The following is a 72,089-nucleotide window of genomic DNA, read 5'->3' on the forward strand; positions in this document are numbered from 1 at the left end:
GCCTTGCCCATTCCAAATAAGCATTAGCCCACACTATATAAATATAGAAGCTCATATTTAATTAGTAATATCTTTGATCTCTAAATTAATCCTAGATTAATTATAGATCAATACTAATTAAATAATATGATCTTATATTAATATATTAGAACTTATAATATATTAATAAATCATAACTTGTACTATTCTCAAAAGATTATCCATAAATTGTTCGGGTGAAGTGGAACCCAAATGGACCATGCCGAGTCGGGTCAAGTACATACCAAATATAGCTATGGACTTAGACACTATATCCAACAGTCTCCCACTTGGATAAGTCTAATAACTATAGTTGCAAGTATGACTTCAGGAACCGATCAGCAATCATAGCTCTTTAAACTCTGTTGAACTAGAATGCGCCATTTTAGATAAGTGATCATATAATCCTCTGTTCTAGATATCAGCCGGAAAAATACATGGAACATGGTCTTACTTATTGTCCAACATTTGTTTCCTGATTTCCGATTTGTTTGACATAGAACTTAACTGAACACATCAATTTAGTTCTGACTGGGCCCGGTACATAGGTCAAAACAAAATCATCGAGGGGCCCAGATATCGCTTCTAATCCTAGAAGGAACAGATAAACTTCGACTCATATGTTTGTTCTACCACTTATTGAAGTATACACAAAGGCACGTTTTATAACATCGAGTTACCAATGCGTTTTTGTACAATCAATGCATAACCAACTCGTAAGTAACAAATCATATCTCTAGATTTGAAGACTTATATGATATTACTGTCTCACGATCACTCGAGATAAATTCCATGAAGTGATTCCAGTGAGCGTGGGTTGAGTCCAATGCTCAGAAATTATGAGCACTCATGATTGTTAAAGCCATGTCCAACACCGTAGACCTCTGCAACCAATCATGACAGTCTTGATTCATCCCTACTTCCGACATATGACCGACTGTGGAGGTTTGAATAGTATGTTATACCAAACATAATTATTCTGGAAGTCAAAACATGCAAACGAAATATAGTAAACAGTCGACAAGAGATAGCAACACTTTACTCATAAATAAAACACCTTTTATTCATCATCTAATGTCAATTACACTTTACAAATTTCGAGGTTATCTAACTACTAAATCTAATATCATCCTTCAGCCCTATGCTCCGAGCATGCTGGAGATGCTTAGCCCGAGCCAGTCCCTTCGTGAGGGGATCTGCTGGGTTCTCATCCGATGATACCCTCTTTGCCACGAGGATTCCTTCTTCTACTCGATGTCTGATGAAATGATATTTTCTGTCAATGTGTCTGGATCTCCCATGATCTCTTGGTTTCTTTGGCTAAGGCAACCGCACTTTGGCTGAACCATGTAAACATCTTCAGCCAACTTTCCATTAAGGAAAGCGGTTTTGACATCCATTTGCCATATTTCATAGTCATGAAATGCAGCAATGGCTAACATAACCCTAATAGAGTTTATCTTGGCCACTAGTGAAAAGGTTCCATCATAATCAACTCCCGGAGTTTGAGAATAACCCTTTGCAACCAGTCATGCCTTATAAGTGTGTACATTACCATCCATGTCGGTCTTCTTCTTGAAGACCCATTTGCACCCAACTACCTTACGATCAGGTACATGGTCAACCAAGTTCCAAACTTGATTGTCATACATGGACTGTATCTCGCTATCCATAGCCTCTTTCCATTTAGCAGCCTCAGGGCCTGCCATGGCTTCCGTGTAGCTGTTAGGCTCATCTAGACCTACTAGTGTCTCATCACTAATAAGTGTCCCCATTGCATACTGTGAAAGAAAATAAAACTAAAGAAGGAGAAAAAGGAGCAGACTCCCCTAGGATAAAAGTTGCAAGATTGATCTTGTTTCTTGTGTGGTTGACGGCTCGCCAATTTGTTGGAATATAGAACTCTTTGACTGCTATGGAACTGAACTTTGATACTCCGAAATAATGGACTTCAATAGGTTTAGAAAAACAACTTTAAATTTGAATTTGATCCTTCCACCATGTCGTGGTTAACAATTGGCTGAAAGAAATCGTCTTCTATATCTTCACCACGTCATGGTAATTGGTGACCACGTCGTGGTTGGTGTTCAAAGGTTAAAAATTCATTTATGGATCAGATTTCTTCACTAAATGTTCGGTACCCAAGATGGTATATATTCCTCTAACTCTCTAAAAAATGTAATTCTTCAGCTCTTTTAACCAATTAAACACTCCTGATGCTCAAATTCGCTTCTCTTGTCGCATTCCTAACCCCACACTTAAGCTCATCAATGTCTTTCTAAATATGCTCCTCTCACCGAACACTAACTTCTACGTGATCTAAATACATAAAACAATAATAAAAAGGAAACAAACAAACCAAATTACTTAAATCCTACATATTACCAAAATCCTACACAACAAAAAAGTAAACACACCAAACAAAAACGAATGAAAATAAAATTATCTTAAAGCCATGCAAATAAACTAAAAGAAAATGATAAATCACTCTTCACCATCTCCACCACCACTTCCTCCAGCTCCACCTTGCTGCTCCGCCCAAAGTTCATTCCAAGTTGGAATATACGGGTATGAAATTGGGTATTCACTTGGGCGTTGAATATTCATGTGCTACATCATCAAGTCAAGGTGCCTGTTGGAGTAGTTGACACACCTTCCCAAGTTATCATCATGCCTACGCATTGCCACATTATAGGTATCCATCGGTAGCTCGTCTTCATGAAGAATAATTGGGGCTTCCCTTTCCACATCTCTAGATCTCTTTATCACCCTTCGCCCCGGGTCTTCTTTTGGCTCATCATTAGAGATTGAGTAGTTACCATCACCATTATTGACCACTATATTTTCCCTTTTAAAAAGAAGATGATTGAAAGCTTTACCCCGTTCCACTGTCAGCATCATGGCTTCTCGCTTTTGGAAGACACCAAATGATTTAGCCAACTTAGTAATCAATATGCCCCCACATAAGGGCGTTCCCTTTCGATCCTTCCCTTCTAGATAGGTCAAAAATTCGGCAACATGCCAAGGGATGTCCACAAATACCCCCAAAGTAGTAATACCACAAAGATAGAAAAAATCAAGACTCGAAACTTTATCCCTCTCTTGCCTTTGATTTATGGTGTTTGTGATCAACCGATGCAAGAGTCGATTGATTAGTAACCGGATGTCACTTTCTTCTGTAGTACCGGATTGGTAAACTCCGTTAGCGATGATGGGCCATAAATTTCCTTCATTGAATTAAACATTGGAGTTGAGGCAATTAGTGATAAATTCATTATAAGCCTTCGAGTGCACTTTCGATGGTTGGTAAAGATCTGTCCTCCATGCAAAATCTACCAAGCTTAACTCCCTACGCTCTACACCTAAGCAAAATGTTATGTTTTTCCGATCATGAGTTCCTTTCTTTTTCTAGAACCGAATAGTATCTAGAAACTCCACACATAGTTCTTTATAGAATGGTTCTTGCATCCTAAACAGTCTCCTCCAGCCCATGCAAGTGAACTACCCGTGCACCCCATTAAAAACCTTTACGAGGTAAGGCTCAAGAGTATCCGTCGATCCTACTTCCTCCATCCAATCCCAATTGATTTTTGCTTTAACCATGCCAGTTTGTCATTCCATTCCACCATTACTGCGGGTGTGACCACATTGGGAAAAGAATACCAAGGGAAATTGGGATGATTCCCTTGATCTTCATTTCTCTGACTTCTGTCCCTCATGATCTGCACACTCACTAAACAACACAATACCAAACAACCAATTCGAGATTAGAAGGAAAAACAGTCAACAAAAATACACTGAACATTTACCACGTCGTGGTCTGTTTCACCACTCGTGGCTAACGAACTGGTCAGAAAGAATTTTACAAAATCGAACGGATCCCAGACCATTTCTGTAACGACCATAAAATTTAAGCCAAATTAAAACATTTTAATTCATTCAAAACCATTAAGTTCATACATCTTGTTTTCAAAATAGTTTAAACATTAGAGTATCCCCCAGAACCATATCACATAAATCATAAAACATGAGGAGCGGTACGATCATGCCTTCGCCTTGCCACGATCTCCAGAAGTACCTGAAACAATACACTAAACTGTAAGCCCGAAAGCTTAGTGAGTTACCCCCAAAATACCAACCACACATAAACATACTCATAACATATCACAAATAGAACAACCATGCACATCGGGTCTACTGTGTGACTGGTCCACCTACACCGGGCCTTCAGTCCACCTGGTCCACCCTCTGAGTCTACAATATGACTGGTCTGCCCACACCGGGCCTTCAATCGGCCTGGTCCACTCTCTGAGCCTCGACACGTCTGGTCCGCCCTCTTGGGGCCTTTAGCCTATCCGAAACGCTCATTGGGCCTTCGGAATATCCGGTCCGCCCTAGGTATGTTGGCCTACAGCACAAAGCAGGACCCGTCTCAACCCAACCCCCATCAAACAACCATGTGCACATATAACAATTAACCACATAACAAATCCTTAACCAGACAAACAATATAACAGATCACATAGCATATCAACATCCTAACCAGGATTCCGACCTAACCGGTCACTAGCATAACATTACCCTATATACCGGGTACCGACCTTAACCAGGTCACTAACATAGCCTTACCCTAAATACCGAGATGCAGATCTAGCAAAGCAATAACATAAAAAACAATACCCGGATTTCCATCCGATAAAGGGCCGACCATGGTGCCATAGACCCTGTCGATATAGTGAGGATAACTCACCTGTAATTGCCGACTGAAGAGATAAGACCAAGCTGCTCCGACTACCGACACGAACTTCACCACAAAACACTACCAAAGAACCAATTCCATAAATACCAGAATTGCCAAAATACCCTTGGAAGTCAAATTGGTCAACTCATGGTCAAAGTCAAAGTCCTCAGTCAAAGTCAACCTTCCTGGTTGACATCTACTCACCAAGTCAACCCGTCGACTCGCCGAGTTCCCATACCCAGCAACTCTCATATCACAACTTAACTCACCGAGTCCAACGATCTCTAAGTCCCTTCCTGCCAACTCACCGAGTCGCCAACCGGCTCACTAATCCAAAGCTTTAACCCAAAAGAGATTGGGTTCTACGACCAGACTCGCCGAGTCCAAGGCAATCTTCAACAGACTCGCCGAGTTGTTCTTCCAACTCGCCGTGTCCATGCACATGTTCATACAACTCGTCGAGTACACCCATGTGACTCGTCGAGTCTCTCCAGTTCTCATTCCATTCAGAGGCTTTTCGAGCCATGCAGGGGCTCCAATCCATAGATCCACCCTTCTACAATCTAACCCTCACATAAAGTTGCAAACTTTACGTGTAACCAAGGAGATATAGGCTCAAAACACACTAGGGCTTGGGTTTTAGACAAAGGGGCTTCATCAAAAACTCAATGACTGAAACTTTATGATATTATGGACCATCACAAGCCTAGATCTGAAGTAGCAACCTCAGATCTAAGCCTCTAACTCGAAATAGCTCTTAATCATACCAAAAACGACCCAAATCTCAAATGATAATAGATCTAGATACAAAAGATCCCAAGCAACAGATTATTACCTCCAATATATGCTCCAACTGAAGTAGATCCTGGATCTACACCAGTCTTTTGCAACAAGCCTTTAATTCCCAAAGCTCTTTCCCACCTATTTCCTCTTCCAAGCTCCAATCTCCTCAATAATGAAGTCTCACACGAAGGTTAGGGTTTCTGGAACTCTTAGGGGGATTATGAGGCTGGGAGAAAGACATAAAATCCTTTAAATAGGGTGCAAACCCTAAGATTAGGGTTTTCTCATTCCAGCACCAACTCGTCGAGTCCAGCTTCCGACTCGGCGAGTTGGTCACTTAATTCGTGATCCAAACTCGCTCCGACTCGGCGAGTAAGTGTACTTACTCGTCGAGTCCCTTCCTTTATTTACACTTAGCACCTTTCACTTCTTGTTCCGAACTTGGGATGTTACAATTTCAACTCAAATCAAGTGTAGGGTTTTGCTTAGGCTATCAAAATACATGTTTTATGTAACGACATAAATTTTCAATCCAAAATTTTCATTTTCAAAAACAATAAAACACATGTCACATTTTCTCAAAAATCTCAAGTATTAAATTTCAACATATATTTCAAAAACTGTTTTTCACAAATCCAGGATCCTCCAAAAACATATCCCCAATGCGGGTGTGTGTATAATCAAGCTGGTGCCTTCCCGCGATCCTGAGAAGTACCTGAAACACATAACACATAACACGGTAAACACAAAGCTTAGTGAGTTCCCCAAAATACCACGTACATAAATAATAAGCCTCTTATGGCTATAAATCGACATGGACCCTTGGGTCTCATGTGTCTCGGTGTGGACCCTCTGATCGTGTGTCTTAGTGAGTACCCTTTGGTCTCACAAATCGGTTTGGACCCTACGGTCCTGTATCAGTGGAACCCTCCAGTCCCACAACTCGGTTTGGACCCTCCGTTCCTATCTCAGTAAAACACAGAAATAGCATATATATCACACAGACAAAATGCATAATATGATGTAACTCAAATAGGCACAAAAGACCCTCCGGTCACTCATAAATATCACTCGTGGTAAGTATAGTGAGAAGACTCACCTCGTAAGAACTCGGATAATCTCGAACTTGAATCATCGGTCTAGCCTCCACCTAACACAACGATAATTATCCCTAATTAATAAAGGCTCTCAATGAAGCTAGACTAACCCTTTTACAAACTCACAGAAGGGTAAAATACCATTTTACCACTCCATGGCCTTAAAATTCCACAGATTAACCAAACCCTAAAATTCAACCAAAAGTCAACGGCAAGAGTACGTTGCGTGTACCAGCTCTCTACGCTGGGCGTACTCTGCTGCCATGCATGCATCAGGGATGCTCGACCCTTACGTTGTGCATACTGGGATTACGTACATCGTACGTCCCAGTTTCACTCTTTCTACTCATTTGGTTTTAATCATTTAAGACCTTGGCTCATATCACAAATCTGGACTTCCTAATAGTTCTTACTCCATAAAGTCAGTGACTTTAAGCCTTTGGATGGCTGATATGGTCACAACACACAAAACACTCACTCTCTAATCTCAAAAAACCCATATCTCATGCATGGCTTGATTCCAACGTCCAATATTGGATTTTTATGACACTACACCACTAAATACACTCAAAGGAGGTTGATCATAGTCTCTAGAGTTCAATATCTCATAAGGTCTCCAACTTTTGGGACAAAACCCTAAAATATTCTACTATTATGCACAAATCAAAAGAGTGAGAAAGCTTGGAGCTTTATACCTCTATGTGAAGCTCCTAATACAGGTATGCTCAGATCCAAGGGCCTGGACTCTCACTCCTTCTTCTCCAAAGCTCCTTCTTCACTATAAAAACACACAAAGACTCTCAAGGCTCTCAAATGCACTCACAAGATCTAAGAATGAAAGCTAGGGTTTAGGAGCGTTTGTAGTCTGAGAATGGTGGCCAGGAATGAGGTCATCATATCCTTTATATAGGGGACTCACCCTAAATTAGGGTTTTCACTCTGGGCCTAGTACGCCCAGCGTACTAGGTTGGTTCCACGTCAAAGACACGCACATGAGTACACTGAGCGTACACTCGCGTACCCCCCGCGTACTCATTCACCACCCTATCTCAATAAGGGCTAAAATGGACAAGTATTCAAAAGTTCAAGGGTTACAAGGTATACCTGAACTTGGGATGTTACATTTTAGTGCAAGATTCATTGCAAAAATGACTATAATCAACCCCGAATCAAAGCAAATTCAGAAGCCTAACTAACTAAACACCCTAAATAACAATTCTAATCAGTGAATTGGTTCAATAAACTCACGAATCCATGAATAGAAGCACTTTAAGACTTGTAAAATCATACCTTTGTTCGTGAAAAGCTTGAAATTGGAAGAAAAATGGGGATGAAACTCGTAGAGGCTCAAACACGGCGTGTGGGAAGATGAAAGTGAAAAAGAAAGTTAACTTTTAGGGTTAAAACCCGAAATTTTTGACTTCGTATACAAATCCACCACGTCATGGAAAGTCCCACCACGTCGTGGTGAGTAAATGAAAAATAATTCTGATGATTTCTGTAAAGCCACCATGTTGTGGTAAATAAAAATATTTTTTTTTGAAAAAATTTCATGAAAGTGCACACCCCACACTTATTCCATGCTTGTCCTCACAGCAAGATCCAAAAAGAAACCCAGAAGAGTGAAAATACAACAAAATAAACCAAAAAGCAAATAAAAGAAAGGGAAAGAAAAATGCAAATTCTAAATCACAGGTTACCTCCTACAAGCGCTTCTTTTTGGACGAGTCGTGAGTCAGACTCCTTCCCGCTCTACATTCTGGTGGCTACCTCCAATTACACGCTCTTTCCTCTTGTTGTTCAGTGAGCTTCCCTCTTCATAATTCTTTACTTGTTGCCCATTAACCTCAAAATTGATCCCATCTTCCTTGATTAGATCGATCGCTCCATGAGGAAATACTTGTTTTACGATAAACGGAGCATACCATCGTGTTTTTAATTTCATGGGAAAAAGTTTCATTCTTGATTTGAAAAGGAGAACCTTTTGTCCCTCTTGAAATTCCTTATGTCCTCTCAACCTAGCATCATGTCATCTCTTTGTTTTTTCTTTGTAGATCAATGAGCCTGTATAAGCTTCATTCCTCAATACCTCTAGGGCATTCATTTGCATTAGGAGATTGGTTCGTAATTCGGCAAATCGAAATTGCAAGTTTTCAAAGCTCAATACGCCTTGTGTTCGATAACATACCTTGCTTGTAGCTTTGATTCCTTAAGACCTTGTGAGCCTAGTACCCCAAGTGTGATGCCTCAAATGTCTCACAAAACACCACAACTATTCAAATAACTTGAGAGAAGAACACTTGTACTCAAACTTCGGCTAGCCCTCACTTGTATGTCTCTAGTGGCCGATTTTACTTGCTATGAGGTTCTTTATGTAGTGTGTCACAAGTAGGGTTACACCACGCAACCCTAATGTGCATGACTTTTCATTTCCTCCATGATCCATGGGTGTTAACCTCCATGGAGCATCCATGGATCACCCTATGGGTTTTAGCCCAATCTAATGAATCATGGATCATAAGCCCACTATATAAGAATGAATGATTTACACAATCAATCCCCATGTATTAAATTTGTCTCTTTTGATCACAAAATTAATTCTTGATCAATAGTAATTAAATAATATGATTTCATATTAATATATTAGAACTTATAATATATTACCAAATCCTAAGTATTCTTTTCTCATTTGTCTATCCAATTGTTCCGATTCCATGCAACGTAAATGGACCATGTTAAGCCGAGGCAAGTACATACCAAATATAGTTATGGACTTAGACACCTTATCCAACAAGTCTTTGGTAAATTGACCTTGAAGAGCTTCAAGAGTCGAGCGGTGAAGGAACCTCAAACACTAGCCATCAACCTAAGGAGGAAACTCCTGTTGAACCAATTGACGAGTTTGTACCTCTGAGGCGTTCCACTAGAGTTAGGAATGCACCTTAGCATTATTATGGTTTCCATATTACTGTAGAAGGTCATACATTGATCAGTGATAGTACACTGAATAATCTGGATGAATCTAACATCTATAAGGAAGCCATGGCAAGCCCTGAGTCAGCCAAATGGAAAGAGGCTATGGACAGCGAGATTCAGTCCATGTATGACAATCAAGTTTGGAACTTGGTTGACAATGTATCGGGTCGTAAGATAGTCGGGTGCAAATGGATCTTCAAGAAGAAGACCGACATGGATGGTAAAGTACACACTTATATGGTAAACTCCGGGAGTTGACTATGATGAGACCTTCTCACTAGTAGTGAAGATTAAGTCTATTAGGGTTATGCTAGCCATAGCTGCGTTTCGTGATTATGAAATATGGCAAATGGATGTCAAAACCGCTTTCCTTAATGGGAAGTTGGCTGAGGATGTTTACATGAGTCAGCCGGAGGGTTTTGTCAATGCAAAGTACCCTAATAGAGTGTGTAAGTTGAGAGATCCATTTATGGACTGAAACACGCATCTCGTAGATGGAATCTTTGTTTCGATGAGAAAGTCAAAGAGTTTGGTTTTTCAAGAAGCAAGGATGAGTCCTTTGTATATGTCAAGGCTAGTGGGAGTATAGTTAGCTTTTTGGTATTGTATGTCGATGACCTACTACTCATAGGAAACGACATCCCAATATTGTAGGAATTTAAGTCCTGGATTTGGAAGTGTTTCACTATGAAGGACCTTGGAGAAGTTGCCTATATTATGGGAATAAGGATACTGAGAGACAAGAGTAAGAGACTAATTGGACTTAGTCAAAGTACCAACTTGGATAAGGTGCTGAAAAGGTTCAGCATGTAGGATTCCAAGAAAAAGTGACTTGCCAATCCAGTGTAATGCCAAATTGAGTAAGACTCAGAGTCCGAGTACAGAGGCTGAGATAGTTGAAATGAGACATGTACCATATGCTTCCGTTGTGGGCTCAATCATGTATTCTATGACTTGTGCTCACCCTGATGTGGCCTTTGCTTTGATCATAGTCAACATATATCAAGGGAACCCTGACAAGGCTCACTGGACTGCGGTGAAGAACATTCTCAAGTACCTACGGAGGACCAGGGACTGGGTCCTTAACTTCGGTGGGAGTGATGACTTGAGAGTAGTAGGGTATAGCTACATTGGCTTTTAGACTGATAGGGATAATTTCCGATCTCAGTCAGGCTGGGTCTTTACCTTAATGGAGGATCAATTACTTGGAAAAGTTCCAAGCAGGAGACAGTAGCTGATTCAACTTGCAAATCAGAGTATATAGCAGCAAGCGAGGCGGCAAAGGAGGCAATATGGCTAAATAACTTCATTGGAGACCTTGGAGTTGTACCAGCTATAAAGGAGCCTATGGAGATTTTATATGATAACGAGAGTGCAGTTACCTTAGCCAAGGAACCAAAAGATCACAGCAGATCCAGTCACATCGACAAAAAATACCACTTCATTAGACATCGTATAGAAGAAGGACTCTTCGTGGTAAAGAGGATACCATCAGATGAGAACCCGACAGATCCCCTCACAAAGGGACCAAATAGGGTTAAGCTTATACATCATGCGAGGCGCATTGGGCTAATGGATGATATTAGTTTTAGTAATTAGATAGCTTTCGAAACTTGTAATAGTTTAAATGTAATTGACATTTGATGTTTAAATAAAAGGTGTCTTTATTTACTAGTATGGTTTGTCTTGTGTCAATTATTTACGATTGTTTCATTTTACATATTTTGACTTCCAGAATAATTATATTATTCGAAACCATCCATAGTCATTCACATTTGGAAGTAGGTGTTGAAATAAGATTGTCATGAATTGGGTTTGTAGATGTGTCTGAATTGTATTTGACATAACAATGGTTGTTTGCAACATTTATGAGTGCTCATAAGGTCTGAGTATTGGATTCAACCCATGCTCACTTGTATCACTTCATGGAATTTATCTCGAGTGATCGTGAGACGGTAATATCATATAAGTCTTCAAACTAAGAGATATGAGTTGTTGGCTATGAGTTGATTGAACATTGATAGTGCGCTGTATTAGTAACTTGATGCTATAAAACGTGTTGTTATGTTCAACTTGATGAATAGCTAGTACAAGCATATGAGTCGAAGTTTATCTGTTCCTTTTAGTCCTTAGAGTTTTAAAAGCGATATTTAGGGCCCCTCGATGATTTTATTTTGACTTATGTTTCGGGACTGGTCAGAACTAAATTGATGTGTTCGATTAAGTTCTATGTCAAACAAATCGGAAATCGGGAAACAAACTGCTGGACAATAAGTACGACATTGTTCCATGTATTTGTCTGTATGATGTCTTGAGAACAGAGGATTATATGATCGCTTATCTAAAACGGCACAACTTAGTTCCATGAGGCTTTTAAGAGCTACGATTGCTGGTCGGATCCTGAAGTCGTACTTGCAACTATAGTTATTAGACTTATCCAAGTGGGAGACTGTTAGATAAGGTGTCTAAGTCCATAACTATATTTGGTATGTACTTAACCCGATTTAGCATGGTCCATTTGGGTTGCATGGCATCAGAACAATTGGATAGACAAATGAGAAAATAATACTTATGATTTGTTAATATATTATAAGTTCTAATATATTAATATGAAATCATTTAATTAGTACTGATCAATAATTAATTTGGAATTAATTTTATGACCAAAAGAGACTATTTTAATACATGAGGATTGATTGTGTAAATCATTCATTCTTATATAGTGGGCTTATGATCCATGATTCATTAGATTGGGCTAAAATCCATAGGGTGATCCATGGATTCTCCATGGAGGTTAAAACCCATGGATCATGGAGGAAATGAAAAGTCATGCACATTAGGGTTTGCATGGTGTAACCCTACTTGTGACACACTATATAAAGAACCTCATAGCAAGTAAAATCGGCCACTAGAGACATACAAGAGAGGGCTAGCCGAATTTTGAGTACAAGTGTTCTTCTCTCAAGTTATTCGAATAATTGTGGTGTTGTGTGAGACATTTGAGGCATCACACTTGGGGTGTTAGGCTCACAAGGTCTTAAGGAATCAAAGCTAGAAGTAAGGTATGTTATTCTACTAGTTTTAATATTAAATATACCCCATTATATGCTAGTTAGGATGAAAATATTGGAAATTGAAAGTTTGCATGTATAATACAGAAAACATAGATCCAAGGTTTCTAGGGTTGCATGTGATGGGTTTTGAGCATTCTAACACTTCCTAAGTGTACATGCAACCCTAATAACCTTGGATCTATGTTTGTCTAATTATCATGCAAAGTTGAATTCCAAGGTTATATTCCTATCTAGCATACATGGGGAACAATTTTAACTTGAATCATAGATAGAATAACTTACCTTGTTGTTGCTTGTGTTCCTTGAAACCTTGTGAGCCTAGCACCCCAAGTGTGATGCCTCAAATGCTTCACACAACACCAAATGCTCTTGGAAAGACTCTTGAGATAACACACACTTCTCAAAATCGGCCAAGCCCTCTAGTTTCTTATGTCTTACCGATTTTGGTGGAGAATATGATCCTTATATAGTGTTGACACATCTAGGGTTACACCATGTAAACCCTAATGTGTCATGACTCTTCATTTCCATGACCCATGGGTTTGTAACTCCCATGGAGCATCCATGGAGCATCCTATGGGTAGAACCCAACTTGATAATCCATGGAGCCTCTTAGCCCACTATACAAGATATGGATGATTTACATAATCAACCCATATATTTAATTAGTTATCCTTTGATCACTTAATTAATTCCAAATTAATTCTTTGATCAACTAACTAAATAATATTATTAATATATTAGAACTTATAATATATTAATAATCTCCAAGTGTTATTTCTCTCATTTAGTCTAACCAATTGCATGGTGCCATGCAACCCAAATGGACCATGCCGGGTCGGGTCAAGTACAAGCCCGAAATAGTTATGGACTTAGACACCTTATCCAACAGTCTCCTACTTGGATAAGTCTAATAACTATATCTCTAGGACTTCAGGACCCGACCGACAATCGTAGCTCTTTCAAGGTCTCTCGGAACTGAGAAGATGATGATACGCCATTTAAGATAAGTGATCATATAATCCTCTGTTCTAGATATCAGCCGGACAAATACATGGAACATGTCTTGCTTATTGTCCAGCATTTGTTTCCCGATTTCCGATTTGTTTGACATAGAACTTAATTGAACACATCAACTTAGTTCTGACCGGGCCCGGTACATGGGTCAAAACAAAATCATCGAGGGGACCAGATATCAACTTCTAATCCAAGAAGGAACAGATAAACTTCGACTCATATGTTTGTTCTACCACTTATTGAATTACACACAAAAGTACGTTTTATAACATCGAGTTACCAATGCGGTTTCGTACAGTCAATGCATAACCAACTTGTAAGTAACAAATCATATTTCTAGGTTTGAAGACTTATATGATATTACCGTCTCACGATCACTCGAGATAAAATTCCATGAAGTGATTCCAGTGAGCGTGGGTTGTGTCCAATGCTCAGAACTTATGAGCACTCATGATTGTTGTAGCCTTGTCCAAGACCTCTACAACCAAACATGACAGTCTTGATTCATATCTACTTCCAACATATGACCGACTGTGGAGATTTGAATAATATGTTATACCAAACAAAATTATTCTGGAAGTCAAAACATGCAAAAGAAATATAGTAAACGATTGACAAGAGATAGCAACACTTTACTCATAAATAAAACACCTTTTATTCATCATCAAATGTCAATTACACTTTACAAATTTCCGGGTTATCTAACTACTAAAACTTATATCATCCTTCAGCCCTATGCTCCGAGCATGCTGGAGATGCTTAACCCTACTCAGTCCCTTCGTGAGGGGATCTGCTGGGTTCTCATCCGATGATACCCTCTTTGCCACGAGGAGTCCTTCTTCGATCCGATGTCTGATGAAATGGTATTTTCTGTCGATGTGTCTGGATCTCCCGTGATCCCTTGGTTCCTTGGCTAAGGCAACAGCACTTTCACTATCACAGAAAATTTCCATTGGCTCTTTAATAGCTGGTACAACTCCAAGGTCTCCAATGAAGTTCTTCAGCCATATCGCCTCCTTTGCTGCTTCACTAGCTGCAATATACTCTGATTCACAAGTAGAATCTGCCACTGTCTCTTACTTGGAACTCTTCCAAGAAATTGCTCCTCCGTTTAGGGTAAAGACCCAGCCCGACTGAGAGCGGAAATTATCCCTATCAGTCTAGAAGCTAGCATCACTATACCCAACAACTCTCAAGTCATCACTCCCACCGAGGGTAAGAACCCAGTCCTTAGTCCTCCGCAGGTACTTGAGGATATTCTTTACCGCAGTCCAGTGTGCCTTGCCAGGGTTTGCCTGATACCTGCTAACCATGCTCAAGGCAAAAGCTACATCGGGTCGAGTACATGTCATAGCATACATGATCGATCCTACAGCCGAAGCGTAAGGTGTTCGACTCATTTCTGCTATCTCAGCCTCAGTGCTAGGGCTTTGTGTCTTACTCAATCTGGTGTTACTCTGGATGGGTAACTCTCCTTTCTTGGAATCCTGCATGCTGAATCTCTTCAGCACCTTATCCAAGTAGGTACTCTGACTAAGTCCAATTAGTCTTTTACTCCGATCTCTCAAGATTCTTATCCCTAGAATATAGGCAGCTTCACCAAGGTCCTTCATAGCGAAACACTTCCCAAGCCAGGACTTTACTTCCTGCAGGGTTGGAATGTCGTTTCCTATGAGTAGTATGTCATCCACATACAGTACCAAAAAGCTAACTATACTCCCACTAGCCTTGACATACAGACAAGGTTCATCTTCACTCCTAGAAAAGCCAAATTCCTTGACCTTTTCATCAAAGCAAAGATTCCATCTGCGAGGTGCTTGCTTCAATCCATAAATGGATTTCTCAAGCTTACACACTCTATTAGGGTACTCGTTACTGACAAAACCCTCTGGCTGACTCATGTAAACATCTTCAGCCAACTTTCCATTAAGGAAAGCAGTTTTGACATCCATCTGCCATATTTCATAATCATGAAATGCAGCTATGGCTAACAGAACCCGAATAGACTTAATCTTGGCTACCGGAGAAAAGGTCTCATCATAATCCACTCCAGGAATTTGAGAGAAGCCCTTTGCAACCAGTCTAGCTTTATAAGTGTGTACTTTACCATCCATGTCGGTCTTCTTCTTGAAGACCCATTTGCACCCTACTGTCTTACGACCTGGTACATTTTCAACCAAGTTCCAAACCTGATTATCATACATGGATTGTATCTCGCTATCCATAGCCTCTTTCCATTTAGCAGACTCGGGGCCTGCCATGGCTTCCTCGTAGCTGTTAGGGTCATCTTGACTTACTAGTGTTTCATCACTAATAAGTGTCTCACCTTCTGCGGTAATATGGAATCCATAGTAATGCTCAGGTGCACTCCTAACTCTCGTGGAACGTCTCAGAGGTACATATTTGTCAATTGGCTCAACAGGAGTTTCCTCCTCAAGTTGAGGGCTAGAGTTTGAAGTTCCTTCACCGCTTGATTCTTGAATTTCTTCAAGATCAATTTGCCTCCCACTGTCTCCTTGGCTTATAAATTCTCTCTCTCGAAAGACTCCTCTTCTTGCTACAAAGACCACATTGTCACTAGGTCTGTAGAAGAGGTAACCAAAGGATCGTTGTGGGTAACCGATGAAAATACACCTCTCGCTTCGAGGTTCGAGCTTATCATGAGTCTCGCGTCTCACGAAAGCCTCGCAACCCCAAATCTTGATGTGGTCTAGTTTAGGTACTTTACCAGTCCACATCTCGTGAGGAGTTTTGGCAACTTTCTTTGTAGGGACTAGATTAAGAATATGGGCGGCAGTCTCTAAGGCATACCCCCAGAATGAGATTGGTAGCGTAGCTCGACTCATCATGGAACGAACCATATCTAACAAGGTTCGATTACGCCTCTCAGCCAAACCATTCAACTGTGGTGTCCTGGGAGGTGTCAATTGTGAGACTATCCCACATTCCCTTAGATAGTCAAGGAACTCTGAACTAAGATACTCACCACCACGATCGGATCGAAGCATCTTAATGTTCCTGCCCAATTGATTCTCGACTTCCTGTTTAAATTCCTTAAACCTCTCGAAAGTCTCTGACTTATGCTTGATCAAGTAGACATATCCATATCTACTATAATCATCAGTAAAAGTCAAATAATAACGATTAGCATCCCTTGTGGCATGTTTGAATGGTCCACACACATCCGTGTGTATAAGGTCCAACAAACCTTCACCCCTCTCACACGAACCTGTGAAGGGTGACTTTGTCATTTTTCCAAGTAAGCATGATTCGCAACTATCATCTGACTTTAGGTCAAACGACTCCAAGACTCCATCCTTTTGGAGTTGTCCTATGCGCTTCTTGCTTATATGTCCAAGACGACAATGCCATAATGATGCTTTATCCAAGTTATTATTAGTAGAATCAATACACAAAACATTATTTCCTAAGTTATCAACAACAGATACAGCTTCATACACACCATCACAAGGTAATGCTTTAAAATAAAGAATATTATTAAAGAAAGCATCAATAGAACCAACTTCATTATTAAATGAAAAGGTAAACCCTTGTTTGTACAAAGCATGGAAGGAAATAATATTTCTTGCCATTCCTGGCGAATAACAACACTTATTCAGATCTAAACTAAACCCACTACTTAGCGATAAAGTATAAACTCCAATCTTGGTAACAGGTATAGCTTTCCTATTCCCCATGATCAAGTTTATCCTTCCTTGCTCCACATCCTCACTTCTTCTTAGTCCCTGCAAGTCACAACAAATGTGAATACCACAACCGGTATCAAGGACCCAAGAATTAGAATGGGGTGAGTTATTAGAAATGATAGTGTAAATACCTGCATGGTTGGGTTTAACTTTCCCATCCTTCACATCTTGCTGGTATGTTGGGCAGTTCCGCTTCCAATGAGATTTTTCATGGCAATAGAAGCATTCAGCCTCTTTTGGGTCAGAAGAAGGAGTAATGAAACCTTTCTTGGTTCCACTTGAAGAAGAGCCATCAAGGGTCCGAGCCTTGGTACCCTTCGAAGATCTCTTTCTCTTCCTCCATCGATTCTTCCCAATTGCCAAAACCGGAGTAGAGTTTTGAGTAGGAGTGATAGCAACCGACTTCCCCTTAAGACCTGATTTTGCGGTCTTGAGAAGTCCCTGAAGTTTGCTGAGGGTGACTTCTTCCTTGTTCATGTGATATGTCATGCGGAATTGATCATAGCACGATGGTAAGGAATGCAAAATAATATCTATTGCAAGATCCTCCGGGAAGTTCACATTAAGCTTCAGCAAACGATCCACATACCTTTGCATTTTCTGCATGTGGCTCGTGACGGATTCCCCGTCCTTCATCATGGTTGTTATCATGGAGCAGATGATTTCATACCTCTCTTGTCTTGCACTTTGATGGTATCTTTCCATCAAATCTTGGTGCATGTCATAAGGGTAGAAATCTTCATAAGACTTTTGGAGTTCCGCTGTCATCGTGGCCGTCATGATGCAAGCCACTTTCGTAGCATCCCTTTCATGTGCTCGAAATTCAGCGATCTCCTGAGGAGTTGCAGTGGACTCATTAATCTCCTTAAGCTCCTTGTCAAGGACATATTCTTTGTCCTCGTAGCGGGTAATCATCCTGATGTTTCTGATCCACTCATTGAAGTTGGATCCATCAAAGGTGACTTTCCCACACAAGTTCATAAGGGTAAAGGAGCCATTAGGATTAGAGCCAGAAGCATTGTTGAAAGACATCTGATGGAAAGAGGACAAGATTTAGTTTAGATATAAGAGAGTCCTTAATAGAACACCCAAATGTAGTATTAAGGCTAGGATCCAATCACAATATAATATAACTTAGAAGAGGTATGCCGTAATCTAAGCTATATCATATTTGAAAGGTAGGTGAATGACGATTCACCAATTTCCACCACGAAAACCGCAATATTTTAGTATTAGGTTTTTTGAATGGTTCTTAGAAATTCCTAGATTCTTTGAGATTCAATGAACTTTTCAAAGGCATGTTTCAATCTCGAGTGTGCCCTCCAAGTTTTGTGACTGGGATACCGAGGATCACAAAACGAGGTGTGAAGTAACCATGCAAATCACTTGGTACCCTTAAAGTTTATCACTCAATCGATGTGCCGGTTAACCACACACGCTCCATCGATACTATAATAAACCCTAAGTCACCCTTTACCTACCTTGTTAAGTCCAAGTTAGTGTGCCGGTTAACCACACACGCTCCACCAACGACTTAATCAAAGTGTAAAGTGTAATTTCATGGAATAGCACCTTATTCACATTTTTCCTAAAGTAACTAAGATTGGGAATTTAATAAAACATTTAGTTACTTTATAATATTCATCATACTTTGAATGAGAATTAATAAGTCCTTGTCTTACCCGTTCGGCTAACGACCCTCCACCGATCAAGCAAGCGGTGGGTGAGAGTGGACACCCATTAAGTCACCATTTTATAGGCAACAACCTTATACCCACCTTATAGACCGGCTTCGTGAATGAGGTGTACTAGCGGTAAGACGACTTTGTTCTTATACATATATATATATATATATATATATATATATATATATATATATATATATATATATATATATATATATAATTATTAAATCATAATAGTATAAGTATAAGGGTTGAATTTTAACTTTTAAAATTCTAGGGGTTGGAACTAAAGTTTTAACTTAACTTTACTTGTTCCAAAACTTGAGGGCAAGTTTTGTAAACTTTCAAAACTTTTCATTTCTTGTAACTTATGAGTTTAATAGAGTAATAAAATGAGGACTTTTCATTTTTCCTAACTCTTGTGTTCTTTTAATGGTTTTTAATCCAAGAGACTTTTGGTTTTCCATAACTTGAGGACAAGTTATGGACTCCATTAAAACACATTATGATCATGAATTAATCTACCACATAGGTTACAAATAATTCCTATGATCATCTAAACATCATAAGAACAAGAATATGAATATGAACACTTTCAAGAATCAAAATCACATTTAATCTTTGTAATTTTGATAACTAGTTGTTGTAAATGAGTTAGAAAAGACATTACACCTTCTAAAATAAGTTTTCAAGTACCAAAACATTTTAGGGTAATGATTCTAATCCATTTCCAGCAACTCAAGTCGAAATTCTGCACTCTGTCGACCCTACTCGCCGAGTGCATAAACCTACTCGCCGAGTAGGTTGAAGATACACATGAACTCGACGAGTCCTCCCCATGGACTCGCCGAGTCCATCAGTCAGACAGCAAGATTTTTGACTTTCTTCAACTTTTAAGCACAAATAACAAACAAACAAGCCTAGGCTCTGATACCACTGATGGGTTTTGAGCATTCTAACACTTCCTAAATGTACATGCAACCCTAATAACCTTGGATCTATGTTTGTCTAATTATCATGCAAAGTTGAATTCCAAGGTTATATTCCTATCTAGCATACATGGGGAACAATTTTAACTTGAATCATAGATAGAATAACTTACCTTGTTGTTGCTTGTGTTCCTTGAAACCTTGTGAGCCTAGCACCCCAAGTGTGATGCCTCAAATGCTTCACACAACACCAAATGCTCTTGGAAAGACTCTTGAGATAACACACACTTCTCAAAATCGGCCAAGCCCTCTAGTTTCTTATGTCTTACCGATTTTGGTGGAGAATATGATCCTTATATAGTGTTGACACATCTAGGGTTACACCATGTAAACCCTAATGTGTCATGACTCTTCATTTCCATGACCCATGGGTTTGTAACTCCCATGGAGCATCCATGGAGCATCCTATGGGTAGAACCCAACTTGATAATCCATGGAGCCTCTTAGCCCACTATACAAGATATGGATGATTTACATAATCAACCCATATATTTAATTAGTTATCCTTTGATCACTTAATTAATTCCAAATTAATTCTTTGATCAACTAACTAAATAATATTATTAATATATTAGAACTTATAATATATTAATAATCTCCAAGTGTTATTTCTCTCATTTAGTCTAACCAATTGCATGGTGCCATGCAACCCAAATGGACCATGCCGGGTCGGGTCAAGTACAAGCCCGAAATAGTTATGGACTTAGACACCTTATCCAACAGCATGTACACCATAGGAGTGTTAGAATGCTTAAAACCCATCAAGAATAACCTCCAAGGTATAGTACCAATGGGTGTTTTAAAGGCAGTTCGAAATGCCGAGAATGCATCATCAAGTTTCTCCGAGCACTCATTCTTGTTGCTCTTGACCGATCGTTCTAGAATCCTTTTTAATACCCGATTTGTGACTTTGTTTTGCTCACTTTTTTGCTGATTGCAGGGTGTTGCAAATATATGGTGTACACCATATTTTTGTAATACTTTGGCGAGTTGTTCATTTGCAAAGTGAGACCCTCGATCACTTATTAGTGCCTTTGGCATACCGAAACGAGAGAATAATCTCTTCAAGAATTTTACAACTACTCGAGCATCATTTGTGGGTAAGGCTTGTGCTTCTGCCCACTTTGAAACATAATCCACTACTACGAGAATATACTTGTTTCCTCGAGATGCTAGAACTGGCCCCATAAAATCGATACCCTACACATCGAATACTTCACGTATTTGGATACTATTTTGGGCCATCTCGTTTCGGGAGGAGTTATTTCCAGATCGTTGGCATGAATCGCATTCTTTGACATGATTGGCAACATCCTTGAAGATCGTAGGCCAGTAAAATCTCACATCAAATATTTTCTTTGTCGTGTATTGTGCTCTGTGATGTCCTCTGGTGGGTCTACTATGACAATGCCTCAAAATTTCCAAACATTATCTCCCAAATATGCATCTTCTTATCATTCCATCCGCGCAACTTCTAAAGAGATATGGTTCATCCCAAAAGTAGTATCTGACTTCTAAAAATAATTTCTTCTTTTGTTGATGCGTCAATCATTTTGGAAGATAACCACTACCCAAATAGTTGGATATATCCGCATACCATGGCTCTTCACCCACGATCACCATGAGATATTCTTCAGGAAAATTATCTCATATCTCATTTTCTCCTAACTCTTCCATCTCTGGGTTTTCTAATCTCGAGAGGTGATCGGCTGCCATATTTTGCATGCCCTTCTTATCTTTAATCTTAATATCAAATTCTTACAAGAGTAGCACCCATTGAATTAGCCTTGGCTTTGCATCCTGCTTAGTAAAAATATACTTAAGAGCAGAATGGTCAGTTAAAACTATAGTTTTAGACAAATATAAGTAAGGCCGGAATTTATCAAATGCATAAACCACAACCAAAAGCTTTTTTTCGGTGGTAGTGTAATTTTCTTGGGCCGATTTTAGTGTTTTGCTTGCATAGTATATGGGTTGAAAGTGCTTATAAACCCTTTGTCCAAGGATTGTGCCTAGAGCAAAATCACTTGCATCACACATTAACTCGAATGGAAGGTTCCAATTAGGGGTAGCCATGATCGGGACATTTGTCAATATTTCTTTTAAAATTTCAATGGCTCTAAGCATTCATTTGAAAAGTCGAATTTAACATCTTTTAAGAGAATTTGGGTTAATGGCCTAGTTATTTTTTAAAAATATTAAATAAACCGGCTGTAAAATTCCGCATGGCCCAAAAAACTTCTAACCCCTTTCACATTTTTCGGAAGTGGTAGTTTTGCAATAGTGTCGATCTTTGCTCGATCAACCTCAATCCCTGAGTTGGAAACCTTATGTACCAACACTATCCCTTCTTTCACCATGAAGTGAAACTTTTCCCAATTTAATACCGAGTTGGTCTTTTCATACCTAGCAAACATAAAATCAAGGTTAGATAAGCAATCATCAAAGGAAGAACCGAAAACAGAAAAATCGTCCATGTAGACTTCCATGAACTTCTCAACCATGTCGTGGAAGATTGCCGTCATGCATCTCTAAAATGTGGTCGGGGCATTACATAATCCGCATGGCATCCGACGATAAGCGAAGGATCCACTTAGACAAGTGAATGTAGTCTTTTCTAGGTCTTGAGGATCGATATGAATCTAGAAATAATCTGAACAACCATTTAGAAAATAGTAACAAAAATGTCCAGATAGACACTCAAGCATTTGATCAATAAATGGCAAAGGAAAGTGGTCTCTGCAAGTGGCATCATTTAGTTTTAGATAATCAATACACACTCGCCAACAGGCTACCGTTCTTATAGGAATAAGCTCGTTCTTCTCATTCGTTACTACCGTAATGCCTCCTTTATTGGGTACCACTTACACCGGGCTCATCCATTGGCTATCCGAAATTGGGTAAATGATTACGGCATCCAAAAGTTTGACAACCTCCTTTTTGACCACCTATTGCATGTTCGGGTTCAATCTTATCTGATGTTGCACTACTGGTTTAACCCCCTCTTCCAAATTAATCTTGTGGGGACAATATGAGGGACTAATATCCTTGATATCTGTGATCTTCCAAGCGATGGCATTCTTTTGTTTCCTTAGCACTTCCACTAGGCTCTCCTTTTCCTTTGTTGTAAGATCAATTGCTATGATGATTGGCTTTTGCTCATTTTCCTCCAAGAATGCATACTCGAGATGTTCGGGCAACACTTTCAATTTGATTTTTGCTTTTTGTTTAATAGACACGACGTGGGAATCTTTCCATGTTGTGGTGTCGCGATTCTGCTCGTCAGATCGAATAAATTGGATTGCCACGACGTGTTGATGTTATTACCATGTCGTAGTTGGTTTTTAATGGCCTCTTTCAGTTCATTGTACCCTCCTTCTTCTAATAGCTTATCTAGTTCTTGCAAATCATGTTCAACATCAAAATCTCCTTGTAGAACCATGTATCCCTCAATTTCCTTTTCCTTCCATCTCGCTAGCTCCTTCTCTAATATCTCATCGAACACTACTCTGCGAATGTCATGTCATCACTTATCCTTGAATGTTGCATTGCTCTATCAATTATGAAAGTGATGGCATCTTCTCCAACTCGAAGAGTGAGTTTAGATTCTATTATGTCCACTAAAGCTCGAGCGGTGCTAAAAAAAGGCCTTCCAAGAATAATTGGAGCTTGATTATCCTCCTCCATTTCTAGCACAATAAAATTTGCAGGAAAAACAAGTCTTTATAAATCCCTCTTGAAAAGGTTACTGTTTTATTGTCTAAGTGAATGGCCATGCGAATCGGTCTTGACTCTGGAAGGTCAAGCTTCTTGAAAAATTAATACGACATTAAATTAACACTTGTTCCCGAGTCGGCTAAAGCGTAACTTGTGGCCAAATTCCCGAACTGGCATGGAAGTGTTAAACTTCTTGGGTCACCCATTTTATTTGGTAATAGGTTCAGCATAGCAGCTGAACATGTTTCATTTAAAACTACTTTGGATGCTTCCTCCATTTTCTTCCAGTTTGTGAGAAGATCTTTTAAAAACTTTGCGTACTTCGACATTTGAGCCACCGCTTCGATGAATGAAATATTTATTTGGAGGGATTTGATGTGCTCTAGGAACTTTTGATAGTCTTCAACTTGTTTATCTTGTTTTGCTTGGCTTGGAAATTGTAGCAGTGGATGGTATGGCTTAACCGGTTCTTTATTTTTATCTTCGGACGATTGCCACGTTGTGGTGTCTTTACCACGTTGTTGTGACTGATCAGTGGCTTTTTCTTGACTTGTTTCTTGTTCTGCCTGCATAACGTCTGATTTATCATTAGCAATGGGAGTTAGACGTATGAAAAATTTTCCACTCCTTGTTACGGATTTGATATGGGATCCTCTTGGGTTTTGCTCGATGTTGTTTGGAAGTGTGCCCAATAATCTCTCATTGAATTGCTTTGCAAGTTGTCCGATTTGTTGCTTGATATTCTTGATTGAGGCTTGCTGATTTATGAGAACCGCGTCGGTGTCATCATGCCTCTTTTCTGATGTAGCTGCAAAATAGGCAAGCATTGCCTCAAAGTCAATTTTCTTTTCCAGAGCCGCACCCTCTTTTTGATAAAAGCCTCTTCCTTTTTGTTCATATTTATCTTCCTTCACCTTATTGTATTCATCATAATGTAACCACTTCTTCTCAGGCTTTCTCCAATCTTCATCATATCAATCACCGCTCGAATAGAAAACTTGGGCTTTTCGATTGCCATTTTCCTCAAGGTCACAATCTTTATTCAAATGCGTCCCTCTACAGTTGTCACGCCCCACCCGTATTACATGGATGGTTTTATCCATTTTTTCATTCTACGATCCATGCTATCCAACTTTTCCAAAATTGTCGTAATGTCATCCGAAGCTGAATTCATGATTCCCATAGTTATGTCTTGTCGAGGGTTATGATATTCTCCTGAATGCTTGGAGAATTCTTTGATTAGTTCCTTGATTACGGCTGACACTTTCTTCGTGGGTGGCCCTTGAGAATCAAGGAGTTGCCTAGTCGTTACGTTTACGTCATCATAGAAAATTGAGACTTCTTGTTGAATATTTAGATCCTTTTTAGGACAATTCATCAACAAACCCTTGTATCGCTCCCATGTCTTATATAATGATTCTCCTGCTTGTTTTTGAAAATTTGCAATAGATTTTTTCAATTTTGCAACCTTTTATGGTGGGCGAAATTGTTGGATGAATTCTTCATGTATTTGTGCCCATGATCGATCCCGGGGGAAAGAGCCTTCAACCAATCTTTTGTTGCTCCTTTAAAGGTAACCGGAAGCCTCCTTAACAAAATTGTTTCTCGTGGAACATTTGGAATATAAAAGTAATTGGCAATGTCATTGACTTCGTCGATATGTTTGTATGTGTCTTCATGATATTTGTCGTAGAATGGGATACCGTTAAGTGCAACAAGTATGTGTCCTTTGAGTTCGAAGTTTACGGTAGCGGGAATTTCGGGTTGCACAAGGCCCGGATCAGTGTCATCATGAATTCGCTTTTTGTATGCTTCCATAGTCATATCCCCAATGTATGTCATCGTGTTAATCACCAAAGTGTTATTTATTTCACTATCTTTCTTTTCCTCTTCGTCTGTATCACTCTCAGTCCCTGCCTCGTAACCAGCTCCGTTTTTATCTGTAGTTTTCTCAAAACTTTTGAATTTGCTTTCTAAAGTCTTGTTGCTTGATTCTCTAAGTGTTGTTGTCTTCTTCTTATGGAATGCTGACTTAGGATCTTCAAATGGTGGTATGATTGGTAATTTCGATTCGTGGGTCATAAATCACTGAAACAAAACAGATGAAACGCGTAAAGAGAACAAAATGAAAAATAAAAACTAACTGTTTGATGACTACCACGTGGTAAATCAAATAGAAGAGAAAAATAAAACGTAAATTAAGAAAAAATTAGACAGAAAAATTGTAACACCCGTTTATTTATTAGTTAAATAAATAAGTTAATGAACGAATGGTAGTATAAAATAAATAATTATATGTGCAGGGTGTTGGGTTCGAGGAGTTAACTGCCACATTTTTAGAAGTCGGGGGTTAAAAGCATGAGTTTGGGACTCATTTTATAAATATTTATGAAGACAGGGGCTCCGTGGTAATTATTTGAATTTAATTTAATAGGAAATGAGGTGGAAGGGCTAATTATGTCGTAATTAAGATATTGGGGGTTGTTTGATAATTTATGGGACTTAAATTGTAAGGAATCTCCATGGATTGGGTTGAAAGTGTAAATATTGGATCACATTTTTAAAGAAAATGGAAAGGAGGGGCTGAACTTGCCATTATGGAAACAAGTTTGGGGGATCGGGGTATATAAACCCTTCACCCCCGGTTTTAACCCTAACCCTAACGGCTCTCAACAGCCACCATCTCTCCACCTTATATCCCCTAACCACCGGCCGCCACTCCCACTCTTTCACCTCCGGTCACCACCATCTCCGCTGCTGCATCGCCGACGTTGAGGCTGTGAACCGCCATTGTTACATTCCATTGGCGAGAACGCCATATCCATTTCCTCTGCCAAGAACCAACAGAAAACGCTGCCGATGCACTCCTTCCTTCTCCGACGAAGACTGCTCCTTGGTCATCGGGGCCGTGGGCAGTTGGGGGACGTGAGTTGTTGCTGTTTCCGTTCACCAGTGGGAGTCGTGACTCCCTTTCCTTCCTCGTTCTTCTTCCGTTACGTTGTCACAGGTCCGCCGCCGCCGCCGCCTGTGCAACGCGTTGCTGCTTTAGTCACCGTTTGCCACCCGAGAGGTGGCCGAGTTCGTGTCTCACGTGGGTTCAAGGACGTTGATGTTTCAGATTCGTGTGGTGTGGCTGTTTGACTGGGAACCACCAAAAACCACCGCCACCACCGGAGGGTGGTGACTGCCATCGCAAAACCGTTGCAGTTGCCGCCTCCCTATTCTGTCGCCGCCAACCACCATTGTTAGGTGTGGTGTTATTTGGCCGGAAAACCGAAATGGCCACCACTACCACCATGAGGTGGTGGCTGCCACCTTGTGCCGCCATGTATGTGTGTTTACGTTAGTTAGGGTGTGTGTGAGTTTTGGTATTTCATTGTAAATTGTAAAAGAAAATGGAATAATGAGAAAAAAACCCTAACCACCACCGGCCACCGTGTTAGGTGGCGGTGTGCTTGTCTTGTGAGTTGACTCGATTGGGGATGCTTGAAACCCTAATGGGCCTTGTTAGCCTAATGGGCCCAATGAAGCCAAATGGGCTTAGTGAAAACCCTAATGAGTCTAATGGATTCTAATTGACCCAATAAGACCCTAATGGGCTTGATGACATTCTAGTGGGCTTGATAGGCCCAATAAAGCCCTAAATAACCTAAAAGTCCAACAAATTAATAAATGGGCTAGTACTTAAGTTGGAAACCCTAATTAGGGTTTGGAAAACGCTAATGCAATCAAAACCCTAATTTTGGGAAATTAATCGGGACACACGAGAATTATTTAATAACTAGGGATATTAAATAATAATCATTGGCAAGATTAATCTAAGCGTCAATGGACTTACTAGATTAAGTCCTTAGAGGATTAAGTCCTTAATGGGTTAAGTAGGAAACTTAACCCTAATCGTCATTTTATGTGAAACCCTAATTTCACTTGGGTTTATTATTGGGCCTGATGATTGGGTTGCTAAATGGGCCATCCAAGATCAAGCAAATGGACTAGAATAATTAATGGGCTGTGAGGTAAGGCTTATATGAGGAATTGGGCCTAATTTGGAAAATTGGGCCATAAACAGGCCATGGTTTGGGCCTTAATGATTACATGACATTGGGCCATTAGAAGGTCAAATGTTGGACTGGACTTTTGGTTGGGCCTTATAGTAAGACCTTATAAAGGTTTGAGCCCAATTTGGAAAATTAGGCCATGTGTTGGGCTTTGATTCTTAGTTCACTTTGGGCTTATGGATTGGGCCTTGGGCTTGAATAAGCCAAGCTTGGGGTAATGTAGTAATTATCCAAGTATGTATTATGGTTATGTGTTGGGACCTAATTATTAATTGGGTGTTATTTTGGTATTGATAGTTCGGGAACCAGTCATCCAGCAGCTGGGGTTGAGTCTGCGGGACTACAGCAGCGTGGGATTGTGTCTACGGGACTTCAGCAGTGTGGGGTGAGTTACCTTCCAGTAGGAGTGGGTCTACGACCACAATGCCGACCCACTAGTAGGAGTTGCTTGTTAGATGATTGTCTTTGTGATAATTATCTAGTGTGTTGTTATCTGATATGCTTTAAGTCTAGAACGCTATGACATATGTGTTAGTAGTGGTAGGGGTGATATAGCCCCTAGTTACCGGTTGAAAGATACCGAAGGGTAAGATAGTACCCATGCACGCCTAGCAGTATGATATGTTATTATGTAATAGTGGTAGGGGGTGAAATAGTCCCCGGTTACTGGTTGAAAGATACCGATGGCAGATACCGGTTGAAAGATATCGATGGCAGTTACCGGTTGAAAGATACCGAAGGGGTATACAGAACCCATGTAATGCTTATCTATCTGTTTATGATATGTCAGTATGTGATCAACATGTTCATGATGTTAGTACGTGATCAGTATGTTTATGACATATTATTATGTGATAGTGGTAGGGGTGAAATAGTCCTCGGTTACCGGTTGAAAGATACCGATGGCAATTACCGGCCGAGAGATATCGATGGTGTTATGTGGTATGATGGGGGAACTCACTAAGCTTCGTGCTTACGGTTTACAGTTTTGGTTTCAGGTACTCGTTTTAATCAAGATAATGGAGAGACTTTCGTTTAGATTTGATATACTTGTTCCTATGAATGATTTAGTGGATGTGCAATGGATTAATGTTTTATTAATTACTAATTCCTAAGGTGATCAGATTAATGTTCACTGATCTAATCCTTTAGCAATTAAGTTCATTCATTCGGTGATCAAGCGGATAAACTAAGAAAATTACTAGTATTCGGTTCGAGTTATGCGAGACTTGTAATAGTGATTGATCTAATAAGTTATTATCTCAAATCAATATATGATTGATCCTCGTATATTAGCTCCTATTTTCACTTACCCACTTTTCTATTTAACCTTAGGTTTTTGGTCAAAACACTAGCCTACAACTTTGCTAATCACAAAACTATAAGATTCAAGTCAACTAAGAAAAATAGTTCAAAAATCTTAATTAAACTCAGCATTAAATAGAGAAGTAGTTATCATAAACATAGAGAGGTTCTTTAACAAGATAACATAACAAATAATTAACTTAGCATAATCCAAACCATAAAATCAACACATAGTCAAGCAAGTGATCTAGTCTAAATGAAAGTTAGGGTATTTAGCCCATAACTTCAGAAAACAAACATGTAAAAATGAAATTCAACTTGTAATCCATGATCAAACACAATAAGAATAAGTAAATATAAGAAGTATTGCCTCAAAATCTCCCAAAATCAAGCTTTTAATCAATCTCTACACTTCAAAGCTTCTTTATAAAGTCCTTGGCCTTCAAAAGTCAACTAAAGCTCCCAGCACAAGTTAGGTTTTCGAAGAAATCCACATTCTATTTACAATTTTTCGAAGTCGGTTCACCACGTCGTGGTAATTCTCACCACGTCGTGGTCTTTGGATTTATCGCATAACCAACAAGTCTTCAAAGTTCATCGGGATTTTTCAAAACACCACGTCGTAGTGGATGTAACCACGACGTGGTAACGAAACTTTTTTTCTTCCTTTTGGCCTTGATCCAAGTTCCTTGCTTCCAACTTCCAAATTCCTTCCTTTTCATTTCCGAGCATGTCTTTTGCTTCTACAACACAATATATAATAGATTAAGTATCTTTTGTCATATAATGAGCATAAATATAGCTAAAAATATTAAGATATGATGTAAAATATATATGTAGATATGCACATATCACCCATGACATTTTCTTAGCCTATTATTATTAGGCCAACATCTGTATAAATAGTCTTATTTCCTGTAACACTAATGTGATTGAACGAAAAATCCTTTTACGACATGAAATAATAAACATCTATCTCTATCCCCCCTTCTCTCTCTCTCTCTCTTTCTCTCTTTCTCTTTCTCTCTCTCTCTCTCTCTCTCTCTCTCTCTCCTGTGTTCGCCATGGACGTAGTCGATCATCATGATCATGTGAACCACGTAAATTTATTGTGTCTTGTTCATTTGATTTTGCATTAATTACTCTGGTGAAATCGTTTATCGTTTATCAAAGTGTTGTTTTAACCTAACATTTTCGTGTTATACCCCCCTTTGCAAATATGATATACATATGTACTTTCGATATGAGTTATATTGTTTGGTTCTAGGTTGTTGTGTAGTGAACATATATGTGTGGTATTAATTATCAATTAAGTGTTTGTGTATTGGTGTTGGGCTTCTTTCGTATATACACATTAGTTAATTTGTCCCACATGTACCGATCATAGACATCATATATATCTTGAGACTTTCACTACATGAATTTTTGATATAATTTATATGTTTTCGGCTGCTTCAAATTTTTTGTTGCTGCTGGGATGATGTAGTATGCCTGTGTTAAGTTATGACTGTTGTTATTGCTCCACGAGCCACAAACCAGTTTAGGAATCTTGGTATTTAATGTCATTAGTTTCTCTGGTTTACACCACCATCATGTCTTATCTTCGTATTTAATGTCATTGGTTTATCTGGTTTACACCACCATCATGTCCTATGATTCAGTTTTGTGATTTTGATACTTACTTTTGGATTGGTTGTTGTTCATATATGTTTCTAAGTATTGTGGTGTTTTATATTGCTTGTTTGTTATACCTCTAGTACAAATCGTGAAGTCTTGAAGTCTTCATCTCTCGGGTACTATCTCGGGTGTATGGAGAGGCTTACTTTGTTGCTCCACCTATAATTGTTATTTTGGTGTCCAAGTTACGCCTTTTACATTGCCATAGTCATGGAAGTGCTACTTAGTACTTTGCCTTCTCCAATTTGGCAAATTCGTTTGTGTTTTGGTGTTGATATCCGTTATTTTTTGGTGTTTTGTGTTTCATTTCTTATACTTTTGTCAGCGATCTACTGACTTTGTTTTAATAATATATTGTCATTCTAAGCAAAAAAATAAGATTTTGTATCAAGATTCATATATCTTTGTACACTTGAATTTGTTGACAAATCTTTATGTATTTCATGTTAAAAGAATACAAAATTTCAGAAAAAGGACATGTATAAGCCTACAACCCCATCCGACCCCGGTATACCTCACATAAAGCATGGGTCAACCCCATTGAAACATATCACACCTTTGAAAAATCTGTCAGTTTGCAGTCTCACGTCTCTCTTATGGGCCCGCTGACTTGTTTAGGGCAAGTCAGCTCACATGTTGGGTTAGACCAACCTAGCTGGCCCGGGCCTTTTATGGAATCACTAATTGTTTCACAAAATAGTGTACTTGACTACTTTCAAACAAATCTCCCCGTTTTGATATTTATGTGAACTTTTTTCGACCTAGCAATTGTATTCAGATTTAAAACTCAAGTTAAATTCATTCAACTTTCATATAAAAAACATGGGCTGGTGGTATGGCGCGTGGAAAGGCAGCAAATGAAATGATACTTATTTTGGTTCAGACTTGAGGATTATGCTTCCTTTTCCGTGATTGAATCCGATTCCTTGCGCTTTCCTTGAAATTTATTTCACTTTCCTTGTAATTTCATAATAATTAATATTTCTATTGTTTTAATAAATATATATTACATATAAAAAGGTATATTAATATCAGTCTTTGTTTTAAACAACGTAGTTTTAGATGTTGATTTTATTAGAATATACTTTATAAAATAGAAATTAACTGAAAATTCATTTTTACACCCAATTTTATGCATTTTGTTTTTTACATGCTACAAACTTGATTATTATAACTTAAAGTCATAATAGTTAACTTTTTCTAATGTAGAATTTAACTTTTGTGAAATAAACTTTTATGCAATAAACTTTATTTATATATATATATATATATATATATATATATATATATATATATATATATATATATATATATATATATATATATATATATATATATATATATATATATATATATATATATATATATATATATATATATATATATATATATATATATATATATATATATATATGTAAAAGTTACATGGTATATTCATCACTTTAATCACTTTATCATAACCAATAATTTCATTATAATTCTTAAATGCTCTCAAAGTATTTTTAATGTTGTAAAATCGGTTCATGCTTCTAGCAGTTAAAATAACTAAATTATTAGAAACAACAAAACGGTTTACGTAACATAATTGATTTTTAAAGACAAATAAATCATTTGGATATTCCAAAATTTAATTGATTCGTGTATCAAAACTTAGTTTTGATTCGTTCACATCGCAATAAAAAAGGTACATTCAATCAATATTCATAAATGATGTTTGACAAACACAAATATAACATTTTTTAAAGACCATATTAGATCTTTACGTCTTGGTGAACACATTGACTGCATGACTAAACCTAATACACTTAGCATTAACGATAACCTCACAATCCTAATCAGATATAATTATTACAAAATAATCTTATCTTAACCGTATGCAATGTTGTCTTGTTTTATTTTATATGTCAAATCAAACCGACTAGGTTTTTTTTTTTGATTGGTCAAAGAGGATCATCAATCTTTGTTTGATTATAGACCGATATATACGAACGTTATTTTAAACTTGCAAGTTAAATATTTCGTGACAAGATTAATACGAGATTTTGTCTTACATATAATTATGAAATAAAGGGGTATTTTAAAAATAACTTTTAAATCTCAAATCAAGAATGGTGCATCAAGTAATTGAGATGATATTTAAAGAAATCTTCTAATTTATAAAAAAAAATTAGGTTAAGGGCGTGTTTGGCACGAAGCTTTTGGAAGCGTTTGGGAGCTTCTAGCTTTTAGCTTTTGATAAAACGCTATAGTTTAAACAAAAAACTTCGTTTGACAGTACGAGCATTTAATTTTTAGTTTTAACACAACGCTCCGATTCTAAAAGCTACTTCATGTGACATTTAACAAAACGCTTCTGAGCTTTTAAAATCAATTTCCATAATTACCCTTAAAAATATATTTATATATTTATTTTTTTTAATCAATTGTCATTTTCTGTAATTTTATATATTTCAAAAGCTTCCAGCTACTTTTGCCAAACATTTATATAACAAATAAAAGCTACAGTTTTCCGCTACCAACTACCTGCTATACGCTACCAGCTAACCGCTATCCGTTTCCGCTATCAGCTACCCATGGGTGTTGATTTTTAATTGAATTTAAAAATTATTTATTTAATAAAATAATATTTCATTAATTTAGAAAACTTATGAATTGTAATATTGTATTTTTCAATAACTTTTTTATTTGTAAGTATTTAATTACACAGTAAATGATAATTATTTAATTAGAAATTGAGATTTTTGAAAACCCTTATTTTTGGTGCATGATTCTCGTTGAACATATGTAGATGATGCATTACCAATGTGTATAATGAAATTAACATAAAAAACAATACATAATTATAAATAAATAAAGTAATATGATGGATTAAGTGTGATTTGCTAAAAATGAATAAAATATGCTACAAAAAAGTTGGCAATAAATTTCGAAAAACTTCCTTATAAACAACATTGGAAGTTTTATTTATGACTTTGCCATCTTTATCTAAAAGTAATAATTTTAATCCCTCTCTGTTTTGAACTCTAGATAAGGCAACATACAATTGTCCATGTGAAAAAACTGGATCTTTGAGAAACAAACCAACCTTTGATAATGATTGTCCTTGACTTTTATTAATAGTCATCCCAAAACATATAGTTAAAGGAAACTGTCTTCTTGTGAATTTGAAAGGATTTTTTTTTTGATGGAGTTAAAGACATTCTTGGAATAAAAGTCCGGTTTCCAATATTAGTTCCAGTTATTAAACGTGCCTCAATAACACGTTTGCCCAATGATATCACTTGTAGTCTTGTGCCATTACATAAGTCGTTTTTCTGATCAACATTTCTCAATAACATTACTGGAACACCAATTTTTAAAACTAACTTATGATTTGGTAAACCGGATACTTTAAGACCATTTAATACATCAGGAGAGTATAAATTTGCATCAAACTGATCATGGACAAATTCGGATTCACATATACTGCCTGAACTTAAAAATTCAACTTCATCTCTTGGAAACTTCTTAAGCAAACGGTCGTTTATTTCCTGAACAACTTCATTTTTTGGAGCAAGTATCGCTCTTTCTTGGAAATAATTTATATTGGTATAGTTCTCTAAAATTGAAGGATATACAAACTTAATTAAGGAACCTATAGGTTCATGTGAATCATTAATGAGAATATCATCCGGGATATCGATAATTGTTTCACCGTTGTTCGGACCACCAAGTTTGCCTTCTCCTATATCCAATAGCCAATTTGCAAAATCTCTTATTTTTTCTATACCATATTGATCCCTTCCAACAGTTAGCCTCATGTTTTTTGTTAATCTATGGATTTTGTAATGTTGCCGTAAATATGAAAAACTCAAAGAATCATTTACAATGTTTTGTCTACTGCCACCCGGAACAACAGGTAGAATATGTCTGAAATCTTCTCCAAAGACAATAACTTTCCCTCCAAATGGAATATTTCAGATGCTTGAATTTGCGCACCTTAATAAATCTTTCAAAGTTCGATCTAAAACTTCAAATGCATGCTTATGGACCATAGGTGCTTCATCCCAAATTATTAAAGAGGATTTTCTTATTAAGCTACCCAACTCACCATCTGGATTTATTTTACAAAAAGAATCCTCTGTAAGTTCAAATGAAATTATTAATCGAGAGTGTGCTATTCTACCACCGGACAATAATAAGGAAGCAATACCGCTTGAAGCAACATTTAAAACAATATTACCATCAGATCTAATTGCTGCAGATATTGTCTTCCATAAAAAAGTTTTACCCGTTCCACCATAACCGTAAATGAAGAAGACACCTCCTTTATTTTCTTCAACAACACTCATGATGTTTAGGAAAATATTACGTTGCTCATTTGTTAATGCAAGAAACATACGATCATAGTCATTCTTTATAACGGGAATGTCGTAATCTAGCTCCTCGGTGATAAGTCGATTGTTTGAAGAAGAAATGGATTCAACATATGGGTATGACATCTTTGTGAAGTTTTTGAGAGTAGAGTTGTTCCAAAGTAAAATTTGTTCTATTTCGAGCAAAGTTAAGTTCTTAAGTTCATCTACTCCGAGTGATAATTCTGCACGAAAATATTAAATAATTTAGAAAATATGTGGTCGATATTTAATAATTTTATTACTAATTATTTAATGGATGTTGGATAATAAAAAGAAATTAATTTAAATAAAAAATAAGAAAAAAAATGCAATACATGCAGACTTAAATCTTTGTGGTTGGTTATATAGAATTCCATCTGCCAAATATTCCCATGTATTTTCCCAAACGACCCCTGGTTTAGACATACTATTACACATCAACAATGTAACAAATAAGAAGCGTAGATAAAAACTAGATCCAAAATGACTTGCTTCTTTAATTGCATCAATGTATTCCTTGTCATCATCTGATACCCCGAGTGCATAACAAGCATCTGTAAAAGAAGAATGTGTTTCACCATTTACCGTGCGAATTTCATCAAATGGTGTCGGACCTTTTACTTTATTTAAAAGAATCCTTAAGAAATATGCTTCACCTAGTTTAGGTGAAACCGAATGAATTCTACCAATGGCTTTTCCTATTTTCCTTCGCTTCCAAAACCGACCATTTAATATCCAAACGAACTTTGTAGGAAATTCAACATATGTAAGTTTTTGTGCTTCACTATCAATTGCATTACACTCCATCCAAGATGTGAACTTTGAAGTAGCAACAGAAGGTTTGTCAAGAACATCATCAATATCATCGTCTTCGCCATATACAATCTGTTGTTGATTAGGAAGATGAAAAGTTAGTCTGACCACAGAAGGATATCTGCAATGAACATCATATTTAAAAATTCGACATGATGCTTCACATGATGATAAATATCTATAACGTAATATTTCATCGACCAAATCGTTATTTGCACATTCATTGTAGGCTGGTACGGCAACAACTGTAGCTCTATCAGGACCCTTATTTATGTATTTAAACAAGTACTTTATAGAAGATCTCGATTGCACCATTCAACATTAATATGTGCATGATATCTTTTCAATAGATATTTGTTGTATGGAACAACATTTCTATTATCCAACGTTACACCTTATTTTCTACAAAATGACCATCGTTTTCTTTGCCTATATAACGGAAAACCATTTTGATCAACAGACGAATGATTATATAATTGTTTTGGAAAGCTTTTAGAGCACTTTTTATCGACCATGCATGGACAATTCATATTTTCAGCTCCACATGGACCATGAATCATAAACTCCTTCACAAGTGAATACAATTCAGGATCTTTAATTCTGTCTGGTATCTTGGCTGAAATTATCGGATCGACAAATTCAACAGTTGGTAACTTGTTGTCAGAATGCATAAATAGACATATATGACTATGTGGCAAACCTTTCTTTTTAAATTCAATGGTATAAACATTTGTAAAAGAATTTGCCAAAAAAACAAAATGTGATTAGATTTTAAAAACATATAAAAAATAGAATAATAAGAGCAATGTTTTATAAATAATTAAAAAATATAGTTTTAATTACATGCTTCAACTTTGCCGAAAATGTGATTCTCTTTTATGTCTTTAATGAATGCATCAAGCTTGATCTTGAACAACCTACATAGTATATCAGGCCTGTCTTCTGGTTGAAGTGAAGTATCCTTAAGAAACCTTTTAATCTCTGGCCATTTGGGATTACACATAAGGGTTATGAAGAAATTAGGATATCCAAACCATTTACATAGTGACATGGCATCCAAATAGTTTTGCAGCATATAACGTGCTCCACCGGTAAAGGACGAAGGTAATATGACACATTGGCCGACATTGGAGATATCAGTCGTTCCTTGAGCTTTTTGGTTACGTAAATTTTCATAAGAATCGCATCTAAGAACATGTTGTTGCCTACGTATGTAGTACAATCTCTCCGTTTCCATCATAGTATATGTATCTACCAGAAACTGTTGAAACAACCTTTTTGAATTAAGAATGAGAGAGAACGAATGATCTCTGTTTTGAATTCTATAAGTGAAATATTCTCTCATTGTACATTTCATCCGCTTGCTGTTGGTCGTAAATGACACACCTCTATGAAGAATGTCAACACTGTAACCATCATCCCCATATGGAAATAACAATGGATATTGGAGAGGAAGGTACGAAGGATGCAATTCACTGATACGTTGTAGAGAACCATTTTTTGTTTGAACGACAATATCAGTCTTTTCAATTGAATCGGAAATGTCACCAACAATTAAAGCGGCAACCTCAGAAACAGTCGGTAGGTTATATGTGATGGGTTTTAGGCATAAGAACAATCCTATGTGCTCATACAAACCCTAATGCTTGGATCTAGGTTTCTCTATTGTACATGCAATGAATCCAAGACTTGCAAACCCTAATCTAGCATACATAATTTCAAAATTAGCTAATTACATCAGATCTAGATGTTTACCTCTTCAAATAGTGGCTTGAATCTTCTTCTCTTGAGCTTAGAGTCACAATTGTGACTCCTCTAGTGGATTACAAACACCACAAGCAAGAAGGCAAATTTGAGAGAGGAGGGAGGATGCTAATTTTCGGCCCTAGAGTTTCTCTTGGAAGAAAGTGGCCGAAAATTGGATCCTTAGGGTCTTATTTATAGTGCAGGCTGCTAGGGTTTCAGTCTAAACCCTAATGGACAACTTAACCACCAAGCAGCCCAAGGAACCTTCTGGAATAAGGCCCTTGGATGAAAATATGATGATATTTCATCATAATTTCGTTCCCCCTTAGTCCATTAGGTTTCCCAACCTAAAACTCAACCATCACACATTTGACAGTTTATGCCCCTTTATTTAATTAATCTCTTTTAGTCACCAAATTAATTCCTAATTAATTTATGACCAATACTAATTAAATAAATATGATTTCTCCTTTAATATATTATTCTTATAATATATTAATAAGCCATATCCTCTCTCTCTCTCTCCTCAAATTACCTTGTCAAGTTGCTTTGGTGAAGGCAACCCAAAAGGACCATGCACAACTGTGTCAAGTACATACCAAATATAGTTACGAACTTAGACACTAATCCACAGTCTCCCACTTGGATAAGTCTAGTAACTATATCTCATATATGAATTCAGGATCCAATCAGCAATCGTAGCTCTTATACACTTCTGTCAACTCTGATCAAAACTAGTCCTTCAGATAAGGGACCGTACAATCCTCTGTTCTAGATATCATGCTGACAATACTTATTGTCCAACATTTGTTTCTCGATCTCTGATTTGTTTGACATAGAATTCAGTTGAACACATCAGCTTCAATCTGACCGGGCCCGACACATAAGTCAAACCAAATCATCGAGTGGCCAAATATCACTCTTACCCTCTTAGGATAAAAGGAACAGAAAAACTTCGACTTATATGCTTTTATTACTCACTAGCTAAGTCACACACAACAATACATTTTATAACATCAAGTTACTGATGCGTTTTCACATTATCAATGTACAACCAACTAGCAAACAATAACCATATCTCTAGGTTCAAAGATCATATGATATTATCATCTTGCGATCACTTGTTATAAAAGTAGTGATACCAGCAAGCATGGGTTTATTCCAATACTCAAATCATATTCATAAGAACTCATGAACTTTGTATCAAACCTTTGTTATGCCCAAAACCTTTTAGACAATCTGCAAACAAATTCATGACAGTCTTCATTCATATCTACTTCCAAAATATGAACGACTGTGGACTGTTCGAATAATCTTATTAGTCAGGAAGTCAAAACATGCAAAATTGAAACAATAGATAAACAACCAACATAAGATAGTAGCTTTACTTATAATAACACAACTTTATTTATTCATCAAATGTTAAGTACAAATTATGTATTACACGTTTCTTAGCTATCTAATCTAAACTTATATCATCCTTTAACCCAATGCTCCCAGCGTGCTGCAAGTGTTTGACCCTACTCAGTCCCTTCGTAAGGGGATCTGTTGGGTTTTCTTCTAACGATACCCTCTTCACAACGAGGAGTCCCTCTTCTACCCGATGTCTAATAAAGTGGTATTTTCTGTCGATATGTCGTGATCTGCCATGATCTCTTGGTTCCTTAGTTAAGGCAAACACTCCTTCATTCTCACAAAAAATTTCCATTGGCTCCTTTATGGATGGCACAACTCCAAGGTCTCCAATGAAGTTCTTCAACCATACAACCTCCTTTGATGCTTCACTTGCCGCAATGTACTCTGATTCGCACGTTGAATCAGCTATAGTCTCCTGCTTGGAACTTTTCCAAGTTACTGCTCCTCCATTTAGGGTAAAGACCCAGCCTGACTGCGATCGATAATTATCCCGATCCGTCTGAAAACTAGCGTCACTGTACCCTTGTACCCTTAAGTCATGACTCCCACCGAGGACTAGAAACAATTCCTTGGTCCTTCGTAGGTACTTAAGAATATTTTTAACTGCAATCCAATGAGCTCTACCAGGGTTCCATTGATATCTGCTAACCATGCTCAAAGCGAAGGCCACATTAGGGTGAGTACAAATCATAGCGTACATGATAGAACTGACTGTGGAAGCGTAAGGTACTCAGCTCATATCAGGTATCTCTTCCTCTGTACTGGGGCTCTGAGTCTTACTCAACTTAGTATTGCTTTGGATTGGTAACTGATGTGTAATTTAATATGCTTATATTTTATTCAAGTTAATTTTATAAAATTTAACTAGACTATTAAACACACTAGGCAGTGTACCTAATCGTGCAATAATATAGCTATGGTAAGAACGAGTGTCGATCTCAAGGAACGGCGTTTCAATTAACTTTATTCTACTATTAGCTAATTACTAATTAAATGAGAAAGGTTTTGTTTTCCTAGTTTTGCAAGACTAGATACTTAAATTACCAAATTAACTCAAAATTCACTTAATTAAACTAACACTAAGCTAAGCAAGAAAACAAGTATGAATTAACCAAGGTGAGAAAGAGATTTTCGTTTAGCTTCAGATTTGTTATTATTATGGTTGTTTCATAGAAGTGCAATGGATTTAGTTCCTTTGGCTACCGATTTCTAAGATGACCAAATTGGTATTCACCAATTTAATCCTTTAGCAAACTAGCTTATTTATTCGGTGATCAAGTGGACAAACTTACAAGTTCACTAGTGTTCAGTTCGAGTTGCTTAGACTTAGAATTAATTGACCAATTCATTTTATTGATTCAAATTTATATATGATTTTTCGTCATATATTGGATCCTATACTTTTTTACCCACTTTTCTACTTAACCCTAGGTTTTAATCAAGAGTCTAGTCCTACGATTTTGCAAGTCACAATATCATAAGATTCAAATTCAATTAAGAAAAATAGTCATTCTATCCTAATCAAATTTAGCAATAAGCAGATTAAAAGCAGTTATCAAAAATACTTCAGGTTCTTTAATAAGCAAAAGTCAACAAATAACCAAATCACTAAATCCTAACTATGAAATCAACCATGTTTAGTCAACTCATCCTAGCTAACGAAAGTCATGAGTGTTTAGCTCATGATTTCAGCAAAGAAAATCATAAAATCTATGACAACCTGAAGTTCGTTCCGTCGTCATAACCCGTTCCGTCATTAAAAATTCGTCGTCTTGAATTATTTCCGTTTCGTTTCTAAATTAAGTCATTAATTTTGAGTTTGCCATTATGACTTAATTAGTAACCAAACACGTTAGAAACTCATGAAAATGCCCCAAATTATTATTTGGAAAAATTTTAGTTTTATTCCGTCGAGTTATAAAATAATTAAATTGGGTACGACCAAAAGCCTTGCTTAACGACAGTATCGGGTAGAATTCCACCGTGTCCCAAACTTTAGGCATAAAGTTGAGAGAGCCTCATTTGAAGCCTTTCCACTCTCTCTCTACTTTCTCTCTCTACTCTCTCTCTAAAACTCGATATTGAGCCAAAATCATCCAAATCGAACTCAAAATCATCAAGGTAACTATCCTAGCTCCTAGTATAACACCTTTGGCCTTCAAATTCGTGATTTATATTAGGAATAGGACCATTAGCATGATTTTACGGTCCTAGAACATCCCTAGGCCGTGAACTCACATAAATGGGGTTTTTGTGCCATAAAACCCTTCCAAACCTCATTTGGAGCTTAGATATGACTTAAGGACCTATTTGCATGGACTTTGAACACCTTAAACTCATCATTTAGGATATCAACATGAGTTTACGGCCCAAGCACATGCTTGGACCATAAACACCTATTCATGGGGAGTAAACTCATTTTTATGTGTTAAGATGCCACCTAAACACACCATAAGACTTAGAAATGAGTCTAGAAGTAACCACAATAAAGTTAAGGACCTTAAACATTGCAAAACTACCCCCATAGAAGTTTACGGCCGTAAACCCCCCAAGAATGGGTTCTTAGGCCGTAAACTCCTAAATCATGGTCAAATGGTGCCTTAAACTCATTCCATGGCTTGTAGATTTAGCTAGAAACACTTGTAAGGACCTAGGACCACCAAAACATCAAAGGAATGTGTGTGGGGGAGTTTACGGCCGTAAACTCTTAGTTTACTGCCGTAAACTCCATTAGATGGTCCATATGTTGGTTTAATCCATTCCTTTACCCTAGAATTGATCCTAGCTAATTTTCCCAAGTGATATAAGACCGTTTAGCATCACAGAATACCCCGCCATGAGTTTACGGCTATAAACTCATGGGGAATGGGTCATTAGGGCAGTAAACCCTCTTATGAGTTTACTCTTGAAGGGTAAACTCCATATCCAAGCCATATACGTCCTTAGATGTCACCCGGGTCACTCCAAACACTTATTTTGAAGTGTTTTCGCGTCTTGGAGTGTATAATCCTATCTAATTAGTGGTTCGAAGTCTAATTAGATACAATTGTGTATCATTTCACATTACATAGGAACCTCGCGTGTTTTCAAGCCTTGAACTGACGTTTAGCATTCAATCCGACTAATTCTTGACCGGTGAGTTCATACCCCTATGCCTTTTTATGTGTTTTTCAATGTTTTCAAAACATAAAACTGATGTATTTTCTATAAATATCTGGCTAACTTTTAGATATCTTTACCCCTTATGTATTATGCTGAGCATAAGGGATGTTTTATCGATTATAACTATATGGATTTTAGTAAAGGAAACAATCAAATCAATCAAATTATTATGGGAATAATTTGGGATCTTTAGTTCTTGTTTTACGAGTACAGATTTATGAAAAGTTAATAGATAAACTATGTCTGATTTAGTTTATCCCTGTTTAATTTAGAATATATTGCCAGATCATTTCATTGTATTAAACTATTTGTATTGTATTATGTTTCTAAACGATTAGTATGTTTGATAACGTCTGAGAACACCATGAATAATATGATACTAGTGATGGGTTTTGAGCATTCTAACACTTCCTAAGTGTACATGCAACCCTAATAACCTTGGATCTAGGTTTGTCTAATTATCATGCAAAGTTGAATTTCCAAGGTTATATTCCTATCTAGCATACATGGGGAACAATTTTAACTTGAATGAAAGATAGAATAACTTACCTTGTTGTTGCTTATGTTCCTTGAAACCTTGTGAGCCTAGCACCCCAAGTGTGATGCCTCAAATGCTTCACACAACACCAAATGCTCTTGGAAAGACTTTTGAGAGAATACACACTTCTTAAAATCGGCCAAGCCCTCTAGTTTCTTATGTGTTGCCGATTTTGTGGAGAATGGGACTTTTATATAGTGGTGACACATCTAGGGTTACACCATGTAAACCCTAATGTGTCACGACTCTTCATTTGCATGACCCATGGGTTTGTAACTCCCATGGAGCATCCATGGAGCATCCTATGGGTGTAACCCAACTTGATAATCCATGGAGCCTCTTAGCCCACTATACAAGATATGAATGATTTACATAATCAACCCATATATTTAATTAGTTATCCTTTGATTACTTAATTAATTCTAAATTAATTCTTGATCAAACTAATCAAATAATATTATTAATATATTAGAACTTATAATATATTAATAATCTCCAAGTGTTATTACTCTCATTTAGTCTATCCAATTGCATGGTGCCATGCAACCCAAATGGACCATGCCGGGTCGGGTCAAGTACTAACCCGAAATAGTTATGGACTTAGACACCTTATCCAACAACTAGCTTGTGAGATTCATCATTGTTATCAGTAAATCCTCCCCGGAAGTGTAACTAGAGTCTCCTGGAGGGAGAGCGTGGAATTTGTGAATAGATCTATTTGGGAATGACAATCCCACACCTTAACTGCTAGCTATAGTTAGGTGCGCATGCCTGGGATGACAAGTTCTGGAAATCGTCCGACGTTTGACGAACGTCAAGGAGGTCTCGGTGTCGCATTAGCATGGTTACCCGACTCATAATACGTATTAATATAAGTTTATTCACGGATTTGATTTTATATCTATATTTCTATCTATAGTTCTTATATCTAGTACGGGATGGTAGTCCCATGGTTTTCAATCTATATCTAGTATGGGATGGTAATCCCATGGTTTTGAATCTATATCTAGTACGGGATGGTAGTCCCATGGTTTTGATTGAATCTATATCTAGTACGGGATGGTAGTCCCATGGTTTTCAATCTATATCTAGTACGGGATGGTAGTCCCATGGTTTTCAATCTATATCTAGTACGGGATGGTAGTCCCATGGTTTTCAATCTATATCTAGTACGGGATGGTAGTCCCATGGTTTTCAATCTATATCTAGTACGGGATGGTAATCCCATGGTTTTGAATCTATATCTAGTACGGGATGGTAGTCCCATGGTTTTCAATCTATATCTATCTATAGTTTTGTTTATATCAAACTATCTTATATCTAGTAAGGGATAGTATTCCCATGGTTTTATATCTAGTACGGGACGGCGATCCCATGACTTTCAATCTATAGTTTTTGTGTATCAAGGCTATCTTATATCTAGTGCGGGATAGTAATGCCATGATTTTCAATATATAGTTTTATGTATTAAACTATACAATGTGGTATTTAACTAAACTTTACTTTTAGGAAAATAAGGGTTTTTCATGGGATAACTGAATTGTTCTTAACTAGACCGAGTAACTAAACTGATAACTCAACTATACTTATAAGAAAATATGGGATTTTCTTGAATAACAAACTTTTCGGAAAACCAAAGGAAACTTGTGCATTTTCAGAAAACAAACCTCTTATGAACTCACCAGCTTTATGCTGATTTTCAAACTGCTTGTATTCTCAGGTCCACATTAGACAGGTACCCAACGATCCTTTTAGCGAAGACGGAGTGCGTAGAAGACACGTCTTTACTTTTGTTCATATGATATATATGTATGACACTTGTAACACTTTAGTTTCAAACAAATGTAATTAAATCTATGTAATGTAATGCTTTGTGTTTACTATGCTTACTATGTACATTGGTTGCGATAATCATGACGTCCTCCGCCCCGGAACGTTTCCGCCTTCGGTTTCAGGGTGTGACAGATTGGTATCAGATCCCTTGTTTATAGTGAACCAGTATACCAAACCTTACATGGTATAAGACTATAAACACTAAGGGGCCTAAGTGCTCTGAACTAAAAGTATACTTTATAATATAAGTATTTTCAAAAGTATACAAGTATACCTAACCGTCGAAATCCGTAACTACAAGTAGAACAGAACATAAGTAAATGGGTGTTGTACGTTGCGGTTAAACCTGGGCAGTTATGTAGTCGTGTCTAGGATCAATATAGCCTGGCCAACTATATTCATTCGAGACACGGCCAACATGTGCTTGGGAGCGACTGTGGTGTGCAACATGCCTAAAACTTACCCAATACCCAAACAATGAGCCGTCGTTGCAGCGAGACATGAAATACTATGGGAGTATTTCTTGAGCCAAATCCGTTATAGAAATTCTCATCCCAACGTTGTTTCTCAATCATTCCTTAGCGATAGTTTATCTGCTTTAATAACTCTTTCCTGCTTTATCGCTTAATAGAATTCTATACCTGTCTTAATGAGATATCCTCTGTTCCATATCTCTTGATTCAATTCAGAGGACTTATGAACCTCTCTTTCCTGATCTTTTTTGATCAAGATGCCTCCAAAGAAGAGACCCAGCTCAAAGAACAACAACAACCCTCCGCCACCACCTCCTCCCTAATTTGATCCAGTAATGTTCCAGGCAGCTGTTACTGCCGCAGTGGCAGCCGCCATGTCTCAAATGAACCCCGGTGGTTCAGGAGGTGGTACCCAACTCCAAAACCAGGAAGGTAGCCAGGGACACCGGAAAGAGTGTTCCTACAAAGAGTTTATGAACACGAAACCCACATCCTTCGACGGCACCGGAGGTGTCATTTCCCTAACCTGATCGTTCGAGAAAATCGAATCTATTTTCGAAATTTGTGCTTGCTCTAAATCAGATAAAGTGAAGTTCGCCGCCTGCACCTTCACCGATAAAGCCTTGACTTGGTGGAACGGCCGAGTCAAATCCTTAACCCTACCTGTAGCCAATGCCATGGGTTGGGAGGCCATGAAGGATCTTCTTCTTGCTGAGTACTGCCCTCGAGGCGAGATGCAGAAATTAGAACATGAACTATGGAATCTAAAGATGCAGGGTTCCGACATAGTCACTTATACTTCAAGATTCGATGACTTGGCGCTACTCTATCTGGGAATGGTTACCCCGGAGAGTAAAAAGATTGAGAGGTTCATCTGGGGGTTGACCCAGCCAACCAAAGGAAATGTCTTGGCTGTGAAGCCAGACACCTACGACAACGCCAAATGCCTAGCGCAAACTCTGATCGACCATATCGATTGCCTAGAGGAAGCAGCCACCACTCCTGAGCCGACAGGGAGGAGTGGTGAGAAAAGAAAATCTTAGAGAAAGAAGAAAAGTCAGTTTTCTCAGGAGTCCTCGAAGAAGCAGCAAACGGTGGCAATTCGTGCTGCTACTGTCCCTGCTGCTGTCTCTGCCGTTGGATCCACAGCTCAAACTCCTACCAGCGGATATACCGGTACCCTTCCTTGGTGCGACAAGTGCGGCTACCATCATCGTATTCCCGGGCCATGTCGCAAAAGACTCTGCAACAACTGTGGCAGGCAGGGCCACCTTGCTTGAAACTGAAGAAAACCAACCCAATCAACCAATCAAGTTTTCGGAGTGGGAATCAGTCTGGCCTGCTATGGTTGCGGCGAAGCCGATCATTTCAAGCGAAACTGCCCTAAGGCAGCAACAACTGGCAACACCGGGAGAGTACTAGCTATGGGACAAGTTGAGGTAGCCGCTGATCCCACCGTTGCCACAGGTATATATTCTTCCTCGACAGCCCTTATACTTGCAAACCTTTTCGATTATATTGTTGAAAGAGAAATTGTTATCTATTCAATCAAACATTATCTTAACCTTAGTCCTCCGTTAATAATCGAAATGCCTACTGCCGAGATGTCTAACAACGAGAAAGAGGACGTTAGCGATATATTCATAGGTTGAACCCTTACCCTCGGCGATCATCCTTTTCCCATGGATCTTATACCGGTTTTTCAATTAAGAGCTTTGAAGTATTCAGTGGCATGGATTGATTGAGTCTCAATCGTGCTGATATCCTTTGTTCTGAAAAATCTATCCATCTCAACCTTCCCCTAGTTAAACTCTTATAATCTACGACGATAAACTTAGTTTCAGCTGTTGCATCATTTCGTACATCAAAGCTCAAAAGGCTTCTCCGAAGGGAATGCCATAAATTCCTAGTCTATGTGACCATCAAGAAACAGGAAGTTGCATCCCCGAAGTCTACAATTTTCCTGATGTCTTTCCGAAGAGCTTCCGGAAAATTTTCCCGAACGTCAAGTAGAGTTTCGCATCGATGAAATTCCTGGAGCTACCCTCGTAGACAAACCCTGGTCACATGGTAAACTAGGAAGCATACACGTGGACCTGTCCAAGACCCAGGCGATAGAGAATTAGTCGGCACCGAAGACACTCACAGAATTCCGAAATTTTTGGGTCTTACCGACTACTATTGTTGATTCATTGAAAACTTTTCCAAGATTGCCAAACCCCTAACCACTCCGACACAGAAAGGTGTACTCTTTTGTTGGAAACTGTGTCCTGTTGAAAGTTTTACCCCTCAAAGACATAATACGCTTTGGAAAGCGTGAGAAACGTATCCCGAGGCACATAGAACTTTTCGAAATCCTCATTAGGGTCGATCCGTAGCCTACAAACTCCGACTACCCTCAGAACATAGCAGTATCCATCCGGTATTTCACATCTCTGTCCTTAAGAAGTGTCTACCCGATGGAACCATAGTAGTTCCTTTGATGAAACTGAAATCAACGAAAGTCTGAACCTCATGGTAGAGCCACTCGAAATCGTAGATCGAGAGATTAAACGTATGAAGCAAGCCGTATCCCGAAAACTGAAAGGTACCTTGGAATGTCATGCGAAGATCCGAATTCACTTGGGAGCGTGATGATCTGATAGAACAGAAGTATCTGTATTCTCTTTCCAAACCCGCGAGTCGCATCTAAAGTTTGAATTTTGGGACGAAATTCCCTCTAACGGGGGGATAATGTGACAACCCGAAGTTCGTTCCGTCGTCGTTACCCGTTCCGTCATTAAAAATTCGTCGTCTTGAATTATTTTCGTTTCGTTTCTAAATTAAGTCATTAATTTTGAGTTTGCCATTATGACTTAATTAGTATCCAAACACGTTAGAAACTCATGAAAATGCCCCAAATTATTATTTGGAAAAATTTTAGTTTTATTCCGTCGAGTTATAAAATAATTAAATTGGGTACGACCAAAAGCCTTGCTTAACGACAGTATCGGGTAGAATTCCACCGTGTCCCAAACTTTAGGCATAAAGTTGAGAGAGCCTCATTTGAAGCCTTTCCACTCTCTCTCTACTTTCTCTCTCTACTCTCTCTCTAAAACTCGATATTGAGCCAAAATCATCCAAATCGAACTCAAAATCATCAAGGTAACTATCCTAGCTCCTAGTATAACACCTTTGGCCTTCAAATTCGTGATTTATATTAGGAATAGGACCATTAGCATGATTTTACGGTCCTAGAACATCCCTAGGCCGTGAACTCACATAAATGGGGTTTTTGTGCCATAAAACCCTTCCAAACCTCATTTGGAGCTTAGATATGACTTAAGGACCTATTTGCATGGACTTTGAACACCTTAAACTCATCATTTAGGATATCAGCATGAGTTTACAGCCCAAGCACATGCTTGGACCATAAACACCTATTCATGGGGAGTAAACTCATTTTTATGTGTTAAGATGCCACCTAAACACACCATAAGACTTAGAAATGAGTCTAGAAGTAACCACAATAAAGTTAAGGACCTTAAACATTGCAAAACTACCCCCATAGAAGTTTACGGCCGTAAACCCCCCAAGAATGGGTTCTTAGGCCGTAAACTCCTAAATCATGGTCAAATGGTGCCTTAAACTCATTCCATGGCTTGTAGATTTAGCTAGAAATACTTGTAAGGACCTAGGACCACCAAAACATCAAAGGAATGTGTGTGGGGGAGTTTACAGCCGTAAACTCTTAGTTTACTGCCATAAACTCCATTAGATGGTCCATATGTTGGTTTAATCCATTCCTTTACCCTAGAATTGATCCTAGCTAATTTTCCCAAGTGATATAAGACCATTTAGTATCATAGAATAGCCCACCATGAGTTTACGGCTGTAAACTCATGGGGAATGGGTCATTAGGGCAGTAAACCCTCTTATAAGTTTACTCTTGAAGGGTAAACTCCATATCTAAGCCATATACGTCCTTAGATGTCACCCGGGTCACTCCAAACACTTATTTTGAAGTGTTTTCGCGTCTTGGAGTGTATAATCCTATCTAATTAGTGGTTCGAAGTCTAATTAGATACAGTTGTGTATCATTTCACATTACATAGGAACCTCGCGTGTTTTCAAGCCTTGAACTGACGTTTAGCATTCAATCTGACTAATTCTCGACCGGTGAGTTCATACCCCTACGCCTTTTTCTATGTTTTCAGGGGGGAATACAAGCAAAATTAGAAATGTTTTCAAAACATAAAACTGATGTATTTTCTATAAATGTCTGGCTAACTTTTAGATATCTTTACCCCTAATGTATTATGCTGGGCATAAGGGATGTTTTATCGATTATAACTATATGGATTTCAGTAAACGAAACAATCAAATCAATCAAATTATTATGGGAATAATTTGGGATCTTTAGTTCTTGTTTTACGAGTACAGATTTATGAAAAGTTAATAGATAAACTATGTCTGATTCATTTTATCTCTGTTTAATGTAGAATATATTGCCAAATCATTTCATTGTATTAAACTGTTTGTATTGTATTATGTTTTTAAATGATTAGTATGTTTGATAACGTCTGAGAACACCGTGAATAATATGATAGTAGCTTGTGAGATTCGTCATTGTTATCAGTAAATCCTCCCCGGAAGTGTAACCAGAGTCTCCTGGAGGGAGAGCATGGAATTTGTGAATAGATCTATTCGGGACTGACAATCGCACACCTTAACTACTAGCTACAGTTAGGCGGGCACGCCTGGGGTGACAAGTTCTGGAAATCGTCCGACGTCTGAAGAACGTCAAGGAGGTCTCGGTGTCGCATTAGCATGGTTACCCGACTCACAATACGTATTAATATAAGTTTATTCGCAGATTTGATTTTATATCTATTTTCTATCTATAGTTCTTATATCTAGTACGGGATGGTAGTCCCATGGTTTTCAATCTATATCTAGTACGGGATGGTAGTCCCATTGAAAGGCTTAGAATAATGGTTTGGTCTAGGTGTTCCAGTTAGTGATAGGGGTACCACTACTAGAAAAACAGTCTTTTACGACGCTCATTGCGCGTCGTAAAAGGCTCAGACGACACGCAAATGCGCGTCAAGGAAGGCCCTGTCATAAAGAAAGACGACGCGCTTTCGCGTGTCGTCTATAGACGATGCGCATTTATGACGCTCATTTACGACACGCAATTACGACGCGCGTTTACGACACGCAATGCGTATCAAGGAAGACCCTATCATAAAGGAAGACGACACGCATTCGCGTGTTGTAACCTTACGACACGCATGTTAATGACACGCAATGCGTATCAAGAAAGCTCCTGTCAAGAAAGGCCATGTCATAAATGAAGATGACACACATTTTTGCGTATCATAATTTGAAATGTTGAAAAAAAAATTATTTATAGATTTACTTATTTTCAAATTAAATTTGTATTTAATGTTTCATAATTGAAAATAAAATATCATATACAAAAAATAGAATCCATTGCATAAATTTAATGTCATACAAATAATCATTCCATAGAAATATAAAACAAATCAATAGATGTTCTAACAAAAATTTACAAATGAATTAGATACAAAAAATACAATCCATTGCCCCTTCGCTTATTCAAGATCAACATGCAAGTAGCTAACTGATCTGTACAAATTCACCGTTGTTTCTAATCATTTTCTTAAATACTTTACAAACATAATTCATCCATACTACCTGAACTATAGTTGCAGCCGTGTTTCTTCTTCTTCTGAACTCATCTCTTGCAATCATTGCTCTAAGCCTAGTCTGAATAGATACAATAGCTCCTTGTCAATTATGTGAAAAATACAACTGGAGAGTGGCCTACCTTCATAATAGCAACAACTAACGAAGCAGGAATGAAAGAGAAGGCAATACTCACAACAATAGCTGCAATGAATGCATCTAGGTCCTACAAGATCATACAAATCACTATTTAAATACAGACTACATATAAAGGTGTCAATATTCTGATTGTTACTAGAACCTTCCAACAAACTCTATATGCATGTGGAATAGCATGTCCAAAAAAATCTATATGCAATAAGCTAATCAGGTTTTAAAAGTGATAAAAATACCTAGGTAGTGTATGCATAGTTCATCAGTAGTTTCAAGGATCAACTGTTCACAGAAGCAATTTGCATTGATTGATATATGGTCAATGGCTGGAAATAAAACCAAAATAGTAAAATTTTATGGCTTAAATGAGAAAAACACAAAAATATAAGTATGTAACCATATACACTAAATCTAATACAAACATTCTATGAAGTATATGAAACTACATTACCCAGTGAAGTCGGATAAAAAAGGAACGTGCTGCTGACGGCTATGGCTTGTCACCGATTGAGTCCCCTAAACTCAGTTTGGATAAACCTACAAGATGATCCAAATTGATGGGGGTATTGGAGTGGACTGTTGTGGGTTTAAGAAACTGATGAGACTCTGTTTTAGCTGCTGGTGCGGGCCCACCCCAAAAGGGAAAAGTAACCGGTATGAACTCATAATAAGCTGGAAACATGGCAGCAGCAGCAGCAGGGTACCACTTGAATTCTACCAAAAAATTACAATTTTGCCCGAAATCAAACGCTAAAAAGAATGGTGGGCCTTTGAGGGTGTAGAATACTGATGGTTTTTTTACCTTCGTTCCCACATAAAATGTTACAAGCAAGCCAAAAAGAGTGGGTAGTCCTAGAAAAAGAATACAAAATTTGATTTTGTCAACTCCAGAGTAGATATGTGCAAAAATTTGGGGAAAACAGAAATAGAAATAGAAACGTTCTATCTGAAGAAATATATATTTTCGCCAACTTAAGTCTGATGGTCCGATGACAAAGCCCACAAGGTTAGCCACGTGCCAAATAGATATAAGGGCAAAATGGTCATTTTCAAATTCTTTTAAACTAAACCAGCATATCCGTGGAAATTGGTCCGATGACAAAGCCCACAATTTTACTTTTTTCGGTTTTGGTTATATATATTATTTAAATTAATTAATGAGTGGAATGGTATTAATGCAGGACGCTGAGAAGCAGGGAGGCAGCAAGAAAAGCGATTAAAAGGGTAAATTTTTTGTGAGTAAAAATGAGAGTAGTGAGTTAAGAATTAAGATGCATAGGTAGGTAGGTACTTGTGAAGATGTAATAACTGTGATGCCCATGTCAGTTGCAAGCCGATAAAGGTGCTCTTCAACGTCCACACTTGTAGCACTGAAACAAATAGGATATGGCATTAATTGAAATTCTTGATAAACATGAGGATAACTTAGCTTACTTGGTGCATTCATCTAGGACGCCAAACCGAGGCTTGTGAAAGAATAAGTGAGCCTTGAAAACAACAAAAAAACAAAAAAAATAGAATACAATAGCCGTAGTAATTAATACATATGATAATGATGTGGTGGAAGCTCCCCATGCCTAATCTTTGTTGTTCACCAAGAGACAAGATGTCTTCCCAGTTTTGACTAACATCCCACCTCCCTTCTCTTTAAAAAAGGTACAACAATTTCACATTCTCTAATCCTTTTTAAATGCATATCCAGAATATTTGCATCAGCAACACTAGCGATCCAGATCAAACATTCATGGACTTCATCCAAAAATTCATGGCATTCATGACCTTCATCTTGATCAAAAACTCCATTTATACACTTAACCCATAACTTATTTAGGGTTTTGAATATGGACAGGATGAGAATGATTGATCAAAAACTCCATCATACCCCTTATCCAACCTTTTGTCATCAACAAAAGAGACGATCAAAATTTTATGGTTTGGATCCCATTCAACTTGGAAGATCTCCTACATGTCAACCACAACCATGTTTTTCATGTTCTTTTATTTTAACTGTTGCAAAAATGACTTTATGAATTACATCATTGGTCAATATCCATGAACTGCAATAGATGAAATATATTTAGGCTGAAAAACAATAAAATGGGTGTTGAAAAATCATAAACTTTAGTAAAAAAAAAGAACATGCATACATAAGATTAGTTGAGCATTAAGATACACAATGGCAGGAAATAAATAAGCATCAGTCTTTCCAAAACCCATTTTACTATTCAGTGTTCTATTTTTGCTTAAAAATGAAAAAGTTGCATGTTTTATTTGGCTTAAAACGAAAGTTACATGCTTTTTTGGTTTATAAATGAAAATAGCATGCTATTTTTGTCTTAAAGATACAAACAAAACGTAATATTTTTCAAAATAAAAGTAGCATGTTATTTTTGGCTTAATTCCCAAAAATTAGAACATTAAATCTAAACAAAATTTAGAATTATTGACAAAGGGTTTTAAAAGTCGAAATTGTACGTATTTTTGTATACAGGGAAATGAAAGTTGTAGTCAATACACATATGTTAAGCTCACATATCTATTTTGGAATAACTCCAACAAAAATGTTGTCTGAGAAAGTAAAGTTAATACTATTTAGTAATGACAATTGAGAAAGTATTTAATATTCAACGTGAAAGTAAGATCATGCAATTATTGAATTCCAAAATTGATCTATTTGAAGGATTACGCACAATAACCATCTTATTAGAACCATGTTATCCTAATTTGAGCTCATTTGTTTAAACTGCACCCTTAGAATGCATTGTGTCAAAAGAAAAAGACCCAAATTTTTGAAATTAGTTGTTCAGTCTGAAGCATTTTATTTAAAATTTTCATTTGTTGGAAAAAGAACATGAAATTAAGATGTACTTAAGCTTTTCATCTAGCCTGCTATAAATCATTAAAAACGTAAAAAAACAAAATATAAGAACATTTAAATCAAAAGGGTTGAGAATAGTCATCAACGAACCATATTTAAGCGAGATCCATGAACTCATCTGTAAACAAAAGGGTCGAATCGTAACAAAAATGATTAGGATTATGACCAGTCTTGGGCTAAAAAAATCAATCTTATAGAACCGTTATGGTTTGGATGAAAAGTTAGAAAAAAAAAACTCAATAAAAAGAATCTTGAAATTTTGATGGGTGGAAAGAAAAGAACTTTTCTCTAGTCAAATTGCATGAACAGTCCCAACTTATTAGGAGTGACAGTCATATTAGCAAATGCAAAGCCAAAACATGGTTTGGTTAACCTCACCACCAAGTTTGCTTTGAATCCTAGGAATAAAATGAAAGGCCTTCAAGCATTGTGGGTAGACTTTTCTTGTTGATGGAAAAACTGGGGAAAAACATTTGATTATCAGTTCTTAAAGTTAAAATTAGTTTTCTGAGCAGGGGCAAAACAGTCATATATGTTGCAATTTTTTTACAACACATTCTTACAGAATACATAATATGTTCAATATTTCCAATGAAGAAATTGACATTGGCATTATATCGAACACTTGTCGGACATAATACAAATGACCATCTTACACTGTGTGTTAAAAAAAAGACAATCTATACATAACAAAACAATTGAATGACTAACCTTCTGTCATTGTTGGGATGATAATGCCTTTCAATGCTTTATCTGATTGTATTACTTATTAGAATATATTAAGTTGATTTAACCCCAATTGACTCTACTATACCCCATCCAATGCTTTATCTGATTGTGTTAAGCCATCAGATTGATACATACAACACCTATAACCAAAACATAACCCCAATTATTAGAAAATAGATCAACATTTTCATATGGGTATTGATATGCATTAAAATAAAATGTTTCATAATTGAATATTTCAAAAGAAAACACATGAAAATGTAATATAAACAACATAGAAAGCACTTAGTTTAAGACCAATATTATGACCAAACTTCTTTACTTCTTCAGTATCACCATTTCTTCCAATCCAGTTTTATACATTAGTTCACAAAACCATAATTTCTGCATACTTATTGACTGATTGACCAAAGTCAAATTGCTTGCATTTTGTCAATGTTGCATATGATTTTTATTGTCACTTCTCCTAGATAAGTGGCTCTGGCTTTCAGATCTTTTTCACGAACAATTGTTGAAAAAAACACATTTACCATGTGCTGCTAGAACTTCATACCGGTTATCCAGTACATCTCTAAAGCAGTAGCCTATATGTGAAAAGGGAAAATGAGGAAATCAAATTACCTGATAATCTTTCCAAGTGGAATAAATAGTTGTGGATCCCTTTCTCTCTCATATTCCATCAAATGCATCTTTGCACCAATGCCATCATTCCTTCTAACTTCAGTCCTGGAGGTGCAAATGGGCCTATCCAATAGCCAATGCTCTCTCAAGCATTTCATCGAACACATGTAGTGCACTTCTCAAATCCCTTTCTTTCTAGAACACATATCAAATAACCATAACAAAACACCTCCGGCAACCATCACAAGATTACAAAGCTTCTGAAAGAGAAACCGAAGATTGAGAATTCTAAATCTCAATCTGAACTCAAAATCATAGGGAGAAATCCGAAATCATAAAATTAGATGGGAACAAATCTGTGAAAAAGAATTCTAAAGAAGGAGAAACTGAATATTAGCATTACCAGAATCAAAAGAGAAACCGAAGGAAGCGACAAATTCTCTCAGTCCCTCCTCCGATTTCTAGAAACCGGTGCGTCGTTGTCTGAAACAACTTCTGAATCAATTAGCTTAGGATACCCTTCAATGGTTCCACAGATTTTCTTATGTGCTCGCCTATGTTTAGAACTAGGGTGTGACTTTTGAAACGGCCATCCACATCTATGGAAAATATGCCCTGCAAAATCGAAGTAAAATAGCAAACCACCATTAAAATATGTCATTTTCATAACAGTAATTCAATTCAAAATAAGAAATATAATAACTATTTCTTAAATTAACGAAGAGAAAACCTAAAGAGGTGGCGATTTTTCTCTGATCTTGGGTATCCATGTTTGTATAAAGATCAAAACACAAAAAGGGTTTTTGTAGAAGATGAGGAAATGAGGGGATACTTATTTGAAGAAGATTGGAGAATGTAAGAAGAAAAGTGAAGAAAAACGATTTTTGAGAAAGCCTTTATAAGGAGTGATATCACCATCTCTCACCTCCACCGATAAGCTCCATCTCTCTTCGGACCAAGCCATCGGAAAAGTCGCCTCCGCTCAAGCTCGTTTTATGTGTGTGGTGGTTAAATCGGGGAAATCCTCGTCTTCGGAGGAAGAGGAGGACTTGGAGTTGAGTTTTTGTGTGTGTATGTGTGTGTGTGGGGGGGGGGGGGGGGAATTTGTTGAAGAATATTAATAGGAGAGTATTAGTAGGAGATAAGGTGTTGGTAGGTTTGATCGATTCAGTTGATCGTGGATGAATGATCAAAAATTTGTCCCAAGTCTATTAGGGTTCTTGGTATTTCTTCGAGAAGGAAGATGCATCGCAGCAGTCTGAGGCTAGAAGAGGCAACGAGGATTGGAGGCAGTGGATGTGGGTGAGGGGTGGAGACGAGGGAGAAGAAGGTGGGGTTTAAAAAATTTGGGGATTTCATTTTCCCTCTAAGGAGACGCGCGTTTCTTAAAAAAAATATAAAACGACATTCATAGAGGACACACATTTTAGATAAAGTGCCCTCCGTGTTTTTTAATTTTTTACATGAGACATTAATTTAAGGGCACGCAATAATGCGTGACGTAAATCCTTAAATTTTTTGAAGAGATGACACTTTGTTAATGTCACTCTCTTTTACGTAACATAAATCAATGAGTGTCATGGTTTGCACGTCGTAAAAGGGTCTTTTTCTTGTAGACGATTGTAATTAGCTTTTTTTCGGTTTACGGTTGTAACTGAGTTTACGGCCGTAAACATCTTACGGCCGTAAACTCTTCATGGTCTTGGTTGTCTATATATATAGGGTTGTGTCAGACGTATTTGGGGTTGATGCCTTTTGTATTTTTGCGGTTGCCACTAAGTTGTATCAGACTTTTAAGGTTATAAAACGTATGCAAGCTTGGTTTGTTACATCTTTGCTTATTATCTCATCTTGTTTGATTGTTGTGTGCTTTTGATCACTGGTAAGATCCGATTTTGGACCTTACAATCCCATGGTTTTCAATCTATATCTAGTACGGGATGGTAATCCCATGGTTTTGAATCTATATCTAGTATAGGATGGTAGTCCCGTGGTTTTCAATCTATATCTAGTACGGGATGGTAGTCCCATGGTTTTCAATCTATATCTAGTACGGGATGGTAATCCCATGGTTTTCAATCTATATCTAGTACGGGATGGTAGTCCCATGGTTTTCAATCTATATCTAGTACGGGATGGTAGTCCGATGGTTTTCAATCTATATCTAGTACGGGATGGTAATCCTATGGTTTTGGATCTATATCTAGTACGGGATGGTAGTCCCATGGTTTTCAATCTATATCTATCTATAGTTTTGTGTATATCAAACTATCTTATATCTAGTAAGGGATAGTATTCCCATGGTTTTATATCTAGTACGGGACGGCGATCCCATGACTTTCAATCTATAGTTTTTGTGTATCAAGGCTATCTTATATCTAGTGCGGGATAGTAATCCCATGATTTTCAATATATAGTTTTATGTATTAAACTATACAATGTGGTATTTAACTAAACTTTACTTTTAGGAAAATAAGGGTTTTTTCTGGGATAAATGAACTGTTCTTAACTAGACCGAGTAACTAAACAGATAACTCAACTATACTTATAAGAAAATATGGGATTTTCTTGAATAACAATCTTTTCGGAAAACCAAAGGAAACTTGTGCATTTTCAAAAAACAAACCTCTTATGAACTCACTAGCTTTATGCTGATTTTCAAACTGCTTGTATTCTCAGGTCCACATTAGACAGGTACCCAACGATCCTTTTGGCGAAGACGGAGTACGTAGAAGACACGTCTTTACTTTTGTTCATATGATATATATGTATGACACTTGTAACACTTTGGTTTCAAACAAATGTAATTTGTGACATCCCCAAAATCTCGGCCAGAAAAGACCGATTTTCATTTATGCTTTTAAAATAATTTCAGAGTAAATCCTTTTGATTTGAAAGAGTTGCGGAATTTTTTCCCAAAAACAAAACGTGATAAAACAATGTTTACCAAAGCATTTCATAAAAGAAATGTATTTTCATTATATAATCAAAACTCGGGGTGTCATGTTCTGATACAGACCAATAAGCATAAATGATAACATTACAAGTCATTCAACAAATATATACATATACAGACTTGTAAACAAAACAACTTGATGGTTCATCCATCTTATGCCCTTGCGCCACTTCCTGTAATACAAATAAAACTGAGTGGGTCAGGCTTGGGAGCCTGGTGAGCATATAGGGTTTTCAACCCACAATAAATAATTATATTTAATTTCCACCAACCAACAATAACCCAATTACCCATTCCCGTTATTCTCACTTTATGTCCCTAAGACAACTAACATAAGGGACCTAGTTTAAGAATATTTCATCGGGGCGACAACACATGCTTCGGGGGTTCCTCAGCAATATAAGTCAAATAAGGCAACCATGAGGGGGATGGAGTACAGCGAATGAACACCCAAGTTCATTAACACCTACAGGTGGCGAACCTGCTAATGTTCCACAAGACTGTCTAGAAAAGTCCGTGGTTGTCATCTAAACTCCGCTAGATGACTGAATCAAAACAACGAGGCCTCTCATCTGTTTATTACACACCACTTATCTACCCATGTTCTACCCAACATATTAGTAGATAAAAATATACATTTTTATACATAGTTTAAAAACCTGTATAGCATGCTTTAATCAATACATATTCCACATAACAGATGAGGCACACACACATAACACGTATTTCATAGAAAACAAATCAGATCCATGAGATAGAAGAGAGTGAATATACATTCACACACATAACAACAAAATATACACATAATACGTATTTTATATAAAATACTTCATAATTATGCGTTAGAAGAAAGTAACTACACACTTACGCATATAAACACCAATATACTTAATACACTCAAACCATACTTGTATTATTATCGTGTTTATGAAAGGTAGTATACACTCACTAGATCAGAAGATGATCGGACAACACTACGACATGCACAAGTAGTAATCCTCAGCAGATCTGGAAGATCTTCACAAAAATCGAACTTCTCTCGGGCAGAGCTTCGACTCGGGAATCACACTTCTCGGGATCTTCGGGATCTCGGGACTTGCTTCGGGGCTCGAGAATAATACCGGGGCTTCGGGGTACTTCTGGCACGCAAATCGAGGTAAAACGGGAGAGAGAAGAGAGAAAAATAGCAAAGGAGTCGGCTGCCTTCGGATCCTATTTATAGAGGTTGAAACCTCGGAGTACGCGGGGCGTATGAGGGTACGTGGGGCGTACGCCTCGGATCGTCATGGCTTACGTATCCGAAATACTCGAGTGCGAATGTCGACATACCTCGGTGTACGTGGGGCGTAGGCTAGTACGCGGGGCGTACTTCGGATGAGTCCGATGACTCGTCTTCGGATAATACCGGGATTTAATAATTAAATTTAATTATTAATTATTTAATAAACTTCGAAAATTGATATCTTCTTCATACGAACTCCGTTTTCGACGTTCTTTATATCCACGCGAAGGTGTGACTACGCTCTACAACTTTCGTTTAGACTCCGTCGGCTAATTTTAACTTTATTTTTATTATTTATTTTTAATAGGCCGGGACAGAAAAACTTCGTTATAAATTCATAACTTCTTCGTTTGACGTCCGTTCTCGCCTAACTTTTTATCGCTTCAATACCAACAACGAGATCTTCAATTCTCGTTTATATTGCTTCGGCTAAAAACCGCTCGATCTCTGTAACAGCTCAAATTTTCAAATAAATTTTTCATTAAAAATAAAACTTCATTATTCGACAATAGGGTTTAATCCAAGTTATTTCAAAATATAAATAATTAAAACTCCAGGATCTTCAACTGTGGCAGTGTGTACGTGTCACGCCGGCGCCTTTCCACGGTCATCACTAGTACCTGTAAAAACATAAAACACGGCTAGTAAGCATAAATGCTTAGTGAGTTCCCCAGTATACGACTTACCCACATACGCCTTCCGGCCCGGACCTTTCGGTCCACATAACATTGCCTTCCGGCCCATAATATAATCGCCTTCCGGCCCATAATATATATCGCCTTCCGGCCCGTAATAGATTGCCTTCCGGCCCATAGTATTTCGCCTTCCGGCCCAAGATAATATAAACATAATACATGTAACATAATACAGATAACACATAATTCATACATCACACCAACCTCTCTATCACATAAAGTCCTGCCTTCCGGCCCGTATACGCATACATCACATATGAGCACACATCGCATATAAAGCATTTGCCTCTCTAAACATAGCATGAATATAACACATACGACCTTCCGGTCCAACAGTCAAACCCTTCCGGGTGTAGTATAGCGAGAAGACTCACCTCGTAATATGCAAGCTATAAACTCTTCGAGCTACTCGCACACGATCCGCTAATCCGCAGGTTCCCTATAATACCACATCCTTTATTAATGACTTCATCAAACAAGACAACTGACCCTACTAAGCTATATACAGGTCAACGGTCAATCTTGACCGGACTCGTCGAGTGCAAAGGGTGACTCGACGAGTATAGACACCCTGACACCACTCGCCGAGTCTGAGGAACGACTCGACGAGTTCTAGTAGATCTTCAAGCTACTCGCCGAGTCTGAAGAACAACTCGGCGAGTCCTAGTGAACCTTCAAGATACTCGCCGAGTCTGAAGAACAACTCGGCGAGTTCTAGTACATCTTCAAGCTACTCGCCGAGTCTGATCATTGGACTCGGCGAGTCCTCGCCATGCAGTCAATCCACTGCCTCCTGTTCTTCACATGATTACGCGGCATATAGATATGGGACTTCCTAGGCTTTCATATATACTATTACAGGGTTTTAAACACTTACACAACAACATAATATATCAAACCCTTAAATGGGTTTCCTAACCCTAATCACGCATTCAACGTAAAAACTACAGATCTTCGATCCGAATAATACCTGGAACGTGTTCCCTGTGTCCCCAAGCCTCCAACACTCAATTCCTTTGATCACTAACTTGCTTCTCCTTGTCTAGCAACTTCTTCAAGCCTCCTCAAGTCTTCTCTCTTGCCTCAAACGCTCACACGCTCCCAAGATGTCTTCAACCGGCCCAAAAGACGTGACATGTCGGCCATAAGATCGTTATATACGATCAGAAAAGAAACGGCTAGGGTTCAGCTGAAACAGCGTCGACTCGCCGAGTCCTTATTTGGACTCGTCGAGTCCAGTCGCGTATCTGCGACTGCGACCAAGACTATGGCCCTACTCGGCGAGTCATGCACCTACTCGCCGAGTCCCCCTTTAAATATACCCCAAAAATAATTTAAATAAATACCTGGAATTCCGGGCTGTTACAACTCTCCCCCACTAGAACTAGACTTCGCCCTCGAAGTCTCTCATTCTGCGAATAACTCCGGATGTTGCTCCCGCATTTCTCTTTCCGGCTCCCAAGTCATCTCCGATCCTTTCCGATGTTGCCACTGAACCAACACCAGAGGTATCTCCTTGTTCCGTAGAACCTTGATTTTCCGATCCCTGATAGCTACTGGTCTCTCGGCGTAATTCAGGCTCGCGTCTACCTGAATATCTTCTAACGGAACCACTGCTGCCTCGTCGGCTATACACTTCCTCAACTGCGACACGTGGAAGGTATTGTGAATCTGACTCAGCTCCACTGGCAACTCCAACCGATAAGCTACCCGACCTACCCTTGCAATTACTCGGAATGGGCCTATGAACCGGGGCCCCAATTTGCCCCTCTTCCTGAACCGGATTACCCCTTTCCAAGGAGAAACCTTTAGGAGAACGAAATCGCCGACCTGGAATTCGAGCTCGGATCGGCGTCTGTCCGCATAACTCTTCTGTCGACTCTGGGCGGTCAATAACCTCTGCCTCACTCGCTGAATCTGCTCGGTTGTCTGAAGTACAATCTCTGTACTGCCCATCACTCTCTGGCCCACTTCTCCCCAGCAAATGGGAGTCCGACACCTCCTACCATACAACAACTCAAAAGGTGGCATACCAATGCTCGAATGATGGCTGTTGTTGTAGGAAAACTCAGCCAACGGCAGATGCGCGTCCCAGCTACCCCCGAAGTCTAACACACACGCTCTAAGCATGTCTTCCAAAGTCTGAATCGTCCGCTCGCTCTGACCGTCGGTCTGGGGATGGTATGCGGTACTAAAATGCAGCTTAGTACCCAACTCCTCATGAAATTTCTTCCAGAACCTGGAAGTGAAGCGTACATCGCGATCCGAAACAATCGAGGTCGGCACTCCATGCCGCGATACTATCTCTCTCACGTACAACTCCGCCAACTTCTCTGCTGACGAACTTTCACTAATGGCAAGGAAATGTGCACTCTTTGTTAATCTATCCACAATCACCCAAATCGCATCGACTCCCCTGGCAGTTTTCGGCAATTTGGTGATGAAATCCATCGTGATCTGGTCCCACTTCCACTCAGGGATCTCCAAAGGTTGCAACTTACCGTGCGGTCTCTGGTGCTCGGCCTTAACTTTACGGCAGGTCAAACACCTCTCCACGAACCAGGCAACGTCTCTCTTCATGCAAGGCCACCAATACTCCTTTTTCAAATCCAGATACATTTTCGTGGCACCGGGATGGATCGAGAATTTCGATCTATGTGCCTCCTCCATCAAAATAACACGCGTACCGCCCACGAATGGCACCCAAATCCGACCCTGAAATGTTAGTAGCCCCCGCCCATCCGTAACGAACTCCGAAATCAACCCGACGACCCGCTCCTGTTTCTGCATTCCAGACTTCACAACCTCGGCCTGTGCCCCACGAATAGCATCTAATACCGGAGTCATCACCGTCAATCTCAAACACACATCCCGCAATGGGGTACTCTCCGCCCTACGACTCAATGCATCAGCTACCACATTAGCCTTACCTGGGTGGTATAGGATCTCACAGTCATAATCCTTAACCACGTCTAACCATCTCCTCTGGCGCATGTTTAGGTTGGGTTGATCCATCAAATACTTCAAACTCTTATGGTCCGTGTATATGGTACAACGAACCCCGTACAGGTAGTGACGCCAAATTTTGAGGGCGAACACTACTGCCCCCAACTCTAAGTCATGCGTGGGATATCTCGCTTCGTGAGGCTTCAGCTGCCTCGATGCATAGGCTATCACATGGCCCCTCTGCATCAACACTGCACCCAGTCCTGAAATCGATGCGTCGCAATATACGACAAAGTCCTCCATCCCCTCCGGGAGAGCTAATACTGGTGCTTCGCACAGTCTCTGACGAAGTGTCTCGAAGGAAGTCTGCTGCTCGGGTCCCCACGAGAATGAAACACCCTTTCGGGTCAATTTGGTAAGTGGCACCGCGATCTTGGAGAAGTCTCTAATGAACCTTCGATAATACCCCGCCAACCCAAGAAAACTCCTGATCTCCGAAGGTGACTTCGGTGCCTCCCATCTCATCACCGCTTCCACCTTGGCCGGATCAACCAATATCCCTGCCTGATTTACAACGTGCCCCAGAAATTGGACCTCCCGCAACCAGAAGTCACATTTGGAGAATTTTGCATATAGCTTCTCCGACCTCAGTACCTCCAGGACCTCCCTCAAATGCCCCTCATGTTGTTCCCTAGACCGCGAATACACCAGAATGTCGTCGATGAATACAATTACAGACCGATCCAGCATCGGCCTGCATACCCTGTTCATGAGATCCATGAACACTGCTGGGGCATTGGTGAGTCCAAAAGGCATCACCACGAACTCGTAATGCCCATACCGCGTCCTAAAGGCTGTCTTCTGGACGTCCTCATCCCGCACTCTTACCTGATGGTACCCTGATCTCAAATCAATCTTGGAAAACCAAGATGCCCCTTGCAACTGATCAAATAGATCATCTATCCTCGGTAACGGGTAACGGTTCTTAACTGTCACTTTGTTCAGCTCCCGGTAATCGATACACATCCGGTGTGAACCATCCTTCTTCTTGACGAATAGAATCGGTGCTCCCCATGGCGAGCTACTCGGCCGAATAAATCCCTTCCCCAACAACTCTTGAAGTTGCGAGGATAATTCTTGCATCTCTGGAGGTGCAAGACGATAAGGCACCTTCGCAATAGGCGCCGCCCCTGGTACTAGATCGATACCAAACTCCACTTGCCTCGCAGGAGGTATTCCCGGCAAATCCTCGGGAAAAACATCTGGAAACTCGCGCACCACTGGAACCTGCTCCAATGTCCTCGGTCTCTCGGAACTCTCCCGTGTATCCATCACATACGCCACAAAACCATTACATCCCTGCTGTAGGCATTGCCTCGCCCTAGCGGCCGAACAAAAAGCTGATTTCGAACGAGTACCCTCGCCGTATACCGTAAGAACTCCCCCACTAGGGTCTCGTATAGTCACCAGCTGACGCTCGCAGTCGATGACAGCGCTGAATCGGCTCAACCAGTCCATGCCTACGATGACACAGACATCACCCATCGCAATAGGAATTAAGTCAATCGGAAATGCGACCCCGAAGATCTCTAGCACACATCCCCGAAGAACCTCCGTAGCACAAATCACCCTCTCAGCCGCAATAGAAACGCTCAAAGGTCGACTTAACGGCTCACGACTAATGCCGATGTGCTGACTCAAAGCTAACGACACAAACGATCTACTCGCACCCGAATCAAATAACACTAGAGCAGGCATAGAGTTCACAAGAAAAGTACCTACACATACATTAACATGAGCATAACATTTCGACCTTTAATTAAATACGTGAATGATAACATACCTGCCACAACATCGGGCGCAGCGCGGACCTCCTCCGCAGTCAGCTGAAAGGCTCTCCCGCGAGCCCTCGGGGCCTCGACCTTCGCCGGTCGGGTCTCAGTAGTCCGGGTAGTAGGTGTAGCTCCCTGACGAAGTTGCGGGCACTCGGCCTTCCGATGGCCCGTCTGGTTGCAGTGAAAGCAAACCATAAACCCCTTAGGGCAATCCCTGGCAATGTGTCCCTCCTTGCCACACTTGTAGCAACCACCAGCTCGACACGCCCCCTCGTGACTCTTGCCGCACTTCGCGCAAGTGCGACCCTTCGAACCTCCCATCCTCGAATCAGCGAACTTAGTCCGCTTGGCTGCCGGCTGAGACTGGGCCGGCCGTCGATCCACCTGCCGAGACTCAGTCTCCTCCCTCGCTTGAGTCTCCAACTCAATCTCGCGCTTCCTGGCATTCGCCTGAAGCTCAGTGAACGTACGATAGGTGGAGTTTGACACAAACTCCCGGATCTCCCTCTTCAAAACACCCAGATAGCGGCTCATACGCGACTGCTCCGTGGATACCAGCTCGGGGCAGAACATTGCCCTCTCATGAAACTTCCGTGTGATCACTGCCACGGAGTCAGTACCCTGCTTAAGGGTCAAGAACTCCTGAATCAGTCGCTCCCTCTCCACCGGGGGAACGTACTCGTCCCTGAACATCTCCGTGAACCTGTCCCATGTCACCGCCGTAATCTCTGCCTGAGTGAAGTTCGCCGTCACGAACTTCCACCAATCCTTCGCTCCCAGACGGAGCTGGTTCAAGGCGAACCGTACCCTCAAGTGCTCCGGGCATGAGCAAGTATAGAAACACCCCTCGATGTCGGCGATCCACCTCATAGCCGCAATCGGATCCTGCGTCCCGTCAAATTCAGGGGGTTTCGTGTTGCTGAACTCCCTGAATAGTAATGAATCACCCCCTTGTGGCCTAGCAGCGGCCACAGCTGCGGTAGCGGCAGCAACCGCAGCCTCAGTGAGTGCGGCGTACCGCGCCTCAAACTCCTCCATCAGTGTGGTCTTAATAGACCCAAACATCTCCGGGATTTCGGCCCGGACCGCTGTAGCTACCTCCTCCTGGATAATCTGACGAATCTCCTCGTCACTCCCACCGCTCGAACTCGCCCCATTGCGTGTGATAACCATGATGTCTCTGAAATACAACAATAAATCATCAGAGACTCCACCAAGTACAATTGTACTCGATACGCGCCCTACCTAGTCTCCGATTTCCAGGGATTCTTATTTGAGCCTTCCACTGATCCGGTGCCTTCGATAGTACGGGCCCAATACTACCGACCACACCGTATCAGCATTCGTCCCAAATCTTCCTCCCCAAATCCCGAATAATGAGTACTCTACCTCTATTATGCACTATCTACTTACATGCTACCAAGTATCTCATATAAGCAATCCCCTAGACTAAGGCATCACAAAACAGGCAATTCTAGTCCTATAATGTATACCTAGTCCCCTAGCATGCATAACAATTCATAGTTCAGTGCATAACATAAACATTGTAAGGTATTCTGGGGATCTTTACCGTTCGGACGCTGGCTGCTCGTACACACTGTTCCACCCTTGTTTTTACCGCCTTGTCCTTATTATTTTAAGAAAAGTTTTTCTTCAAATCCTCAGTCTGAGTTCGGTTGCACCCAAAAGTACACCCGAATCCCTCAAACCAAGGCTCTGATACCAATTGTAACAGCTCAAATTTTCAAATAAATTTTTCATTAAAAATAAAACTTCATTATTCGACAATAGGGTTTAATCCAAGTTATTTCAAAATATAAATAATTAAAACTCCAGGATCTTCAACTGTGGCAGTGTGTACGTGTCACGCCGGCGCCTTTCCACGGTCATCACTAGTACCTGTAAAAACATAAAACACGGCTAGTAAGCATAAATGCTTAGTGAGTTCCCCAGTATACGACTTACCCACATACGCCTTCCGGCCCGGACCTTTCGGTCCACATAACATTGCCTTCCGGCCCATAATATAATCGCCTTCCGGCCCATAATATATATCGCCTTCCGGCCCGTAATAGATTGCCTTCCGGCCCATAGTATTTCGCCTTCCGGCCCAAGATAATATAAACATAATACATGTAACATAATACAGATAACACATAATTCATACATCACACCAACCTCTCTATCACATAAAGTCCTGCCTTCCGGCCCGTATACGCATACATCACATATGAGCACACATCGCATATAAAGCATTTGCCTCTCTAAACATAGCATGAATATAACACATACGACCTTCCGGTCCAACAGTCAAACCCTTCCGGGTGTAGTATAGCGAGAAGACTCACCTCGTAATATGCAAGCTATAAACTCTTCGAGCTACTCGCACACGATCCGCTAATCCGCAGGTTCCCTATAATACCACATCCTTTATTAATGACTTCATCAAACAAGACAACTGACCCTACTAAGCTATATACAGGTCAACGGTCAATCTTGACCGGACTCGTCGAGTGCAAAGGGTGACTCGACGAGTATAGACACCCTGACACCACTCGCCGAGTCTGAGGAACGACTCGACGAGTTCTAGTAGATCTTCAAGCTACTCGCCGAGTCTGAAGAACAACTCGGCGAGTCCTAGTGAACCTTCAAGATACTCGCCGAGTCTGAAGAACAACTCGGCGAGTTCTAGTACATCTTCAAGCTACTCGCCGAGTCTGATCATTGGACTCGGCGAGTCCTCGCCATGCAGTCAATCCACTGCCTCCTGTTCTTCACATGATTACGCGGCATATAGATATGGGACTTCCTAGGCTTTCATATATACTATTACAGGGTTTTAAACACTTACACAACAACATAATATATCAAACCCTTAAATGGGTTTCCTAACCCTAATCACGCATTCAACGTAAAAACTACAGATCTTCGATCCGAATAATACCTGGAACGTGTTCCCTGTGTCCCCAAGCCTCCAACACTCAATTCCTTTGATCACTAACTTGCTTCTCCTTGTCTAGCAACTTCTTCAAGCCTCCTCAAGTCTTCTCTCTTGCCTCAAACGCTCACACGCTCCCAAGATGTCTTCAACCGGCCCAAAAGACGTGACATGTCGGCCATAAGATCGTTATATACGATCAGAAAAGAAACGGCTAGGGTTCAGCTGAAACAGCGTCGACTCGCCGAGTCCTTATTTGGACTCGTCGAGTCCAGTCGCGTATCTGCGACTGCGACCAAGACTATGGCCCTACTCGGCGAGTCATGCACCTACTCGCCGAGTCCCCCTTTAAATATACCCCAAAAATAATTTAAATAAATACCTGGAATTCCGGGCTGTTACAATCTCAAATCGAGTATTTCAGGCTGCATCCCGCTAAGCCGAAACTTCGATACACTACTAGAAAAATAGCCTTTTACGACGTGCGAACCATGACACGCAGTGATTTATGATACGCAAAGGTGAGTGTCCAAAAAATAATGTCATCTCTTCCAAAATTTAAAGGATTTCAGACGCGCATTTTTGTGTGCCCTAAAATTAGTGTCTAAAAAAAAAAAAAAAAAAAAAAAAAAAAAAACACGGAGGGCACTTGCGTGTCGTCTACGACCGTCTCTTTATAAATTTTAATAGAACGCGCGCGTTCCATCCGGGGAAAATGAAATCCCAAAAACTTAAAATCCCCGCCTTCCTTTTTTTTTTCTCCCTCCACTTTAATTTCCCTAGTAGCTAGGGCTTTTTTTTCAAGAACTTGCCCCGATTATGCCCTCCTGTACTGCTCATTCTCTCTTCAACTTCCCTTTCTCTCCTTCTCACTTCGACAAACCCTTTCTCTTCTTCTCGGTTCTCGACGTCGACAGCTTCTCCCACCTCCGACGTTTCTCTTGGTGTTGGCGCCTCCCACCTCTGACCTCCGTCTAGCCCCGCCCCACCGTCCAACGCTTTCTAGCGTCACCCAGCTGATGGAGCCCCTCATCTCCGACAATCTCACCTCGCCTGCCCTTGCCAACAACATTAGGTCTGGTGACCTAGACCGAGAAAACTCAGAGCCTTCGAAGGAGTGGTGGCACTACTCAAATCCCAGCGACGGAAGGAAACTCTCTATCACAGCAACAAAAAGTCGGAGACTGGAATGGGAGAGAGAAATAGAAATCGAGAAATCGACTTATACAGTAAATGGGGAAGAATCGATGATGCACGCAACATGTTTGATAAAATGCCTCATCCGCCATGGTGTTAATCTACAAGTCTCTCTCTCTCTCTCTCTCTCTCTCTCTCTCTCTCTCTACCCCATACTGCTCGACAACCACCCAGGCACCCACCACCCTTCGTCTTCTCTCTGGTTCACCACACTTCTCCTTCCTATGTTTGTTAGATTCGTCATCTGATTGGCGAGTGTTCTATAAAAAATGATTTTTCCGTTTCATATTTTATGGATAACTCAATCTTCCGTGATGATTATGAATGTAGTCATAGAGTACTCGCTCCACTATCATTTTCAATCATTTTAGGGCATGGAGAGGTAATTTTTCTAGTCGGGGAGGGTTTCAATTATATATCTACTATATCTATTTCTAACTTTTTTACAGAGGATCGTTATGATTTAGGTTTCAGTTTAGCTTCCGAGACACCTCACATGATAAGTGCAACTGTTAAAGGCATAACTCCATTGAGTTATGAGTTTACTTATCTTGTATCCATTACATTTTTAACCAAAATGCAGCCCTCCCATTGAAGAAGTTATTCAATCCGGTGTTGTTCCTCGCTTTGTTGAGTTTCTTGTAAGGTAGGATTTCCCACAACTTCAGGTGAAATTCAACATTCTGTAACATAATATAAAATACACACAATAGTTACATGTATTTTATATAAACAATATATATTCTCTGTAGTTTGAGGCTGCTTGGGCTTTGACTAATATTGCTTTGGGGACATCTGAACACACAAAAGTGGTGATTGATCATGGTGTTGTTCCAATATTTGTGAAGCTTCTTGCATCTCCAAGTGATGATGTTAGAGAACAGGTATCTTTTAGAGGTTTTTGTATTTCATAAACTCAATTCACAAAGTCATTATCATGACTTCAATTTCACTTTATCTACATGTTAGGCTGTATGGGCTTTAGGAAATGTTGCTGGTGATTCCCCTAAATGTCGTGACCATGTACTTGAACAAGGTGCTTTGATTCCTCTACTATCCCAATTAAACGAGCATGCTAAGTTATCCATGTTGCGAAATGCCAGATGGACACTTTCAAATTTTTGCAGAGGCAAACCACAACCTTCTTTTAGTCAGGTTTGTTTCTGAAAAGACTAAACTACCCACATAGCTCTTTTGGCTCTATCTTTTCAACATTTGTAATGATGAATTCTAATTTGTCTTGACTTTTCACAGACAAAACCTACACTTCCAGCTTTACAGCAACTTATTCATTCAAACGATGAAGAAGTTTTGACAGATGCTTGTTGGGCTCTTTCATATCTTTCAGATGGCACAAATGATAAAATCCAAGCTGTTATTGAAGCAAATGTATGTCCAAGATTGGTTGAGCTATTGAAGTGAGTCTTTTCTTCTTCTTCTTTTGAATAAAGTTAGGATCTTTAAAACTTTTTTTTTAAGTTCTAACCTTTTTCTATATTTTTAGTCACCCTTCTCCATCTGTCCTTATCCCTGCTCTTCGTACTGTTGGTAACATTGTTACAGGAGATGATATGCAAACTTAGGTAGCATTTCTTTTCAAATATTTCTCAAAGAAAATTGTTGCATTTGTTTTTAGATTATAGAAAATAAACATAATATTCGTTTCTCACTTTCATTTGTTTGTTGTAGTATATAATCAATCATCAAGCTTTGCCTTGTTTTCTCAACTTGTTGACCAATAACCACAAAAAAAGTATCAAGAAAGAAGCTTGTTGGACTATATCAAACATAACCGCTGGCAACAAGGAGCAGATTCAGGTCATAATTTTAATTTTTTTTAATCAAGATTTAATCATCAAACCTTATTTTCTTGACTGATATATCATCTACTTTGTGATTTTTACAGACAGTGATTGAAGCAAATATCATTGGCCCTCTTATTCATCTGCTTCAAAATGCAGAATTTGACATCAAGAAGGAGGCTGCATGGGCTATTTCTAATGCTACTTCAGGTGGAAGCCATGACCAAATCAAGTGAGATTCATAAACCTAAAATATTCTCTTCAATTTCCCAATATTTGTGAGCAAATTTCAGGAAATTGCAACATGTTTTTACCCATAATAACTATAAGTTTTGTAGTTACATTGTTTTTTTACTGATAATAAAACCCAGGTATTGGGTAAGTGAGGGAAGTATTAAACCTTTGTGTGATTTACTGATATGCCTTGATCCGCAAGTGTTTGCATATGCAGTAAATCCGCAAGTGCTTTTTGCCTCGATTGTTAATGTGAAAAATAGAATCAAAGTATTATGTATCAGAAACATAAATTTAAAAATATATAGAAAATTACAATTATGCCCTTGTATACTGATTGGTTAGTAGCCCAACGTTCATAATAGTGAGTATATCTCTCTAAAGAATTCTTTGCCATTTCACTTCTGTGTTCAGATTCAACATACTACAAATGGAAGTGGAATGAATTACAAGATTAAAGATTTGAGACTTTAAAAAATGAATAATTGTAATGTTTTATTGAATTTAGAGTAAAATACAATTAGTTTTATTACATTATGTTTATAATTCATGCATGTTTACAGCTGCATTTGCAACCTTGTTCTAACAACAAACCCACATGTAGTATTTAATTGTTTATTTACAGTTGTGCCCCTGAACTATTATGTATTAACATCCATAAGCCTTTTGTTCTCATGTTAGTTAAGATTCATAAAGATACTTATGTTCTAGATGAATATAAATAAGTCTTTCTAGTAGCCCCACCCTTATCCTTAGCAACATAATTAATTACATTAGCATCTAATGTAATTCGGTTCTGCTTACAGTAACGAGGAAGAAGCAAGCCATTGTATCTAGTAGTTTTGGAGGAAACGAGACTCAAGCAAAAAGCAAACACACAGAGAGTTGTTGGCAGATAGTAAGCTAGATAATGCAATTGTATATTCTGCTT

General features: G+C 38.8%; 2 protein-coding genes and 1 pseudogene across 2 annotated transcripts; 1 reads left to right on the forward strand and 2 right to left on the reverse strand.

Annotated features, from left to right (window-relative positions):
- Nucleotides 1-23,591: 23,591 nt before the first annotated feature.
- On the reverse strand, nt 23,592-24,907 carry LOC111883206 (uncharacterized). The gene is made up of 3 exons (XM_023879549.1): nt 24,820-24,907; nt 23,929-24,768; nt 23,592-23,776 (listed from the first exon to the last, which is right to left on the reverse strand). The coding sequence occupies exons 1-3, from the start codon at nt 24,905-24,907 to the stop codon at nt 23,592-23,594; spliced, it is 1,113 nt and encodes a 370-aa protein (XP_023735317.1).
- A 9,050-nt stretch (nt 24,908-33,957) lies between these two features.
- Nucleotides 33,958-34,644, reverse strand: LOC111883205 (uncharacterized). The gene has a single exon (XM_052766667.1). It carries the CDS (start codon nt 34,642-34,644, stop codon nt 33,958-33,960), a length of 687 nt encoding a protein of 228 aa, XP_052622627.1.
- A 34,852-nt stretch (nt 34,645-69,496) lies between these two features.
- Nucleotides 69,497-71,222, forward strand: LOC128127919 (importin subunit alpha-1a-like; annotated as a pseudogene).
- The last annotated feature ends 867 nt before the right edge of the window (nt 71,223-72,089 follow it).

Source organism: Lactuca sativa, chromosome 8 (genome assembly GCF_002870075.4).
Source record: "Lactuca sativa cultivar Salinas chromosome 8, Lsat_Salinas_v11, whole genome shotgun sequence".
NCBI lineage: Eukaryota > Viridiplantae > Streptophyta > Magnoliopsida > Asterales > Asteraceae > Lactuca > Lactuca sativa.

Coding starts and splice junctions, on each gene's coding strand:
- LOC111883206 (XM_023879549.1), bottom strand. CDS start 24,907: ATGGATAAAACCATCCATGTAATACGGGTGGGGCGTGACAACTGTAGA. Junction 24,769..24,819: donor TTGTGACCTTGAGGAAAATG/GCAATCGAAAAG, acceptor GATATGATGAAG/ATTGGAGAAAGCCTGAGAAG. Junction 23,777..23,928: donor TTTAGCCGACTCGGGAACAA/GTGTTAATTTAA, acceptor TTATTGTGCTAG/AAATGGAGGAGGATAATCAA.
- LOC111883205 (XM_052766667.1), bottom strand. CDS start 34,644: ATGAGGCTAACTGTTGGAAGGGATCAATATGGTATAGAAAAAATAAGA.